The sequence below is a fragment of the Anas platyrhynchos genome, chromosome 2, assembly GCF_047663525.1.
Source record: "Anas platyrhynchos isolate ZD024472 breed Pekin duck chromosome 2, IASCAAS_PekinDuck_T2T, whole genome shotgun sequence".
NCBI lineage: Eukaryota > Metazoa > Chordata > Aves > Anseriformes > Anatidae > Anas > Anas platyrhynchos.
The window spans coordinates 29,963,643-30,035,731 of record NC_092588.1 but is presented as its reverse complement, the minus strand read 5'-3'; the positions used below and the strand labels follow the sequence as shown (position 1 = coordinate 30,035,731).

Here is a 72,089-nt window from a genome sequence, read left to right as displayed (position 1 = left end):
TTCATGAGAAAATTTTGATAATATTACAATCTGATAATCTGAGAGGGAATGCTTTTACTGGCTGACAGGTCTCGTGGCATTTCAGCTGAGACAGAGCCTCCGAGGCCACCTCAGGGTAAAGAGAGGTGGCTTTTTAAGAGTGTCCTTATGCCTTGGCAAGCTCCGGCTGCCTTATTTCATGTCAGGCAGCACTCCAGTCATTGACTAACTGTAAGTTCTGCTATGCACAAGGACTCTTTGAATTCCTCCTTCTGAGGGTGACTCAGACTACAGGAACTTAGGCTTAAAGTAATTCATGCTCAGTTACCTTTATAACTTGTCCTTTAATTAACTGGTGCATGCAAGAAACCTGTTCTCCTGGCTATTCAAAATGTGGCTATTCAACATTAATCCATGGTTTTGTACTGTATCAACAGCCACCAGCACAAATTATTGCAGCTACCTGACCTGATCAGCTTGGACACAAGTGAAGTCACTGTAAATAAAGGAACATTGTTTAAAGCCAGCTTCTCCTATGAGCATTATTATAGATTTAAGGCCAATTCAAAACCGAACTCCTAAACATAATAGGATACTGATGGCTATTAATTGTATACATCCTGACCTGATGAAAATGATTATCTTTAAGAATAAATGTGTCTATTTTCTTGACTTAAACTGTGGTGGAAGCATTCACCAAAACACATAGAGCCCCAGCAAACTACTGAGTAGTAATACACTGACACAATAGCCCTAAATCTCTGCCTTCAAGATTACTTAGACAAATCCTCTCTACTTCTGTACAGTGTCAGTGAGTATTGTTAACTGCCCAGTAAATTCCAAAAGTGGAATTTTTACTTATGGGTGGAAAATGCATGATATTTTCTTAACCAGCAAAGCTGGCTTGTAGGCTTGCCTGGAGCTGCCTGATCCCACCTCCACACTGTTATCGTGCTGCTTTCACAGTTGTGCCAACACTGTTTGCAGGGCTGCCCTATAAACAAGACCAGGGATCTGACCTGGGCTGAAAGACCTCCAAAATAAAACAAAACAAAGCAAAGCAAAGCAAAACAAAACAAAACAAAACACATCTGGGGCTGCACTGCCGATGAAGAAAATGTTATGTGAAGCTATGGCTTCCCTCAGACTCTCCTTCAAAATAGTCTTATTTCTTTCATGAATAAAATACCTGAAGTTTCCTTACTATGGCTCCGTTTTAGTTCTCATTCAGGTCAGAAAGTATCAGCATGTCAATTTTTTATAAGGAGTAGAAATTCCACTTTTGTATTGGGTTCGATTAAACAACTGGGTCTCTTTCAAAGCAGGGACTTTCAAAAGTACTTATAATGGCAGACAATGAAAACAGTGATTCTTGGTGGTGTTTTTGAATTCCGGAATTTGTTTGTTTGTCTGGAATTTGTTTGTTTGTTTCCCCTTAAGACTTTACTTTTTCCTTTCCTTCAGTTATCTTGTGGAAGGATCAGACCTGCCTCACCTCATAGTGAAGTTTTCCCTACCTGACGTCAGCCTACCTCTGCAGCCAGCTGGAGCGATAGCTGTGAGAGGACTGCTCTGGCCACCTTCACTCTGAAACCAGCTGCCTCCTCAGGGATAGTATTTTGGGTTTGTGTGGCAGTGCTTTTGTGGCATGGGGGCTGCAGTGGTGGCCTCTGTGAGAAGAAATGAGGAGTTGCTGCCACGTCAGACAGAGAAAGGTCCAGCTAGATCCAAAACAGACCCCAGCACAGGACAGTAAAAAAACATGGGTGGCACCTCTGTGAGAGCGTATTTAAGAAAGAGTAAAAAATCACTGAACAACAGCATCAGGGAGAGAGGAGAGAGAACCAGCCCTGCAGACCCCAGGTCAGTGCAGCAGGAGGGCAGGAGGTGCTCCAGGCACACAGCAGCAGTTCCCCTGCGGCCTGTGGAGAGGCCCCTGGTGTAGCAGGCTGTCCCCCTGCAGCCCATGGGTCCCACATGGAGCAGATCTCCATGCTGCAGCCCCCCCATGGGTGGAGGAGCCTCCGGTGGAGCAGGTGGATGTGGCCTGGAGGAGGCTGCGGCCCATGGAGAGCCCCCGCAGGACCAGGCCCCAGGCCGGAGCTGCAGCCCGTGGAGAGGAGCCCATGCAGGAGCAGGGGTCTGGGGGGAGCTGCTGCCCATGGGGGACCCATGCTGGAGCAGTTTGCTCCTGGGGGATGGACCCCATGGGACGGAGCTGTGTGGGAGCAGTGCTTGAAGAGCTGTGAAGACTACACAGGATGGGTTCAGGAAGGACGGCATCCCATGGGAGGGATCCCACATGGAGTAGGGGAAGAGAGAGAGAAGGAGCTTCAGAGTTGAACTGACCACAACTCCCATTCCCCATCCCCCTGAACTGCTCAGGGGGAGGAAGTTGATAGTAATGATAGTAATTAATGTATGATCTTCCTGTCCTTATCTTGACCCCCAAATCTTTTTCGTCATATTTTCTCCCCCTGTTCTGCTGAGGAGGGGGGTGAGAGAGCAGCTGGGTGGGCACTGTGCAAGCAGCCAAGGTCAACCCACCACAGCTGGACATAGACATCAGGTAGGAGTGAAGTTCAGTGTAGCTGAGAAGCAAGCAGGGTACACCAAAGTCCAAATTAGGGAGTCCCTTGGGCTTTGTTTTGCTTTAATTTAGACCTGCTGAACTTGGTTTTCCACAAGTCCTGTTCCTTCTAAGATGCCTTCACACAGTTCTGGGTAAGGAAAAGAACAAATCCTAAGGCCAAGCTTTTCAATGCATAACTCAGAACAGGGATTTCTACATGAAAAGTGTTGTCAGAGTTTGGAAGTACATCAACATGGAAACGAGGACCTTTTACCTTCCAGCAAGAAAAAACGTCTTACAGCAAAATATTTAACTCTGCTTTCAGACAGACAGTCCAATGTGGGTGAGGGTGTGCTTATTTTGGCTGGACTCTCCTAAACTGAACTGTTTGGTGTGTGGTTAGGAGTGCTGGATGCTAGCTCAGTAATTTGCTAGTGGCATCTTGCGGTGAGTAGTTCTCGCGAGGAGGTTGACTAAGCAGCCAAAATGTAGGTCACCTGTGGGTGGAGTTCACAACCTCCTTACTCCCCTGAAATCAGGATGCAGAAGCTACTTCTCCTGCAGAATATCAACTTTGTCATGAAGGCTGAAAACTTGGCCATTATATATAAGCCTTCAGGAAAATAATTTAATTGGGTACTTGTTTATGTGTAATGGCCTGTAACTCTTGGTCTGTTCCTGAATTACCTCTTATTTAGGAGAACTTAAGGCCATGTGCAAAGACATGGATCTTATTCTTCAGGGTTTAAATGTGCATGGGTATATTTCAGTTAAAAAACAACAACAACAAACAAATTATGTTAATAAAGACAAAGTTAATTAGTCATACTTGAAAGGTGTGCCCTCCCCATTGCCCTCACAGTAGTTCAGAGTGATCTCCTGTCTCCTAAGCTCTGATGGTCATTTGGCTGGCAGAGCTTTGCAGCCATGGAGGGTGACAGCTGTGAAGTTCTCCATCCAAGCCTGTCTCCCAAATACCTGGCCAAACATTCAGCCAGGGCACTAAGGAGAAGGCACGCATTTCTCAAACAACCATTTTAAAGAAGTTGTATGGCATAGTACTAATCTCCATCCTTCCTGATGTACATATTTCAGAAAACAACCACAACAAAACCAAAACAACAACAGAAAACAACCAAACAATGAAACAACAACAACGAATATCATTTTTCTGAACAAAGACACCAGAACAACACACCCTTTTATGTCTACACACCCTCCATAGCCGCCTTAACTCCAGGCTAAACCACTTCTGTATATCTCCATAATCTTAAACCTGAGCAAATTAGAAAATAAATAGGTGTGTATGCATTTGAAATAGCACTTTCTCCTCCAGGCTTTATCTCTCTGTTAACTCCTGAAGTTGTCTGACAAGCCTGCTCCTTGGAGTCTCATCACACAGATCTACAGTGAAAAGGTTTCAGCGGTTTGCAGTGCCATTACACATAAGGAGGAAATAAAGTAGCAGCAAAATGACCAGCACAGACTAGTCAAGGGAGGGCTGGGGAAATGAGAAGTTATTAGGCACTAAAGAAACTTTACATGTTGAAACACAGGTGTCCAAGAAGAGGTAGGTACTGTGGGACGAGGCAGGTTTGTTGTCACTGGGGTGTGCAGGCAGCCAAATTCCACCCAGGTAGCACATTAGGCACCAGATTGCTTCCCTGGACCAGCTGTATATGGACACCGTGGACATATACAGCTGTATATGTCCTGTGTATATGGACAGCCTACATGGGAGATCTGTGGTGGAGCAGGAAACTCATCTCTGATTTTCCACATCCTGGTGCCTTAACTGCAGACTCCTCTACCCCTGGTGATTCTGATCGCACGAGGCTGTTGCTTTGCCATAGCTATTTACATCTCTGTGGAGTTCCTCCAAATCAGCACTGATACGAGAACAGAGATAGGCCCTTCCAACACAAAATAAGCACGGGTAGTCCATAAATGCTAATCCTGCAATATACATTTGGAGAGTACAGACTCCCACCCCAAAATGCTGACAGCTGGAGTTTGTTTTCTTTAAGATCACACACTGATTATTTTAATAGGCTTTGTCTCAGTAATCTATCTTAACATTATGGTTAAAATCTGACAATTATGCTAGATTAACATCCAAGAATAATGGAAAGACTGAGGTAAATATATTCAGAACAGACTCCCATGAAGCTAGCATAGAGCTGTTTGCTGTCAGGGAAAGGTTTTCTATTATAAACAAGTATGTTGCTATTAATGTTGACGTATAACTACCTAGGGATAGCAAGTGGGCCCTTTGCAACTTTAAATGTTAAGTAACTATATCATTCAAAAGCTAAGGCTTTAAATATAAAATTTATTGGGGTTTCTCATTTAAAAAAAATAAAATAAAATAAAGAAATAGAGAAAGAAAAAAGGAAAAGGAAAAAAGAAAGAAAGAAAGAAAGAAAGAAAGAAAGAAAGAAAGAAAGAAAGAAAGAAAGAAAGAAAGAAAGAAAGAAAGAAAGAAAGAAAGAAAGAAAGAAAGAAAGAAAGAAAGAAAGAAAGAAAGAAAGAAAGAAAGAAAGAAAGAAAGAAAGAAAGAAAGAAAGAAAGAAAGAAAGAAAGAAAGAAAGAAAGAAAGAAAGAAAGAAAGAAAGAAAGAAAGAAAGAAAGAAAGAAAGAAAGAAAGAAAGAAAGAAAGAGAGAGCATTGCAAAAACCTGCAATGCTCTGCCTTTTCTTGTCTCCCCATCACGTTGTTGCCCTACCTGCCGATTCAGTATATACATGCCTGGTCAAAGATTGAAATCAACAGAATCAGATTTCATAGGATGCTCAGGTATCTAAGGAAAGATGCAAGGGTTAGACAATGTACAGGAAGGAATTCAAACCCAACTGAAAAATAATAAGAAAGAGGATCTTCAGCCTGAGAATGCACAGTATGAGAAACAAGGGGATACACGGGTTTTATTTATATAGTCATGATTCATTAAAATGACATTCAATAAAGTACGTCATTAAAAATAACCCCAAAGGTTTCAGGTTCCTTAGCTAATGATGTTTCTGCCCAGCATACTACAGCTACTGAAACCTTGCAGAAATACTTCCATTAAACTGCACAAAGAAGTCATTTGGACAATATACATATATAGTATTTTAAGTACAATATTTCCTAGAAATATATTTTTTAAAAATCTGCTGGTTTTGCTGCTCATATCTCATGAATGGTTGGGAGAGGAGTATGGATGTGTGTACATATACTGAAGTCCAGGACATTGATAAATGCACAGATTTCCACTTCTGTTGTATGGCAAGTGTTTTGATCAGCACACAGACCTCTTATATTTCTCTGTTATTACTGGTGACCAAATGCTACATTATAGTAAGAGAAGACATCTTTGACCTGTTGTTTGCCATGGTTCTTCATAAGTTATTTAATTAAAACACTATATAACATCATTAATACGGGATTCCAGTGTGCCCTGATGCCCTTCAGCACTCAATCTGTGGTTTCCAGACTCGGAGTATGATGACTGGACTGATACTGGAGATAGTGCTGTCAGTGCTGTCACATTTAATCAATTATGCAAGCAGATTTCATGGAACCACAGAATCACAGAGTGGCTGAGGTTGGGCAGCACCTCTGGAGACCATCCAGCCCAGCCACATGCTCAGAGCAGAGAAAATTGCTCAGGCTCATGCCCACCTGGATTTTGAATATTTCTGAGGATAGAGATCCCACAACTTCTCTTTGCATCCTGTGTCAGGGTTTGATCACCCTCATAATATTTTTTTTCTCTTAAAATTAAGCAAAATTTCTTGCATTTTAATTTGTCTCTATTTCCTCTTGTCATTTCATTGGATACCACTGAGAAGAGTCTGGTTCTTTCTTCTTTAATTGTTATGTATTTATTTTGTATAAATATTGTTTATTTGTCTTTTTATTATGTCTGATGACAGATTTGATGTAGAATTAGGATAGTTCAGTTGGAAGGGACCCACAAAGATCACCGAGTCCAACTCCCAGGTCATAATGTTGTTATGTGATTATTCAACATTATTGTCTTACATCTTGTTAATATATGTTTGTTATACCCTCCTATAAGATACTTCTCTGCATTGAAGACACCCCTCAGTTCAAAAGCCTTCTGTCCTCAAGATTTGTTTGCTTTCTCTTTGTGACCTTGGTGGCTTCCTAAATGCTGGCTCTAACTCCAGGGCTCGAGTTCCACAGGAATGCCTTCTCCTTAAGGTATTTGGATGCATTATTGCTTGATGGGATATCAGTACTGTTCTTTACAAACACATTGTGAAATCAAGCCCCAGGAACGACGTGATGAATATGCTGTTTGAACTAGGTTTCTTTTCCTACTCACACAGAAGCCCATATGTCTTTTAAATACAGGAAAGAAAAACACCTTCCTTTTGGCAAACAATATAAGAAAGGTTCTGTGGGAAGGAAAAATAAAATAAACTAAAATAACAAGAGGTGGAATATAGATGCCACTTCATCATAATTTTGTCCCTGGGAAGCAATCCAATCCATATGACATATGGCTCAGATGCTCCGTACAACCACTAGAGAGTAATCAAGTTCAAACACTTCTCCCTCCCCTCTGGCAACATACCACAGCGACTATGTGCACCCCAGCAGCGATTCGGTCTGCTCAAGTTTGTGTTTACCTCTTCCACTAGCAACATGTGGAAGTAGGATAAAAGTTGTGCTCCTTCCTCCGTTTGGCACCTTGGCCACAGAGCCTCCTTGGAGGATGGGGGCTGGAAAACCCATCGCTGGAGTTTCTGCAGTGTTCACGGTTTTCCCTCGAGGTTTAGGAGCCAGAGGTTGTGTTTTGAAGTATCCGTGTAGTCCACAGCCTGAATGCTGTGTCAGAAGAGCACTTTAGCTATCACCCAGTAAAGGCACTCTGGGTGAATACGCTCTTGGCTGACCTTTGGATGCCAGGCAGCAATTAAAACCCATGGGACTAGGTAGAAAGCTGGTGAGAGGAATCCTCACAATCCTCGCAGCCTGACAGCTGGCTTGTTTTGTTTATGGCAAAGCAGAACTGATGTTCAGATCCTACATTCAACATCAGACTACCTGCCATGGGATAAAAGCTTGCTTCTCTTCTGCTGCCAACATGATGTCCTGTTCTCCAGACCCATCAATCTTTCAGAAAATGAGAGCAGCCTCAAATCCCTACCTGCAGCTGCCAGTTCTTTGGCTGTGAAGCTTCCTGGCTCTGCACTTCAGACGTTTCTCTGTCTTTTTCTGATCCCAGGAGCTTTATTATCTTGCACTGACTCAGTAAAACCCAAACTATTTAAAAAATAATGGTATTTGGATTGCAAATTCAGGCATTTATAAACCAGGAAATACTAGCTCTGAGACACTGCAGCTTTGTTCCCTTTTCATCCATGCTGTACTGCCCAGGCTGCCCTGTCAGTGCGCATGGGAGCTACTGACTTTAATTACAGATCTGACATTAATGTCAACACCATTCTAAGCATGCATGGGGAAGCCTTTGTATCCTAAATAACAGTAAGCCAGTCCTCCTTCCTTCCTTCCTTCCTTCCTTCCTTCCTTCCTTCCTTCCTTCCTTCCTTCCTTCCTTCCTTCCTTCCTTCCTTCCTTCCTACAGGCTCCACTTGCAGTGTAATTAATGAAGTCCCTTATCATAAGGATTGTTGTTTCTTGGCTGGCTGGTTTGTGTAGATAAAACTTAACATGGTCCATGGTACACTTTTCCTGAACAGTATTTTGCCAGCCATATGCTTGCCCTCTGCCAGGTTCAGAGGTACAGCCCAGCTGTCAGGATCAGAAGTTGTTAGGACAGATCTTGTGCAGTCAGACTCAACTCTCTGCTCTTCCTGGTAAATTATTTATACAAGGCATTCAGGTACATAAATTTATTTCAAGACATGGACCCTTGTACTAACTGTTATCAAAGCTGCCTGTGGACTGAAAGATGTTAATGCAAGGAACACACACACATTGAGGTGGGCACACAATTGTGCTTCCCTAGCAATGACGGTGAGTTGTATGTTGCATGCTGGCAGAGAATCAGAAGGAAAACAGCATCAAAGAGGCTTCACATCTGATTGCTCCTGAATCCTCCTGATTGCAGGTGTGTCACACACAGCAGTGACACCGCAGGGTGGCAATTCCAACGGGAGGGCTCCTGCTGTCAGCCCACATGCATCACAGCCGTCTGACAAAGGGCGTTGAAGTGCTGCAAAATCTTTCTGCCAGTTCAAATGTGTTCAGGAGAAGTTTGAAGGGGTGATTTTGTCCCCAAAGACTTTATTTATATATTTATTTTCTGGTCACGTGCAACCCACCCTCTTCCAGATGGCATTAACATTACTGTTCTGCGTTATACAACAGAAGTAAAATGGTGAGTTCACTTCAGATCCGGATTGGGTTTGTAATGGGTAGTTACCCAGCTTTGATGGGAGCAGAGTGATGCCCTGATATACACAATAGTGTTTGTACATGCAAATGACTCAAAAGTCATGAGAAACAAGGTCTGATTTCAAGCTTTTTCAACAGTTGTGTACTTCACCTTTGGCAGGTCACTGAATCTCTTTGTCTCCCCTTTCTTACCTGCAAAATGGGAGCGATAATTACTTGCTTGTGTGATGAGATATGGATGATAAATGGGAAGCACTGCTATCACCCAAAGAAGTCTTAGCCCCTCAGTGTTAATTCACTTCTATCAATCTGCTCAGAAGTACCCTGTTAGTCTCAGGAGTTGCAAAAATGCTTGCTTCTGCCTCCACATATGTAGGAGTAGATGAGGATTAATGCTCCTGAAGTTAATAACAAAGCCAGGCTGAGTAAATGCAGAATCAAACCTTCCCAGTAATGAAACACCCCAGATCCACTCTCACAGGAGCTGAACTTTCTCTAGCCACTTTCAACATCATTACACTCTCCTGTGACAAAAGTCACTTCTGCTCCTCATTTTCCTTCAGGGACTCCCACAGATCCAACATTTCCAAACCCAATCTGTTTCCCAAGTCAACGACTTGATTTTCTCACCTGGAGAGCAGTTAGGTCACCAGTCTTGGTGTGCTCCTTTTTCAATTCCCATGGGCAGATACTTCGCAACAAGAAGCTTTCACCACCTGTACCAAGGGTGAAGATCACACACAGATTAAATCCCTCCACTTGTTTATACAGTATCTATTTTAGTCAACTATTGCTGAATAACAATTTGAAAAAGCTGAGAAGCAATGATATAAGTAAATCTTTTATGCATGATTTCCAGTGCTTATAGATCAGTGTGTGTGTGTGTACTATATGTCACCTCACAAAATAAAAAAATATATATATAATTTGATTTCTATAACATTTTTATACCTCTTCCACAGGTTTCCAGCCCAGTTCAGTGAAAATGTTGCTACCTTTGTGTAAAGTATACATTTTTTTTTCTATTTATTAAGGTTTGAGGCATGTATTATTTTCTGGGAATAAACCACGCAGTCTGTAGCTCTGCACTCAGAAAGCAGCCCTCAGGATGTGGTGGAGGATGTTGCTCCAGAGCATGGATGGATGGAGAGCGAAAGTGCACCAAAGGCACTTGAGAAAAGACGGCAGCCTGTTGCTGCTGGGACCAGTCCAGCTCCACCCAGAACAAAAATGGCCCCATTAATGCCCTGCACTGCCCACTAGATATGTAGCCACAGCAAAGGCTAAGGGCAGAGGACAGCATGCTGCAAATCCTTGCCTTATAAAGAGCATTTAGTCTCCAGCTGGCACCCGTGCGGTGTATACACAGAGAGAAACTGAGATGTTCCAGGCTCCGCTGTCATCTTGGGAGCAAAGCAATAGCACACAGCCCCGTGCCTTCTCTCCATGGAGCTGGATGCCGGTGCTCGGCTTCTTTCTGAGCACCTGCCTTCGATGGGAGTGAGGGCAAAGCACTGCGCTGTGTGGGATAGGAGCAGGGTCTGCTCCGGGCTGCAGTGAGAAAGGCACAGGGGTTCTTCCTCTCAGCCATTGAGCCCAAATGTCGAAGTCATTTTTTCCTCTCTGAAGAAGCATTGATGCAGCTGGGTCTCAGTGACCCACACCTTGTCAGCTGCCTGGCAGTAGGACTAGAAGTCCTACTCTAGGACTACTACCTCAGAGCAAGGACATCTTGCTGGAGGGAATGACAGAGGAAGGTCACCTCAGCACTTCAGCCAGCTCAGCTCATGCCTTTCTACCCAAAAACCAGTGGTGGCACAGAGGAGCGGCCTTTCATCCTCAGCATGTGTTTCATGCTAGGAGAAGGCAACACAGACGGGGGTTTGAAACACCAGCCCACAACCTGGATCTCACAGGCACAGCTCGAAGCAGCAGAAAGGCTGCTGCTGACGAAAGGAATGAGTCGTGTGCGATTGCTATACAAAGCAGTGTCACCACTGGGCCTGTTCAGTGGGGTGGGCCTGGCTCCCTGCCCCTCTCCTCCCTCCCTGTGGAGTTACAGGGCCTTGGATGAAAAGTCAGGCTGGAGGGCCTTACACGGCGCCTTTCGCAGGGAGAGATCAGGAAACTTTGCTGACAGAAGCACTGGGCAACACCTGCCTTGGGACACAAAAACGTGGCTATATGTGGTAACAAAATGCTTGTGCCCTACTGATCTGTTAGCAACCACTTCAGACCTTGCGAAGCCAGTGCCCCAATCCCCTCTCATTAATGGAGATTTAGGGTAAATGAGCATTATTCCCCTCAGACATATTGCACTGCATATGCCAACATATGTCCTGTATTCAGTTCTAATTATACAAGTGGTTACCTTTTCTATTTACAGAAGGGGATGCTCGTCACGCCAGCTTTTTTTTTTTTTTCTTTTTTCTTTTTTCTTTCGATTTTGGCTACATGAGTCCTTCTGACACAAATATGCAAAAAGTTTTTGGATCGCTTGATTTTTGTTGAGAGCCAAGTGTCAGCTTCAGGCTTATGTTAACTCGCTTCCTATCAAAGCAGTCCTTGTGAGCCCATCAGTGGGCATTTTTCACAGCAACATGCCACTGTGACTTCCCATATGACCTGAGACAGGGCTGTACTCCATGGCCGATACATGCAATAAGAGAAGGAGGGGACCAGAGACTTACCACATTTTATTGTTTTGCTTTTTGCTTTTCTGACCACTGAGGGCTTTCGTGCCATTCCTAGAAATGCTGGAAGTTGGCCATCATATCCTATCCATTCCCTAGTGGGAAAAGGGCCTGGAGGATCCAAAATATGTATGTTTCTATAACATATACAAATATACAAGAAGGAAACACTTCCAGGGTATTTATAGTACACTTGATACTTTTTAAGTAGCCTCAGAAGATCTAGGGAATACTTAGGAGGGAATCAAGACAAAGATCTTAACTTAAATTTGTTTTGTTTTGTTTTTAACCCTCTCCCTTTCCCCCCCACAAAACATCCATTTGTGTTCTGCAGCCTGGCAAAAGACCAGCAGCAAATTCTGAAGGACAAAGAAAATAAACAGTGGTTTAAATTAGCAGACCACAGATTGATGCACAGCATGCGTGGCTACAGCAAGAGTGAAAGCTGAGGGAGAGGCTTCAGGAGGCAGGCCTGAGTTTTGCCAGGAGCAGGATAAAGGTTTGCCTCCAGCCTGGGAAGAAGCTGGGACCAGGAGCACCCAGCGCCACACAGCTGCTATATTTGCAAGACTGAAATTGTTTTCTGCAGAAACTTCAGTCAGGTTGATGTGGTATCTGCAGTTACAGGCTGGACTTCACAAAGAAAATCTAAGCTGAGTAGAGGCTGGTGGTATTCCCCTTTTACAGCGGGGGGAAGTCATTTCAGGGAGCAAAAAATGTTTGCAGTCAGTTCAGCTACTGGGGAGGGCAGAAAAACATGGGCTTAGTAATAGCAGCTCAATTCAGTTTCCTAAAGAAATCATTTCCTGTCCTCGAGGTGCCCTAGAGAGTCCTGTCTGACCCCGTTTGCTAATCAGGGAGGGCATGGGTCTCTTGTAGGCCCTCTGCTTTACCCAGGAGTGTACGTGGATGTCTCAGAGAATCATAGAACCACCTAGGTTGGAAAAGACCTTCAGGGCCACCAAGTCCAACCATTGACCTGACTTCACAAGTCCCACCACTAACCCATGTCCCTCAGCACCACATCCACATATCTCATAAATACCCCCCGGGATGGGGACTCCACCACTTCCCTGGGCCACCTGTTGCAGTGCTTGAGCACCCTCTTCATGAAGAAATTCCTCCTAATGTCCAATCTAAACCTCTCCCAGTGCAACAGTGCCAGTCAAGACATGCTGGAGTACCAGCTACCAGTGTCCAGCAAAATTACCCAGGTCCCAGGCCGTCATTACCAGAGCTCTCATGACATTTTGTATAATGATGTACTAGAAAAAGTATGCGTACTGAGCAGGGTTGCTCACTGGCCCTGCTTTGAGCAGGGACTTGGACCAGATGATCTCCAGAGGTGCCATCCAGCCTCAGCAGCTCTGTGACTGTGTGACTGTGACACCTACATACTGTCTCTAAGTTAGCACTTCTCCTCTCCCAAACTACGTTACACAGCGGATGAGCATATAATTGATATCATAGTCAAGATATTTGCCAGAAATAGTACACCAGTAATGGTAGTGGTAGACAGTGGACCACAGCTTGATTCTTACAAGCTTAAAAAACAAAGCCTTTGCAAATCGTTCAAACATCTTATTTCAAGTGCAGGATATTCACAGTTTAAATGCATTGTGTGTAGCGGTGCTAAAACAGCTAATCATCTACGGACATTATAGTATGCAGATTTTAGGGAAGCCAGATGTTGTTTGAAGAATAACTAAGAAGATGAAGAAAAGCTCATATTAATGATAGAAAAGAAAGGAACACTCAAATGCCAGCAGCCTATAAAATAGCCCAAGGAAAATCTGGACTGAGTTATACCAAAGGAATGTGTGTGAAGGGAGGAAGAGGGAACATAACCACACAGAGAAAGCCTTGCCAGTGCAGGCCATGCAGGACTGGTTAGAAATGTAAGATGGGATCTAAAAGAGAAGGGAATACTATCTAGCTAAGGTAAAGGTGGACACAAACAACCCGTAACAAATGGTGACAGCTGAAGGATTGAGAAGGATATAAATAAATGAGGAAGGTAATTTATTTGAGGAAGTGTAAAGGAGATGCGATCACATCTTTATTGAAGTGTTTTATAAAGAAAAAAAAGTTTTGCTCAGGGTGATCTCCAAGTGGAAATGGCATAAAAAAATAAATAAAAAGAAAATAAATTGAAAACTCTGAAGTGTCTAACCTGAAAAGGAAGGGAGGGAGGAAGGAAGGATGAGGGTTGGTGGGCGTGGAGAGATAGTTCAAGCAATGATTGTTCAGTCTTTGATAGATTTTTGGAGAATGGAGGAACTCATAACCCAACTATGTTAGGAACTCAATTCAGGGCAGAAAAGATTCAGATATACATATATAATAAAATATAAATTTTGTAAAGTGCAAGAGTGAAAAAAGTGAAAGATGCAAAAATGTATGCTATTCATGGCAAAGAAAAACTGCCACCGGACACATGGCCAATCTCGTCTTTGTGTTTGATCTGAGCTTGCCACAAAAACTAGGAGGTAACTGGGGGGTCCCTCCACTGCTCTGGAGGGACTTCCAGATCCTCTTCCTGACCAAAGTCTTTGTGCCAGGATCCCTTGCAAGGGGTAGACTGTTACAGAGAGCACTATCCTGACTCTACCTCTTGAAGACTTTATTAGAAGAATTTCTTAGGCAACTGTAGCTGTTTCTTGACTATTTTATTCACACAGTGATGTTGGGCATGGGACCAGGACAATGCAGTGGAATACAAAGGACAAATTCTATAGCATAGGCCATAAACAGGATGAGAGATCCTACAGTGACATAACAGTTAAAAATGCAGTAAATGCATCTGCACAACAGGAGTGTGAAAACAAGAGATATCTCTAGAAAAGAGATAAAAAAAATAAAAAGAACCAATCTTGCAAAGGTACGTATCACCGCTGAGCAAGGCTGGTATCACTATAGTCATTAGCCAAAAATAAAAGCCAAAACCAAACCTGTGAAGATGGGTTTGATTTGAAGAATTAGGCACTGGAGAGAAGTCTGGACTTTCTCCAGCTCCATTCAGCAGCCAAAGGTGTGAGCAAGACGAAAAACAGAAACCAGTCAAAGCAAAGGAGTGTCCCAGATGCCAGAACGTGAAACAAGAAGAGTGAAGACAAAGAATTACAGAGGTAGGAGACACAAGGTCCACAGCCAGCTGAGAGGAAACACTCCCTACCTCAGATCACCGTCTTATTCACAGGAAACGCTACGGCGATGAAATTGATAGAGTGTTTCGCAGGGAAGCTCTTCCAGCCTGTGGTGTAACCTAAAAGAAGCTGAACCAAATGTGGTTTGATCCAGTGGCCAAAGCTATAACTTTCTGAAGAAATTTGGCATTCGGTCTGTGATGCTGCAGGCCACATGACCCCAGTGCAGACCATAAGCTGAATACCACAGATAAAAAGTATTTTGCCAACATTTTGCAAGAGCCTGCAGTGAAAAAAAGAAAGTGTTGGGGAAGAGATTTTCTTTCCATCTGAGCTCCTGCCTTCTTCCCACACAGAATTATCCCTTTCCAGACTTCTCTGAATAGGATGTGACCAAGGGAACCTCCTCCTTGTGGAGGGGGCAGGCTGACAGGCTCCTACCCACACTGAACTGAATAGGAGCTAGTATCTGCCCCCAGTCACAGCATCTGCTGGGATTTCTGGACAAAACAGCCACGCTCACTAGCACTAAACCAGTGTACGTTTCATGTTCTGAGAGAGCTTGTCTACCTCTGCTGATCCCAGTCTACAAGTGCTTTGCAGACTCACCCCATCCCTCTGTTCTCCCTGATGCCCTGCACGATCTGGAACAAGGGGCTGCTCTGTTCCTGCCTTTAGCTACCCTGTTGACTCATAAGGTGTTGAATCACATGTACAGGATGCTGAAGAGGAGACGTCGTCAATGATAAATGACCTCTGAAAGCAAGCTTTGATGATGCAGTCATGTAGGCTCGTTGGTGATGTGGCAGACTGAAGACAGCAGATGCAGGTTGTGGGATTTTTGTCTGTGCTAGCTCTCAGCTTCAGTGCAAGTTCATAACCTCAAAGAAGTGCAACTCCACAGTCCTGCAGCCTTGACAGAGTCAGTGGCATCTCCAGAAACTGCAGGTGAAGTGTGTGGCCCACTCATCGTGGCATGGCATGAGGAGCACCCTCACAACAACTCAGAAGCAGGTTGCTGCTGCTGCCTGGATGCTTGCTGAACAGGCAGTGCTCTGTGGCTCACCAGCTCAGTGTTGGCAGGGCAGCTGTGGGTTTATGGAATACTACAGCGTCCCTTTTTAAAGACACAGACCTGAAAAAAAAATAAATTCAAACCGTGTAAACATGGTTTAACTTATAAAACAGACTGGAATATTGAGCAAGAGCGTCAAACCTACCACGTGAGTCCACAAGCTAAGTAATGAAGGTGCTTCACATCCACCTCAGAGTAAGGATATACACACGGGGATCGAAGTGTAGCTGGGGCACTGCCAGCTTATATCCCAGCTTGTTTGCAGTAACAGGAGCATCTGTCTGTGCTTCGTGCCACTGACTGCTTAACTGGAACAGGACACTCAAATTTGCACTTTTATTTCTCCTGAACATGTTGGTAGGTCCACTCTACTACTAGTAGAGTAGTAGTAGTAGAAGAAGAAGAAGAGTTCAGGGATGTATGTATGTATATGGAGGGGAAGGGAAGCAGGGAGCACCTAAGGGGCCTGTAGTTCTCTTCTTCCCATTAGCATCATCTGGTTTAGCATGCACTCCAGGCCATGTAATACTAGAACATTCTTGTGACTCCACTTCCAGCACAGACAGCAGCTGTGTTTAGCCTCTGTTCAAAGGACTGAGTCCGCATCTGTGTTTTTTGGTTTGCACACACTGGCCAAAAAGCCATCTGGTAATAAGTGTGAAACCACCTTTGCTGGTAGGTGGGGGAGCGAGAGTAGGAGAACCTTGAGTGATTTTAATTTCCTTTATAACTTGACGATACGATTATTTATTTATTTATTTATTTATTTTTGTGTTGAGGATAAAACCAAAATTACACTAGACTTGCAGAAACATTCAGCAATGATTCTTTTCCAGAAGTCTGAAGCAAAATTTCCACTGTGTAAAAACATATTACACTGGAGTGCCACTTACAGCTTAGTTATGCCCAATATAATTCTTATTAGACTTTCAGGAACAGTCATGATTCACTCTAGTTCACATTTGATAGTTCTGTTTTCAAAGCACTGCACAGTCAAGAATTAATTATGTCACTCAGAAGAGTAGAAAAAATCATTAAGTGCATTTGTTAATTGAGAAATATAACCAAAGAAGGGTAGTGATGATGTTTTTGCCAAGAATTTCAGGAAAGAACAAATAAATAAATCTGAAACAGACATTTGAGCAATATTGAAATAAATTTACTAATTTCTTCAGACATACTTCTAGAAATAGTAGAATGTCATATTTCTTTTAATGGCAAGTATTTCAGTATACTTTCCATCACATCATAATTTGATAGCTTTTTACTTTCAAAGTTAACAGTTGCTCAGAAATGAGGATTAATACATTCAAGATTCAAATAGTTCACACTAACAGAATTAATCTTGTTTTCCCACATGAACATTTGTTTGTGACTTCTATGTCTGTTGTAGATTTAAAATATTGGCTTTGATACAAAACATGCATTATTTATGAAATACTGGAAAAGGGGCAAGTTGCTAGCATACTTACTGAGCTATTCCTCAAAATATCATAGAAATGTTAACTAAAATGCCCTACCTCAAACTCAGATCAGCTTCAGAAAGATCATTTAATACCTGGGAAAAGTTAAGTGATAGGTTTATGCAAAACTTGTCAAGGAAGATCTTGTTTTACATCAGGCTAAATGCAGAACCCTCTTCCCCCGGGAAATTAAGAAGTGTCAGTTTCCATTTTCATCCTGTTTTATCATCCCAAAGAAAGCTGGCATTTCGACATTTTCTGCATGAAACCAGCACTAACCACTACTTATTCATCACCAAGAATCAGACCAGCACTAGATGCAAATTCTGCTGCAGTTTTCTTTCTTGTTACACTAGTCAACCAAGTCGTTAGTATTTTTCACCAATGGTTACTCTCCCACACTCAAGGATACCAGAAGATGCATTTCACTATTTAAAGGTACGTCCTGAAAAGCACAGAACACAAATTCCAAAGCATTTAATCAAAGAATTTCACGGTAGAGAATCACATTGAAACAATGCTAAAAGCCTTTTTTTTTTTTCCAGTCATCTCAACATTAAACTTTCATTTCCCACCACTCCGTGTCTTGAAAGAGCTTGTCAGTTCAAGTAAAGATGCCTTGTTCTTTGCCACAGGCATGGCAAGCTGGTCACACTACATCTTCTGTAACATAACAGCCAGAGCAGTCAGAGGGAAAGCATCATGCTATGGAGTGAACTTCAGCCTAATGGAGAAATTGTGGAAAATAATAATAATAATAATATCACATAAAAATACAGATTTTTTGTTTTGAAAGTACATCTTCTGATGTAAAACAAAATTTCTGGCCAGCCCGAGGCTGCTTTCTTGTCATAATTGGGAAAGTGGTGCATGCAGCATCAAGTTGGGCTCTTCCCATTCCTACCTGCATCTGCAGACTAGACCTTGGGTGAATGACTTGCAAAGAAAGGGCAAGGAAAGTCTTGACTCCAGGTTCATCCCGAATCATGCAGCAAGTAGGAGAGTCAGCCTGGCACCTAAGATGAAATCAACATCACCCTTCCAGTAAGAGTAGTCTACCTTACCTTACTCCAGGAGGGCTGGGATTCACTGTCCTGTGTATTAGCTGTACGTCTGACTCGGAATACTTCTTTGAACCAATTTCAGGAGCAAGCAATTTGCAGATTGATCTATATTTAGAGTTGTGCCAACAACGCAATCCAGCTGTACTGAAATATGACCCAAAAAAGGCTCTTAAAGCGAGCTTGGTAAATTAGCCTATTTTACAGCCAGGCACAGCTAGAGTCAACGATTTATAGTAAATCACTCACAATTCAGCCCGCATCCGCTGCGGAAGAAAGAAAACAATAGAATGATCCTAAATAAGTAGTAAACAAATAAAAAAATGAATATATAATGGCTGCTGACCTGAAATAAACATTTCATTCATATTGGTGTAGATATTTAATTTTGAGCAGAAACAGTAAGAAATACAGTTTTCTATTACACGCTAGCCTATTCACGTTCTTCGTTGCAGCAATACCCAACTGCTTTTCAGTAGTGCATTAAGCAACGCATTGTTTGTTCTCCCTTCCTCCGCCCCAGGGGAGAGGTTTGCAGAATGATTTGCTTTGATAATTTGGGTGTTTTTCTTTAATGTATATGTTGCAATGCCTTTATATCATAGAGGCTGGTTAAAGAAATCCTGTTTGCATTTATACGATGATCTTTGTGATAGTCTTCAGCTCCTGAGGGAGTTCATTCCACACCCTGGGACCAGACTTTCAAAGCCTTTAACCTCCTGAGTGGAGCACATTGAGGCCAACGAGTAAACTTTTTTTTTTTTTTTTTTCTTGATTTTTGCCTTGCTTTTCTGTCTTGAGCTTTAGCCCATCTTTTGGATCAGTGATCTCCAAAGCAGGGTGCAGGCCCCACATGGGGTGTGCTAGACAGCCCGCTGGCGTTTGTGAAGAAAACACCTTTTGTGCCATAAATAAATAAGTTTTAAACACTGTGTTTATTCCATCCTTATTGCATCCTTTTATAATTTTTATTTCTGCTTATGTTTTATAATGTACATAGTATATTATTAGTACAGTAATACATGTATATAATTCATAAATAAATACACATATAATGGGGAATGTGTGCTCAAACTCTTTTGTTGATAGGGGTGTTCGATCAAAAAAGTTTGGATACCTCTATCTAGATCACGGTTTCTAGATTTTCCTGGTGCCAGGAGTCTTGTGAGGATACATTGTGGGACTGTTGTCTGTCCAAGAGGTGGTAGGAATATGAGAAGATGGCAATACAGATCTGCCAGCACAAGAGTCTCCCACTCAGATAGAGATAATTAAACATGGATTGCTTTATGAGCTCCTATATGGGTATCAGGGAAAAAAAAAATATAAAAAGAAAAAATCTCACAAACTGTGAACGGAACTAACTAACTGAGAGACTATGCATTCACACAAATTAAGCTAGAGTGGATGTGTAAATTCTCTGAGAAATTTTCTGTGAGCACCACCTCCATCTCGCTGAGATTTGTGACCTGAGAGTTGATGCCATCATGTTGTGTCCTTAAAAACCCAACTGAATTACCTAAATGAGCATGTGAATGCAGTTGGGTGACCGGTGCTAAGTGATCTAGCATTGGCACCTACTTTTGAAAGTGTTGCCTTCCTAAATTAAATCAAAATATTTCTGAGGTGCCAGTTGTAATTCTTAACATCCTTGTGTGTGTGTGTGCCTGCAGGACTCTTTTATTTACTCTGCTTTGACACAATTAGTTCAGTTATGCCATATGCCTTATCCCTAAGAACACTTACAAAATAAACTTACCAAAAGCCAAGTAGGCATTCTGATTTAATGCAAGTTGTACTGTAAATTCATCTGCTCTCTCACACACAAAAACAACAAAATGTTTTCTAGTTTACTTACAATATCCAGAAATGCCTCAATAGTTACACGGAGGTAAGCCTGAAGCCTTCCTGACTGAGCCAGAATTCTCCAAGATTTCACTTAGATAGATGGAAATCTATTTTCCATTAGATTTCACATTTTAGCAGTATTGTAAAAACAGATTTTCTTCCTGAAAAGGCCTTCTGAAACATCCTCTGGAAACAGCTGTGTTCCTGGTGGCAATGTGAAGTTGCAATCTCAGGTGCACAGATTAATTGATTATTAATTAAATAGCCTGTCCATACCATAGGGAGGAGGGAAATAAGATGTTAAACAAGAATACTTCAGGCAGGCACCAGCAATAGCTCACAGAAGCTGTCTGCTGACAGCAGGATGTGATAGAAAAAGGGATATCAGCAGCCAGAGCTCCTGGGACATGCTCCAGATCCATGCCATAGTGAAGGGAACAGGCACAAATATTTGGGCAACGCCTTGCCAGGCACTAAAGGGGACACTCAAGAAAGCCATGGGTATTATTACTATAATTATGAATTAAATAGAAAGGTGCAGGGGGTGTAAGGTCATCAACACTGCTTTGTGGGAGCCCATGCAGCACTCTGTTGGTACGCACTCCAGCGTGGTGGTATGGCTGAGGGCTTTGATGGGGTTGGAAATGGAGATGAGGGAGAGGGATGGCACGAGGAGAGTGCCCAGGCTCTGCTGTGGGCTGCTTCTCTTGCACTAGCGTGCTTTGGGAAAAGAGAAAAGGCAGCACTGAGTCAGAGAATTACTTGCAAAGTAGAATGGGGACTTAAGTAAAGACAAAACTGAGCCTCAGGGCCCTGAGCCCACTCCCATCCTCCTTGGGGGTTTGGCTGCCTGGGCTTGGGGCCAGCTTTAGGGACAGTGCAGCTGGTGACCCTGGGGAAAGCTCTTCCCGAAAGCTCTGCGGGGAGGCCTCAGCAAGGGCTGTCCCTCCTTCCCCTCCTTCCTTACTCCTTCCTTAGGACCTGCTTTTAAGTGGAGACTTCCCTCGGTCACTGCCTGAGTTCTGTTGCAGCTGCACTGCGGTCGAGCCTATGCATCGCCTGCAACAGATTCAGAGAAGAAAATGTTTGTGTGCCCATGTCTGGCTTTGGCAGTGGCCATAAACTTCCAATGGTAGAAACTGCGACACCCTATAATGAGTAGATCGTTAATCATGTTTGGGAGTGTTGTCCTTGTTCCTTACTGACCTGGCATTAGCATCCTCGCTGACAGATTTCACTCAATATAAGGAGCTTTGCTATACATTTGATTTTCTGAGTGATAAAAAATATCCTGTAAAAACATTTTTAAGAACCACTTGGATTCCCACCAGCAAATATAATTACAGCTGAATTGCAAAATTAGCAAAGTGTGCCATAATAAATGTGTTTGCTTAGTGTTGTTTTCTTATCTTCTCCCGAGACATAGATTCACAAGGATCATCCTACAAGGACATTTTAATAAGAAAATTTTCAAAATTTCATTCCCGTCCATTACCGCATGGACTAAATCCACCCAGATGAGGTTCTGCAGCCCATGATAACTGTAATAACTGCTTCCTAATTAATACAAGGACAAATTAATGGAGGCGGAGAGATGTTTTCTAGGAACTTTGGTAACATAAGGCAGAGTACCACTGGCCTGCTGGCAGATTTAGAAATCAGCGAAAATGAATAAGGTTATCTAGGCAAAGAAGAGATGGAAAGCAGATATTGTAACAAAGAGATGGCTAAATTGGATTACCTGCAGTCAGCAGTCAGAAAGTTAGGAGGAGGCTGCACCCTGATTGAACAAGCACTGATCAAAGCCACGGGGAAAGTGCCGTTGTTTAAACACCCAGAACAGGAGCTTGGTGCTCTTGATTAGAGCGCATCTTTCACAGCTCACTCACTCCCTGATAAAGCACATCTGTCCGAGCTGCACACTGAAAAACGCAGGGCTGCTAAGGAGAGCCGTCAAAGAAACACAAGACATGAAATACCAAGAACAGGCTATTTTTTCAGTGAGGCAGAACGTGAGATCCTATGGCTGTAGAAGCTGACCTACATCCAGAGTAGAGGCCTGACCCGAAGACAGACAAAAAGGATCAGATCTTAAGAAAAAAGCATCAATAAATGTTAATAAATTATTAAAAAAAGGATACATCACTTTAAAAGGGGGCTGAAAGAGGAAGTTCATTGCATTTGCTAAGGCTAAAATGTTGGTAAGGGTATCTAAAAGCCCCAGCCTGCAAATGCAAGGAAAATGTGTTCGTGAGAGCTGTGGAGATTAGGAAAATACCAAAAGGGAGAAGAAAACAGAAAATGGAAAATAGACTCTGCAATGTATCTGCCATACAGCGACCGTTCGCCAGGGACAGCAGGGGAATCTGCAGAAGGAGCGGAGCTGCCACGTGTCCTCTGGCTCCGTCAAGGTGAGGGTGCAGCCAGAGGGGAAGGCTCTGCAACAGGATGGACAAACCTGGAAAGACAGCGATGAGGACAGCTGCTCACAGCCAGACAGACAAAGCTCTTTGCGGAGGCCTGTGTGCCACCGGGCCCCTCTGGGGTTAAGAGTAAGAGGAGTCACGCACACAGCAAGCAGGAGAAAATGCGGAAAATGGGAAAAAACACTGGGCCCTGTGCTGCAATGTGAGCTTCATCAGTGGTATAAAAACTGTGAGACACCAAACCCCAAAATGGTCTGTCACTTGGCTGACAGATGCCCTGCATTCGGGGCTGAGGTTCAGGATAAAACATTATGGATTTAATTCCGCAAGACTACAGTTATTGATATTCACCCGTCAGACCCTTTTCACGCTGTTTTGAAGAATAAGAAGGCTTTAAAAGGGTTATAAATTCCATCTTTGAACATAAAAAAAAAAAAAAGGAGTGGAGGGGGTGTATAAATTACATCACCGAACACTTTCAAATTGTTTTATAGTGCCAGGCCAATACAAAAGCACTTAGTATAAGAGGGAACTAAGCCAAGAATGTGTAACAGAAAAGGCATGAACATGTTTGGAAGAGTTAAAATATCCAGCAGCGTACGCAGGACTAAGTCATGCACTGGCACTGAGTTCGCAGACAGGTGTGCCAGTCGGTGACATTATCATTCTTCCAGTTGTTCCTGAACAGCCCTCTGCCGAGAGCTTCCACCCCCACGGCTCTGCTGGCAAAAGCAATGATGTGAGTGCTCCCTCACCAGCTTCCAATGAGTACACGGATTAGCTGGTGAGAGGGTTTAAACGAACCTGCTCACTTGGCCTGGAGCAAATTAAAGACCTCTTAAACAAACCCTTTTACCAGCAGAGCTATGGCAGTGCTAACCGCGGCACCCGAGATGGAAAATGGCACAGTTAGATCTGGAGCTCAGTGTCTGTCCACGGGCTTACGAGTGTTCACAAGCGATAGCATCTCGTATGTATAATGCTTGTCCACGTGTATGCTTTGTTCTGCAGCAAATGCAACACAAAGCAATGCAATTTTACGCAAAGTTCTTGTGTTGTGGACTAGGTTGACTCATCTCCTGTTTGCTCCGTGATAAATGCGCAAGACAACAGTTATCAAGTGGTGGATGGTAAGTTTTAATTCACGATACCTTCCTGACCTGTCTGCGGTCACAAGGTGTGATTGTGCAGAATTAAGTACTCCACTGCATGTCCTGATTAAGGTTGTAAATTACTTTTCCCGGTATCACTTACAAGGTATTCCAAGTGGAATAACTGCACAAACTCAATTTGAATTGAGTTTATTACTGAAACTGCTGCTGACTGTAACCCAACTAGTCTTCAGGGAGTTTACATGTACAAGATCTGTTATTGGGAACGGGCCTTACACTTCCAAAAGTCTTCCCTGATGGTAATCTGGAAGCAAGGATTGCAGCACAAACAGATGCACCCATGTCACGTGCATCTGTTTGTGCCTTCCCGAGACAGCTGAGCCCATGCCACCCAAATCCACTCGGGTGCATCTCCTTCAGCTGCACCTGGATGTGCAGCACAGACAGAACCTCACCCTGGTGATGGCATCGAGGTCTGTGAGTCCTTTCTTCCCCATGATCTTTGAGCATTATTTTCTCTGCCTGGTCCTTGTTCCGTGGAGTAGTGCTGCTCATACTACAGGGTGACTGCTTATGCTATCTATTTTCAGCTATAATCTATTTTTCCACTTTTGGCGTATCAGGACAAATGTGCATTCACTTCTGCCACAGTAATAAGGCTTCAGTTCAGCCATGTTCACTGCGTTGTGTGATCCCCACAGCAAATAATCCCGTTCTCTAGAGTAATGCTTTGACTTGCGAGACAAAAGCGCCTCTCGTATTAGTGAATTTCTAGCTTCAAAAATCCCTTAACATGCAGAAGTATTTGAATTTAAACTTTCATGTGACTGGGAACATAGATTTCCAATAATACAAAGGACATGTTAGTGGAGTTTCAGCTCTCTAAAAAAAGTCTTGAATCTTCTTTACTTTATTGTATGGATATCCGTTGCAGAAATGTGCTCTAGGAATCGGATAACATCCCATCGGTCTTTGAAGATATCTTGGAGGAGCCAGCCTCATCATGAAAACGGTTGTTAGGTCTTGGCAGGAACTTTGGGACACAAATCTGCCCAGAAATAACATGCTGTTGGTATCAGCAGCATTTTGCTGCAAATGCCACGATCAGTATACCCTGGACTGGCACGATGTCTCCCATGGCACGATCTGCTTCTCGCTGATTCCTGTAAGAGTTGACTCAGAAGTTAAATATTCTCAGCTGCGACCAAAGGGAACACTGGCTGTGTGTATAAAGCTCACTCCCCCCGTGGCTTGCATACTGTCCCAACCAGCAGGATATTCTACATCGTGGGTTACACAAGTATGAGAATTTAATTCTCAGGGTCTCATATAATGAATTTTATCCTCTAAGAGCGAAAGATCCTTTTCTTTGTGTAGGAGCTTGCCATTTGTTCACTGAAACCCTAATTCAGCAGAACGTACAAACACGCTTTTAAATGTTTTGATGGAATGGACTTTAAGTATTATTACATATGGAATTTATCACCCATGACATTCATCCACTAAGTAGCTCTATAAACCTTTCTCCCCAGATATATCTATATTCAGTTGGAATGCTAGGCGGGATTGTATGCGCTGTTCACTCCCTTCCATAGCGTTATGCCCACTGAATTATTTTTAAACAAAGCAGTGCCAGTGACTGGCAGTGGCATAGTTTGGATTTGGGTTATTCTAGATTTCGTGCAAGACAGCACGCTGCAGCAGCAGCATATGCAACACGATGCATCGATTTTTAATTCTGCTCTCTCATGTGAGGCGTGAGAGCTCTTCATTTACAGGAAGCTGAATCAGTTTATGATTTTTTTTTTTAAACCAATGAACCGTGGGAGACTTGCATGCCTGTCTGCAGTATAGGAGAAAGAAGCAGAAAGAACCAAGGGGCTATCAGAGAAATAAGAAAGCTGCACGTTTTATCCGTAGGATTAGATTTGAGACTGAACAAACCAGTTCTGCTGTCTGCAGGACTAGGGCAGTTAACCACTGCAGAGTTCTTTCCTATACTGTCCCATCAAAAAACAGAACAGGAAAGAGATTCTAGTTGTTGTCCAAACACATGAACTTTGGTAGTAAACACCACTGACTCTCAAGAGACTACAGGGGAAAAAGGTGTGCTAAAAATCACCACGAGCTGCACATCAGTGATCGCTTCTACCTAGGAACCTTCGTAGCACATGGGTTTGACAGGGGAACTGAAAAACTGTTGATGAAGGAACAGTGAATTAATGTTACTACAAAATAAATGCTTTCTTGCTACAGCATCTCGGGCTGCTTTTTGAAATATTTAGTCCCATCATGAATATAATATAAAACCACATTTGCATCCAAGCAGTCTAAAAATAAAAACTTCTGCAGCAAAGATAAGCGATTTTTTTTTTGTGACTTACTCAGTGACAAGACTGCTATGCAAAAGTTAAGATTACCTGGTGAGACCTGTGTCCACGAAGACACAGAGTAAAAGTATCAAATTCACCACTACAATATGAATTCTGTTGTCATGAGGCCATTAATGACCAATTAAATTAGCCACAATGGTTTAAGTTCCCCACGTTGAGCACTCTGAATGGAGGAGGAACCCCTTGTAGGGAGCTGGCAAAGCAAGACAGCGGTGAGGTGATTTGGGAGGAGCTATGCTACTAAATGTTTTCTGTGCAAACAGTCCAGGAGACTCTGAGATGTTGTCCCCGAGAAGCTTCTTGCAACGCTGGGGTCGGCCCCGCTTTGAACTCCAGAGGTTTCTTCCAATCTAAATTATTTTATGATTCTCTATCAATTTTATTAGCAGTCTAGATTACCCACTGCACTTAAATGCAGATTATCCTTGCAGTCTAATGTTGGGACCTATAGCTTGTTATCCTCCAGCTCCTCCTGTGCTGTCTGGGCATCCCAGCTCACTCCGAGATGCCCATTTCAAGCCCTCAGGAGGGATGCAGGGTACGTCCCCTCTACCCTACGCATGAGTCCAGGCAGGGATTCTTCGTGTAAGCTCACAGCAACCTACACTGGTTGCCGACAACCTACATTCAGTAAGAAATACTCCATAGCACCATGCATTTCTTTAAACTTCTTTAAAAAGACATAGGCACGAGCTGAGGCAGCCATAAGTGGACGGATGTGTACAGATGAGGTCCATGAGCTGTAGGGCTGTGGGACACAACGCACAGCCTAAAGTGGACGAGCCACCAGTCCCCTCCGTGCTTTATGGACGCTGCACCACGGGAAGCTTTCGCTTCAGTGGACCCAGGTTTGAATCGCTACCTCCACCCTGTGCCCCGCCGAGGCACAGCAAATTTCATAATGCTTTATCTCCCGTCCCTCCTCTCACCCCTCGCCTAAATTTAGAGCATCCCTCCTGGAAACCCGACACTGCCTTTGACGGCTTCAGTGTTTATCCATGGGCGGCTCTCCCCTCACCCCTGCAATTGTAGGACGAATTTCTTAACCAGTGGGAACTAATTTTCCACTGAAAGTGTCGTTTTTCTCAATTCTTTGGAAGGAACGTGACATGCTTTGTGGCACCACCTACAGCATTTACAGCATTTACGGCAAACTCTTCTCAGAGCTTTAGGTCATTTCTCTCCCCGTGCCTTTCACGGTACTGAAAGGAGCGAGCTCTCCGAGCGCTTTGAGGTGGAGGATGAGCTTTTGTGTCGCTGAACACGTGCAGCCACAAAACCTGCGGCAGCAGCCACAGGGGCACTGCAGGCCACGAAATGCCACGAGTGGGACAGAGGGCGGGGGGCTCAGCCGGCCATGGGTCTGCCCACGGGTGGTGCCATGAACCCGTGGATGGTTTGTGTGGGAAGGACCCCAAATATCGCTTAGCGCCAACGCCCTGCCATGGGTGGGACGCCCCACACAAGGTCAGGCGCTCCGTGATGGCCTTGGCGCCTCTTGCTGTGGTGTCACTGTCTCTCCTCACTTGTGTTTGCCCCAGAACCGCTTGGTTTTGCTCCAGTTCTCCTCACAAAACCGTCTGTTTTTGCCCCAAAATGCCATTCCTCGCATATTCGCTCCCCTTTCTCTGCGGGGCGCCCAGCTGCCGGCCGTGTGAGCCCCCCACACTCCCCTTCCCCCTGCGCGGTGCTTCCTTTTTACTGATCTCAGCTTTATTTTAACTCTAGCTTTAGCTTCATTTCAGCTTTATTTCCACCTCACGGTTTTTAATTATCGACTTTAACCCCTTCGCCGCCGGGCGGGGCGGGGCTGTGGGCGGGGCTGTGGGCAGGGCGGGCTCCCCGCTCTGGCGGCGAGGCGCGGCACGTGCCGGGCGCCTAACGGTCCCTCACGCGCCCAACGGGCGCTAACGGCCGCTCCGTGAGGCGGGTGGCCGGGGCGGGCGGGCGCTCGGTGCTCGCTGCCGTTATCCCGGGACGGGACCGGGAGAAGAAAACCGGGACGGGAGGGAGGGAGGGGAGGGGACAGAGGGGAGAGGGGGGGAGCCCCCTGCGCGTGCGCAGTGGGAGGAGGGGGGGCTCGGGGCGGGGGGCTCGGGGAGGGGGAGGAGGAGGAGGAGGAGGGGGGGGGGGGGCTCAGGGGGGCGGGGCGGGGTCGCGTGACGCGCCCCAGCTGTCGCGCGCCCGCCCCCCCTTCCCCTCCCCTCCCTCCCTCCCTCCCCTCCCCTCCCGCCACCGCCGCCGCCGCCCCCCGCTCGCGCTCCCCCTCCCCTGCGGCGGGCCCCCCGGTGCATTGTGGGAGCGCTCCGTTGTTCGCCCTGCCGCTCGGCCTGCTCCGGGGCCTGCCGCCGCCGCGCCGGATCCATTGTGGGCAGCTCCGCGGCGGCGCCCAGCTTAGGCCGGAGCCGGGGGGGGGCCGGACTTTGTTTCCCTCGGCGGCCGCCGCCGCCCCCCTCCCTCCGCTTCCCTCCCTCCGCTGCCTCCTCCCCGGCGGCGGCGGCGGCGACGACGACGACGCCGACGACGGGCGGGGGGCGCACGCCATGTTCGCGGAGATGAACCGGCGGACGCTGGCGTTCCGGGGCGGCGGCCTGCTCACCGCGGCGGCGGCGGCTGCGGCGGCGGCGGCGGCGGCGACGGGAGGAGGAGGAGGTGGAGGAGGAGGAGGGGCCGGAGCGGGCGAGGCCTGGGAGCCGCAAGCCCCCGAGGCGCTGAACGGGCGCGGGGCGGACGAGGAAGTGGAGCTGGAGGGGCTGGAGGCCGAGGAGCTGGAGGCGGCCGGCGACGAGAAGGAGCTGCTGCTGCTGCCGCCGCCCCCCGCCGCCGCCGCCTCGCCGCCCCCCGCCGCCGCTGCCGCCGCCGGCCCCATGTTCGCCGAGCGGAACCGCCGGACGCTGGCCTTTCGGGGCGGCGGGGGGCTGCTCGGCGGCCCCCCCGCCGCTAACAATGGCTGCGAGGCCTCGGCCTGGCCGCGGAAGCACTTCAACGGGCGGGGGGCGGACGAGGAGCTGGAGCTGGAGGGCGCCGAGGGCCTGGAGCCGGAGGGGCTGCTGGAGGGCAAGGAGCTGGTGCAGGACGGCGGCTCGCTGAGCGACAGCAGCGACGACGAGGAGGACGGCGAAGGGGGCAGCCTGGGCGACGGCAGCGGCGCCGAGGGCGGCAGCTGCAGCAGCAGCAGGCGGTCCGGGGGCGACGGAGGGGACGAGGCGGAGGGCAGCAGCGTGGGCGCGGGGGAGGGGGAGAGCATCAAGCACTTCCCGCTGGCCCGGCCCAAGTCCCTGCTGCAGAAGCTGCACATCTCCTTCCAGGGCTCCTGGCTCAAGGAGTTCCCATGGCTCTACTACTGCCAGGAGACCGGCCTCATGTCCTGCGCCTGGTGCACCGCCGCCGCGGCCGCCGCCGCCCCCCCCGAGCTGATCCTGGCCGGCGGCCCCGTCCCCGGGGGCCACGACGAGCTCTGCAAGGGCACCCGCAACTACAAGCGGGCCCTGCTGCTGCGGCACCACCTCTCCGCCGAGCATCGCCTCAACGAGCCGGGCAGCGCCGAGCAGGTAGGGACGCGGGGGGGAGGGGATGGGGAGAGGGACGGCCTCCCCTTTCGCCCAGTTTTGTGGCTTTTGTTGTTTTCTTTCTTTCTTTTTTTTTTTTTTTAATCCCCGCTTGCCCACGTGTACGGGCTCCTTGACGCGGCTTCCTGTGTTTGTCGCGGCTGCGGCCGGCCTCGGCGCATGGGGGCAGTGGGTGCCCCTTGCCGAGCCCTTCTGGCCGTCCCTCTGTCCGTCTGTCCGTCCTTCGTGCCGCCGAGGTAAGGCAGGGCAGCCCGCGGCGCTGCACTGATTGAAGGCGCCGGGCACCGCTTCCTCCTGCGGTCCCGGGGGAGGAGGGCAGCGGCCGGAGCTCGGCAGCACGAAATCCCGCTCCTTCGGGGCCCTTCCGACGTCCTGCGCTCGGTGCCTTGCTCGGGAGACTCCGGGCTGCGCCTCCCCGTTTTAAATCTCTCCGCCGAACGTGGTCCTTTAGATTGGAGTTACTTCGCCAGAAATCTGCAGTCGCAACTTGGTGTTTGTTTGAGATAAACATGTGGTTTCCCGAAAGCCACCGTAATATGCCAGCTCGCCTCCGGTGCTTTCGGACTGGTGAAACTCTTCGCGCTCCCTGCCGAACTCAAAATTACTGCATTTCTGGGCTTCTCTTCTGTGTAATGCAGGGCTAACTGCGAGCTTTTCACCCGCGTGTGCTCTAAAGAATAGCCTTGCCGAATCCCTAGCCGCCTGCAGCCTTTCTCCCGAAGGATGTCTGCACTGCAGAAGTTCGCTCAGATTGGCTAACTGGCAGTAAAGTTGCCAGCAGGCACAAGCTGCTGCGCTCCAGGTTAGGTTACTGCTTGACCTGTCAGATCGAAGCCGAGCTGTTAGCCGGAATTAATCCCCGACTGCTCTGCTCTCGCTGTTCAGAGCTGAGTTTTCATTAAAATGCCCGCCGTAGCTGCACTGATGCATCTGGGCTCCGACTCACAGCGCAGCACTTAAATTGAGCATGTCGCTCGAGCACTTTAAGGAGCTCAGGGTACCTTGGACAAGAGCTGCTATTCTAACGGATTGGGTAGGGCATCAGAACAACGGATAAAACGTTAGGCAAGCATAGCTTTTCTTAGAGCCAGTCAGAAAAGGGATACAGATCTAATTTAAAACTCCTGCAGGACTTTAAGAAAAAGAAGTTGCAAAGTAATACCAGTTATCCAAAGCAGTATTTTGGGTCTAGAAGTGCAGCGTTCGCGTTTAAGATGAGTAATGCTGCCTCTACAGTTACTGCATTCACAGACTGAAATTCTAGGGCCCCTGTTGTTACGCACGTCCCATGGCAGGAGGTCGCTTTATCAGTTTCCTGCAATCTGAGTTTTGCTATTCTCTGCAGTATTTTGGCCTGACTTGCCTGAAATACCTTCAGCTTCTATTTTGAAGCTCTCGTTTGCGATTTCTTTTATCTCTTAACGTTTCAAAAACATTCTTTTTGTTCAGCGTTAGTGTGGTATGTTCTGTGCCATCCTGTTGTGAATGATTACCCTGCAAAGGTATGTCCTGTTGCTGTGCAGCCTCCATCTCACTAGATAATGCTACTTGGTGGCACAGTTGGAGGTTTCTCTTACAGCCCTTAGCTATGTGTAAATAAAACATATTCCAGGTGTTGGTTTTTTTTTTTTTTTTTTCCTACTAGACTTAATGGTCTTTCCTTCTGACTTTCCGTCCCTTTTGTATCACAACACTTAATATTGGGGAGGAGGGAGGAATCTTATCTTGCACATCACGGTAGCCTAAAAGTTAATGTGTTGCTTATATTTGAAGATTAACCTGTCACTGTCATGGGAATCCTCATAAAAATGAGCCTCTGCCTTTCTGCCACCGATAACTTGAGAAAAAATAATTGTAGTAACTGTAATAATGAATGAAAACGGATAGGTAAGATGCGTCAGTGGTTCTTTTATACTTACTGATGATAAGGTTTGGACAAAGTAAGCTTTCAGTAGCTCTAGAGCGTGGTGATTCTGAGTAGAAAACAGTGCTGGATGCATCCCTGTGCAATCACACTTCAGTGAAAAACTTGCTACAAGGGAGGAATTGCAGTTTTTCAAGAGTTACTGCAGTTGTTTTTTTTTGTGGTGCACTTCTGGGTTACACTTGCCTTATTGCAAATATTATTAAGAATAAGTGTTTTCTTTGCACGGTTTGTTTAGTTTTCATATCCTTTCACGTTTTTTAATAGCACGTCCACTTATCTTGATCCATATGTTTAATTTAATACCAAAGCAATCGCCATAATTTTTATCTTAATGCCACGCTGCCAGATACTCGGAACAAAAGTAGGTAATGTGTACCCTGACCATATTTCCAACGCGCATAATGAGGCAGCAAAGCCTTTGAAATTTAATGAAATTTGGGAGAGATCTTTTGGTCTTTGTCTTAGAGACAACACATATGTATTCTTGACTTGACAAGCTTCAACTGCAGGGCATGTTTAGCAGCTGCTAATAAACATATGGCGTAGTGCCACTCTTGGAGAGCGGGAAGGAAATTGTAGGTGTTGAGACAGTAAAGCAGTGGAAATTTCTATAGGTCTGCTGGATATTACACATGAAGAAGTGAGTGATGATTTCAGTTTATTTTTGGGATACGTTTAATTTGGAATGCCAAAATACATCACAAGTGGTTGCAGCTGCTGTAATTCAAGGGTATGGAACTGTCAGGGGTTGGTGCTTCGTCCTAAGACCAAAATCTTAACTCCTTTCTTTCTCGTCTAGTTTTTAAAATAATCTCTCTCTGTGTTAAAGTTTAGAGAGAGATAAAATTCAGCAAGAAACTACTTTCAGGTTTTTTAGAAAATGGACTTAGTTTCATTTTTATTTAAAAAAAAAAAAAAAAAAGACACTGGGAAATGACTGCAAAATATTTTAATTCTGTGATGAATTTAGATCCATGAGTTGCAGATTTATCGGCAGTTGTCGGCTCCTCTCTTTAAAGCTGTTTCTTAAACCATTTTTTTTTCCTCTGGACATAATTTGAAGCTGAGCTTTGGCAGTACTGCCAGAAAAGCTTTCTCCAGCCTAACAGGCATGTTGGTTTAAAGCAGAAGCTCTCCAAGAGGAGGAAGGCCTTTGATGTGTTATTTTTTCCATGTGAACTGTAATTGTTTGCTTTGTGTGAGCGGTGATGAATAGAAGTCATCGTGCTTCAGATGCAAAAGTGGCATTGTAGTGGTCTAAGTTAACTTCTTGAGTTACTCACAGCAGAGCAGAGCAGCGAGGAGGGAGTCAGGACCTTGGGGCAGGGACTCCCGCCTGCCCTAGCTTTGTGCAGTGCTCCCACCCGACATGGAGCTGCTCAACCTGGTGTCGGGCAGGGGCATCACAACTCCGAATCGCTGCATTTCGGGTGATGCTGCAGCACGTCAGACAGCAGCGGAGCTGATAAGACCGTTTTATGAGATAATTTTCCTCTGTAGCTGCATGTGCTGGAGGAATTCCTGACAGCTCGCTTCTGTTACAAGGTCCATTTTTCAGGTTGCGAATTGATTTGGGGGTATAGAAAAGATAGTGTAGAGCAAGGTGTGGTAATGGGGAAGGGATTACAAAAATGTGGCAAAACTACTTTTCGGATACGTACAGCTGGGGTGGAATCTGCTGGGGTTGTTTTTGCTAACCTCCCCCCCGCTCTTTCTCCCAGGAGGCAGGGCATGCTGATGGCACAGAAAGGAAAGAAAAGACAGTTTCTAGTAGCAGTTTTTGATCGTCTCTTTCAGCTATTAGCTTGTAGGCAGGTTTAATTAGTGAATTGTACATATGAAAGAGTCATTTATCTCTGCGTATATTCAGAGACATGTGAATTGGAGCTGAGCTCAATATTAGTTTCTCTGAGAAGTTTGGGTTCTGTTAGACCACTTCATGTTGCACGCAGAGCGAAGCTTTTCAAACTTACTCTGTAAATTCCACACCTGAGAACACAATTCTTCATTTTCTAGTTTTCTTACGAGTTTTTAAAGGTAAAGTGGTTGAGATAACTTCAGCCAGGGAATACTTTTGTCTGTATTCTGAAAATATAACTTGGCATCTAAGGAAATATTAGCTTGTGTTTCTCACCAGAAAAACATTACCCTTATGATGATTGCTATGAACATAACAGGGATAATAGAATCTTGAAGATAACTTTTCTTTGATTTTTTTTTTCTGTAATTATTTTTGTAACTCTAATATTAGAGTGTGTTGTACCTGTTCTGCTCAGAGAGGAGATGCTTGAAACTCTCCAAGGGTGCTATTACATTTCTTCCATCTTTCTCATAGTAAATGCTAACGCTTGGTTTCCATAGACTTGTTAACTGTTGGGGTGTTAGGGCTTTTGTTTTGTTTGTGGTGCAGCATTAGGATTAGCTGCTCCCATAGCAGCAGTTAGGCAGTTGTGATCAATGTTACAGTCAGCTTGAAAAAAGTCTTTATGCACCCCGTTCCGTAAAGCTCTGGGTGCCTGGGGTAAGCACATCTCTTTGCCTGAACACCCCCCATCTGTATTTCAGATGTTAGTTACACTGTGTCTCTTATTTCCACTCAGCCTTCCGTTTTCATAACGAAGACTTCAGCCTTCTTTCCGTAGCACATAAATCTGCAAGTCCTTTTTACCATGCTGGCTTGTCATTTTCTTAAAGAAAAGCTGCATTGTAAATCTCACTTTTCAGCTGGATTGGCTGCATACACATCCTCAGTTAAAACATACTCTATCACTTCTCTGGAATCAGACATTGTAAAAAAGACACTGTAATCTGCCTCCTGCAGATTATTTTTAAGCTTTGTGTGGTGTTTAACATGCTCCCAGATAATGAAATTCTGTCAGCTATTGTAGTCTGTACCCGACATGTGCTGTGTACGATGCAAGTCACTGGTGCTTGGTTTGGACTAGAGTGACAACACTTTGGTGTCATCTTTTTTGTTTTAATCTGATCCAAAGTCAGGGTGATCGGCATTTTGAACCTACACAGTGCTCCGCTGCTTGGCGACAGCAACTTGGTCCAGATCTGAAATCCTCAGAATTTAATGTCACACTTAGTTGTTGCATGTCTGGGATGTCATTCCTGTTTCTGTGCCCTGATCTGAGAGAGTATTTGCTTTTGTCAGAGAGCATGTACTAAAACACATTAGAAAAGTGTAAAAATGTATATATTAAAAAGTAAAAAAAAAAAAAAAAAAAAAAAAGCTGAGGCTGGACAGAGATCTGTTGGTTGTTTTCATGTAAAAACCTAATTGCTGCTGGGTGCTTTCTGAGGAGAGATTTAGAAGCAACTTGAACATGATAGCAAACTGAACTTTGTCTGCATGAGATGCTGAAAACTTTCTCTCTTGATTACATTGTGCATTATTTGCTGCTTGTAGATGTAAAATCCCTTTTGGGAGGGGGTAGTTACAACCTCAGCTGCTCAGTTGGCGTCCCACTGATCAGCACTGGGGCTGTGTCTTGAGGCGAGTACTCATTTAATGCATTAATTCCTGTGTAGTGGAAAGCAGCTTTTTGATATACATGTAGCTGCTGTAGCCCCAAAATAAGGAGTGTACTTTGCTTTACCATATATTTCAGCCCCAGTATACATTATGGGTTCTTGAAAGCCCATTACCTGTATCTGACCTGTAATGCTGAGGCAGTGGAGCTTTTAATACCTCTACCTTTTTTAATACCCCTGAGTCTCTTCTTTGGTTTTGTTTTAAAACAGAAGAAACAAACAAAAGACATCACTGGCAAAATATACTTTTCTCTTATTCAAAATCATTTTGGAACCAGCCAGTTCTGAACTGTTCTTTTTTTGCTAGAAAAGAGGAGAGAGTCTTAGAGATCCAGCACAAAAACAACCCTGTCATCATCAGTGCTCTTGATGGCAGCACCGATCAATCAGTATAAGTATGGTCTCAAACATGCCAGTCTGTGTTACTTTCTGCTTGCTTCTAGCTGCTTCTTTGTACCACATCTGAATCATCACTGTCTAAACATCAGTTGCAAATTGCCCAAGTGCTGTAAAGACTTCTTGTTACTCATCAGCTTCTGCCTGAACTAATCTTTAATAACTCATTTCTTGGTGTTGGATTGTTTGATGCTACTGTTAGGAGATTTTTGAAGTCACTTCTGAGATCTCTTCTTGGAAAAGTTGTAGAGAGACACATATGTATTGTCTGTATGATTAAATATTTAGCAGTTAAAGATGTCGCTGCTAGGAAGTTTCAATTAAGTTTGATTCAAGAAAGTCTTAGATAATGTTGCTTAACTTTTGTTTGGTCACCTGCAGTTTTCTGTCCTCTTGTCTTCTAATACAGCTATTTAATACTAAACCTGCACAATGAGAAAATAATTTTAAAAAGCACCCTAATTTGTAGAACCGTAGAAGAAATCTAGCTGTTGTTATAACTACTCTGACAGTATGTTTTCCTTAGAACATATAAAACAGGTATAGGTTGGGAGATGAGATGTTATATATTCATCTCTCAGCCTAAGCAAATGTTGAATCCATTATCATGGTTGTCTTTTGACCTGTTAAAGTGGAGAGTTTTAAGGAAAAACAAAGAACTGGGTAGGTGAGAACCACATAGTTAAATCTTAGGAAAGGAACTCCACATCGTTAATGTATATGGCTTAACAAAGACAAGTACTTTGTGCTCAGCTAAATCTTGCCTTACTTTTGGCCCAAATTTTACTTCCTTTGTCCTTAGGGCAATTTTGCTAGTTCTGTTTTTGTTCCAAATAGGAGAGTGGGGGGTGAAATGAGAACATGACTCTCAGTTTACAGAAGTATTTTTTTAATTATATATTCCAGCCTGTCTTTATGACCAAGATTATTTATATATATATATGTATATATTATCTTTCTATCTTTCTAAGTTTAGTTTTGTATCCTTATAATAGCATTGTATGATTAAGAAGAACATTCATTAAGAGCTAATTATGTTTTTTTTTCTAATTCCAGGAGTCAGAGTTACCGTCGGAACTGAATAATGAAGGATACTGTGATTTTAACAGCAGGCCAAATGAGAACTCTTACTGCTATCAGCTCCTGCAAGAACTAAACGAACAGAGGAAGAAAGGCATTCTTTGTGATGTCAATATTGTGGTGAGTGGGAGGGTCTTCAGAGCTCACAAGAACATCCTGGTTGCAGGCAGCCGCTTCTTTAAGACTCTGTATTGCTTTACAAACAAAGAAAGCCGTAACCAAACCACTGTTACCTATTTAGATGTTGTTGCTGTTCAAGGTTTTTCTGTCATCTTGGACTTCTTGTATTCCGGGAACCTCGTGCTTACGAGCCAAAATGCCATTGAAGTGATGTCAGTGGCCAGCTACCTTCAGATGACGGAGGTTGTCCAGTCTTGCCGCAATTTCATTAAAGATGCCTTAAACATAAGTATAAAATCAGAAGCTCCGGAGACCGTTGTGGTGGATTATAACAGAAGATCTGTTAGCAGGGATGGTATGTCTCCAAGGGATCAGAAAGTTGCCAGTTTCTGGGCAACACGAAACCTTACCAACTTGGCAAGCAGCATAAAAACTGAGAACGATGGTTACTCTATTGATGAGGCCCAAATTGAAAGCTACCAAATGAATGACTGCAGTTGGGTCCAGGACAGCTCACCTGAAATGGCTGAAAGTGAATCTCAAGGAGAGGGAAAAGTTTTTGTGTGGAACGACATGGGCTCACAGGGACAATCAGTTCAAGAACCTGGAAAAGCAAGAAGGAAAAACCAAACCGCAAAGAGATTTATTTATAATATACCACCTAATACTGAAGAGAACTCAGAAGATTGCTCAGTGTTGCAACCATCAGTCCCGTATCCAGAAGAAGATTTGTCATTTATTAAAGAAGAAGCAGGTAAATATCGTGTAGCATCAGTCATTATTTGAAAACCGATTTTTTTGAATAAAGTACACTACTATGTAATTTTTTAAGGCTGTGTTAGGGTCTTTTACTAAAAATTAGGACACAATTAGGATAATTCAGCAATCTGATTCTCTCTCGTGGGTTGCAGCAATGTGTCTTCAGCTAGAAAAAAGAATTGCCTTAGCCCATGCCATGTGGTACATAACATACTTTTTACAACTGACTGTTGGGTTGCAGATCCCTACCAACTAGTAGAAGCTGAAATCTTCACACCTATATTTGATCTGTAGCTACAGTTAGCCACAAAATCAAGGAGCAATAACTGATGGGTAATACTGCTAGCTGGCTGCATGGAGATTATCTTTATAATTTTCTTTCACTGGCAAAAAGATTTTTGTGGTCGTGTCCCTGAGTCTCAACAAGAAACAGAAATGAACCTTCCACTACTGCTTGTTGTAAGGATATCTGGGAAAATGCACAAGGAGTAATCCTGGCTAGTATAATATTGACTCTTACAGCAGATAGATTTGAGAAGCAGATGGGAAAGAGATGCCACAATGACTTACAGGAGAGAGAATATCTCATTGTTGAACTGTTTTGCAAGCAAATCTTGAAATGTGACTTGATTCCCAGCGTTGTTTTTTCTTTTAAGAATATTGGTTAATGTAAGTGCTAGAATAAAATTAAATGTATGCAAAGATAAACACAGTCACAGAGTTCTAAGCAGACAGTTCACAGTGTATTTAGAATTCAGGGTAATGTAGTTTTTAATTACTATTACATCATATGAGTAGCTGAAACACATACTTAAAATACTGCTGTTTACCTGTATCACTTTCAGGCGGATTGGCAACTTTGAAAGTGTGACTCTGAACCTTGTATTTCAGAGTTGTCTCCCAAATAGAGTTAAATTAAAGGTAGATGTAAGAAATAGCTGGAACAAAGTTCTTTAGACACGTCTGTTTCTAAAGCCTTTTAAAATGAATGGCCCCTTCAAGCATGTCAAGAGACTGTAGGTATCCTCTGCCTCCCAGGCTCACAAGGTACAATTAAGAGGAGAATAACTTAAGGAAAAAGAAAGTCACTCAGACCTGTGGGCGTAGAGTATTTTTGTAAGCCAGTGACAAAACACAGTTGAAAGCAACCTGAGTTCTCAGGAAGGCCTAGAAACCTACATTCATTCTGGCGGAAGGAGGGATGGCCTTAGCCTTCTTGCTGTGCCCCCAGTCTTGTTGAAAAACAAGGCTGGAGAAATCCAGATCAGTTCTTCTGGGGCCCTGAAGCCCCTCTGCCCGCGGTGCTGTGGAGCCTTTCTCTGGTGCTGGCAGCTGCTGAGGTGTGAAGAGGCAGTGGGTGGGTAGCAGTCCAGCAGAGGGCACGTGGTGCCTGTGCTGCGTTGTACCAGAGCGGATCCGTGTGTCGTGTATGCGTGAGCACCGCGATGGCATGTGACAGTGGAGCGGTGTGGACAGGACCTATGGGGAGCTCTGTCTGGTTGGAGCAGCAGCGGGCAGTTCAGGAGACGTCTGTTGTCAGCAAGTGGCACTACGGGAGCAGATCTGGAGGAGCAGCTGTGCTGGGGAGCTAACACTGGCTCTGTGAGCGTGAAGGGGGTTGCTTATCTGCAGCCTTCATCTCTGAACTCAGGGTAGGTCCTCACTAGCTGTTCAGTTCAGCTTGGGAACACACTCGTGAGGAGAATTTCCCGATCTTAATGTACTTTGATTCATATTGTGAAGCATTCTTGGGCTGCACAGGGTTTCTTCTGCGTGAAATGAAAACGAAAGCTGTGTTTGAGAAACATGCCTGTTGTGTGTCAACCACAAACAGCTGTTGGGCCTGCAGCACCAGGTTAGATACAGCCTTAAGTAAAGCAGCCAGAGCTGTGCGTAGTGGGGACGTTGGGTCTTCAGCACCCACATAAAACATCTGCCTGTGCTGGGCTACACTGCTTGCTGAAACATGTGTAGCTGGAGTAGCATGAGAAAGGGCAGTAGAAAGTCTGGAGCAGGAGTGGGGGACCTGAGGTGCCGTAAATTATACAAATACCAAGTTCCTGACACAATTTAGCGTGTGTTTTTTCTACTTCTGATTTATTTGGGGTAGACAGTCAACTTTTTTTAACTGTTGGAAATATCACAGAGAATAAGTATACATCTAACAAATGGTGTCTCCTGCAACAAACTGAAATGCTTGTACACATTCTACAGAACTTGAGTAGCTGCTCCAGACCTTTCATGTAGGAGGAGTAAGGGGTGATGGGGGCAGTGCAATAACGATCAAACAAATTCTGAACTTGCTCAGACTTTTTTGGACAGAAACACCAAGGTTTCCAGTCATTCATTGTGCTGAAGAATTAAATTACAAAATATATTCCACGCAACATCTTGATGGAAAGAACTGTGACAGAGGCGTGGGTCATGGTGAATTTGTGCTGAGGTGTCTGTCCAAAATTTTGGACAGATATTGAAAGCTCTGTGATTGTAGGGGACAGTTAATTTTTTATTAAACTATAAAACAGTGTCAATTAATGATCTCCTTGGTACTGTGACTACAACATAAGTGATCCCAAGTACATAATTACATTTTTTTTCTGTTCTAGAACTATTTTGGAAGCCATATCTAGTATTTTTATATTAAGACCTTTACTTTAATTAAGTTCTTTTGTGTATGTGTGTTGTTTGAAATGAAGAGATGCTGGAAGTAGAGCTTTGTACAGCTTACTTTCAGCAGTTCTCAGTGCGTCAGCAATCAGTGTTCTTCCTCCTCTGCTGCTTGTTAGCTTTTCCTTTGCGCTACTTGGGTGATAAGTGCATTTGTTCTGTAAAATGCTCTCTTCTTTAATGGCTTCCTCCAGACCCAAGAAAAGGTGCAGGAGGGAGGAGGAAGAGGGATAAAGAACGGAGAATTGGAAGAATGTCAAGAATGGGTTGTAGAATAACCTGCAGGTTATATGATAACTTCTCAGTTGTGGATTAAATTTCCTGCGGAGATGAAAATCTACCTAAAAAAAAAAGGGCACTGGAAGTTAAAAATCCACAAAAAAGTTTTCTGGAACAGATTTAAAACAATGCAGTTAGAAGAAAAAGAATGAATGGTAAAATCTTGTGATGCAAGCTAAGGAATACACTCTCACTCTCCCTTTGGCTGCTAAAAGAGAAAATGAGCTGCTTCTGTTACGCTTTGTAGTGTGCTGCTGGGATAACTAACACCAGCTGTGGTTATTAGATGTCTGATTACATGCAAAGTGAGTTGCTGTGTCCTTGATTGTGGTTTTAGGTTGTTTGGCTTTTTTCTGTGAGGGGAGAGAAATACCATAGGCGTGGTGGAAGGGAAGCCAATATAAGAACATTCCTCTCATTACAAAAACTTAAAAACAAAAAAAGCCAATACAGGATAAAAAAACAAAAGCCACTAACTTGAATCCTGTAATAGATGGAGTTTCCAGTTGGGTACTGCTAGGTAAGTATTAGATAAACAACAATAAAAGTTTTCTGAGCTGTCACCTCGTGTCCCAGTAAAGCAAACGTGCTAAACTGCTGCCTGCTGAAGGTGAGTTTTCCTGCAGACATCCATCCATAAGGGTATGTCAGCTTCTCCCTCCTCTCACCCTGCGTTGCCAGTGAGTTTATATTTAACACCTTTCCTGCAAGAAGTAGCACTTTGGGCTTCAAATAACTCCATAAAGCTGAGATGGGTTTTAAATTCATTGTGACATTTTTCTTCATTTATCTGCCTTTACTGAAGCCTTCAAGCACTCTCCAGTTTTAGCTACGTTAATTAAAATAGCTGAGCCTCTCCCTGCTGAAGGTACCATCCATCTTGCTATTTTCTGTTCTAGCTGATAATCTTAAAAACGCCTGCACTGTTTACAGCCACGGTGCATCCTACAATTAACCATTTACCATGGTGGAAATAACCGTGCAATCAGTCAGTACCTCTGGGTCAGTTTGCAGTTCTTAAAAGCTCAGTGATTCCAACTGGTATTTTTAGTGTCTGTTTGTGAGTTTATTACCACTTCTTGAATCTGTTTTTCATTTGGGCTTCATTTTTGGAGTGTGTGTCCTATTCTTAGGCTTCAGAACACAACTGAAGTATTGCTTATGCTTTCCAGAGCTGACCGTGTTGATTCTAACAGACACTTTAATGGAGTATTCCAGTAGCGTTATGACGCTAACACTGGGTCACTTGTTAGTGTGATTTTCAGGCCATATAATGCTGTGTTATGCATTGGATTGGACAGGGCTCAAGGCAAAAGATAACAAGGACAGGATAAAAACAGCCCTCTGTGGAACAGGAGTTTTCTGGATAATTTTATAGTTCTTAAGGATTTGAATTCAGTTTGCTATAAAAGCAACTATTTTTCCAGTATGTTACGAACAGTGTCTCAAGCTGCTTACAAAAACGTGGTGCTAGTCACAGTTCTTGTCATATGCTGCTCCCTCAAGTCATAACTCGATCAGGACTTTGCAGTAAGAATGGGTAACTTTGTGTTTAAAGAAGCAGTGACTGAGGGACTTATCTGGACACACACTTCTTGTAGAGGTAAGTCCCATTTGACTGTCTGGAAGAAAACAAGGATACTAACAGGAAACTAAGCTTATTTTTCTCCACCTCTTTTCTGATTCTGTGACTCTCAGTCAGATCTTCCTCAGACGTCCGGCTGATGCCCTGAGTGAAAGATTTAAGTCGCTTAATGGACACTTAACCTCTCTGTTTGCTTCATTTCTTGTGTAAGCTGGAAATGAAGGCCCCGGGGGTTTTGAAAGGCAATTAAAGAGAATACAACACCTGGGAGTCAGCTGCTTCCCTACCCAGTAAATTTACCTCTCCTCGGGATGATCCTGAAGATGAGTAGATTCTCATGGAATGGACAACCGCTGACCTCATAACTTTAAGGAATGTTTTGTGTATTCATATATTGTTTTTTTTAAAACAAAAAAAAGTCAGGGCAGATGGGTTGGGGAAGAAGGTTGCGTGGTGTCCATGAGCACTTGGATCCAGATCAAGATTTGCACTGTCATCTAATTGCACAGACTGTTCAAGTTCTGCTTTTTGCCTTTACCATCTGCCTGGAGAGCTTCTTTTTGTCTCAGTGCAAGTGAAACATAGGCAATACATTCACTTCTAAGAAGTTATCGATCTGCAGTGTTGACTTGATCTTTCCACTACCTCTACTATTTATGAAATAGTGATGATGCTGGGAACAGCTATGTAAATAAAAACAGGGGCTGCGTATCTTCTTGATTCGTTTGGGGGACAGCTCCAGCTGTAGAAGTGAGCCGTGCTATTCCTTCAACTGCATTCCCTCCTGCACCTCAAAGATGTAGCTCAGGAAGTCACACCAAATTAACTTAATCATATGCTGAGCAGTGAAAGTGTTTTTGATCCAGAAGTTTCAGATCCTGTTTGATTGTAGATGGCTTCATTGTGGTGCTTTTTTCTGAACTATAATGAAGATAAAGAGTACAACTTCCCTTAAAAAGCACTTTCTTTTCCTCCAGATAACCATTACCCTAAAAAAAAAAAGGGGGGGGAGGGGATTGGGGATAAAAACAAGACTTTATTTCCTGCATTCTTGTCTTCACATGTCTGCCTGCTCCCAGATGACATTTATGAAGCTAAAGGATAGGCAAAGGACTCTCAGTAATGCCTGTCTTTGCTGACACAGTACAGAAAAGCAACAAGTTCCTTATTTTACCTGCAGGTTTTCTGCCTCGATGGGGCTGTTCGATTCAGTTAAAATACCGTAATATCCTGTGAGAGTTTTTGTGCTAGTGTGACCGTGTCACATCAGAGTTTGTAGAAGTATGAATTGACCAATTGCTGTTCAATTCATCCAGTGTAGCTTGTTTCTTGTTGTTGTTTGCTGTTTTTTTTTGTTGTTTGAGGGAAGGGGTAGGTAACCCTCAGTGTTGGTAGCTGTAGTGTAATAGGTTGCAAGTTCCAAGTGGCATGTAGTTGGACTAAAATCACTCCTTTCAGCTCTGTTTTCAGTTTCTCTTTGCTGCTGAGTTTTGGCTGCCCAGATGCTCATGCTCTGTGTGCTGGGTGAATTCTGGAGCTGTAGAGGACTTGGAGTAGTTTTGTGGGGTAGAGGGGTAGGCAGCGTTTCTTCTTTGTGCTGGTTCCTGTCAGGTATCAGTAAATATATCCAACCAGAAATGTGTTCATGTTGTAGAAACTTTATACTACGAGTAGAATACTATGGTGTAGCAAGTTTATATCATGCTTGTTTGTGAGGGTTTTCCTGTTTGATTTTTTTTCAATAGATCGGTGTTTTTACAGATCTGTGCCTTGATCTCGTACCTTGTGTTTCTTCAAAGCTCTGTGTAAAGACAAAATCTCTCGGTATTCCTGAACAAAGTCAGACTTCGGCACAGTTTGTCTGGAATAAATGATACTGAGATACCTGTTTAGCACAACGGTTTGGCCATTTGTGGTGCTGCTGTTTCTTAGATTGCCTGCAATTAGAGAAGCTAGCACAAACTGAAACACTCCTTCCTTAACATTTCCTTTCAACTATTTAGCATAAAAAGTTGTTCTGTTCAAAACACTTTACGTAGCAGTGGTACCCGTGCTTATGTCCTTCCGTAAGAATAAATGCAAATGAATACCTATTGGTTCTTGGTGTATTTGTCATGACTACAAGTGACGCTGTGATCAGTGGCGCAGCCTAGCAGTGCTGAAGGCTGGCCTCGTGCTGGCAGAACTAGCAAGAACTGGCAGGACTGGCAAGTCCCCTGTGCTCAGGACTGGCAAGGCAACACTTGAAATATCGTGCCCAGTTTCGGGCAGCCCAGGTCAGTCAGCAAACTGGAGGGAGCCCAGTGTAGGGGCAGTTAAGGTGGTTAGGGGGCTGGAGAACATGCTCAGAAACTGAATTTGTTCAGCATGAAGAAGCCCGAGGGGGATTTACCTGCAGTCTGTAACTGCCTTAAGGGGGTTCTGGAGACAATGAATCCAGCTGCTTTTCAGAGGTGCACAGTGAAAGGGCGAGAGTCTTGTCACAAGTTGCAGCAAGAGAAATTCCCCAGGTACAAGCTGTTGACCATGAAAGCGGTTGGGTTGGAGCAGATTGCTCGGAGGGTTTATTGAATCTCCATCCTCGTGGATATTTAACACTTGGTAAGGTTCAAAGCAACACATAATCCAGCCTTGAAGCTAGCCCTGCTGTGAGCTGGGTTGAACTGGGTGACCTTCAGAGGTTCCTTCTGATCTCAGCTCTTCCTCGAGTCTGTTCCCTGAGACCAGTAGCTCCCCCCCATAACTGATGTGGATGGGGATAGCTCTCACCCTCTCGTGTTTCACTGTTGTTGCCTTTCTGGAGACACCAGCAAACTGGCTTTGTAAGCAGTGACAGACTGAGTGGCACCCCCTTCTTGGGGGGGATATTTGGAGGGGGTGATGATAAGCGAGTTGTACAAACAGATTATATATTTGGCAACAATTGCCGGTTATCTGTCAGGGTGAGTTGATGATGGTTCTGCCTCCATAGTCAAGGCAGTAAACAAGTTCTCATGAATGGGAGCTAGCAAAAATTAAGAGCACTTGGGAGTGGTACGGGGAGTATTTGTAAGATTACACTGGCAAAATATCTTAAGTTTGTCTGAGACTTGTGTTGCAAGAGGCAGTTGAGAAGTAATCTGCCTTGACCCCTTTTCAGAAGCAAGGTTAAAGGAGTGAGTAATGCTCTGGGAACAAGCAGTACAATATATTTTCTTTCTTCTACCTTGCCAGTATGTAACTCTTGGCAGCACTGTTTTTTTTCCTGTCACATTACTTAACATAAGCAACAAATCCGGCTCTCTAAGAGCAAACCAGATTGAATCAGTAGATTACCAGTGCTCTCTTTACGATCCTTGAAAGCTCTGGCCTAATCGCTTATCTGATCTACTTCCTGAATTGATCTGAGTAAGCAGTCAGTGTCAGAAAAGTTGGGGAGAAAAGCAGTCCTATTCCTTTTCTTCTTCCTTTGGCACTGTTTTTGGTGGTAATATATGTATGAAGAAAACAGAAGCTGGATTCATTACAGGGAACTGTGTCTGCTGTGCAGTTTGTATCCCTTCCCTTCCTGCACCCTGCTGCCATACCTCTTTCTATAGCGACCTGTTCAACATCTTCTGTCATTGAGCTTCTCAGTCTTTCCCCTCTCCTTTCCTTCCCAAAAGTTCAGCTTATTTCTGGTCGCAGAAAAACTCAAACTCTGTCCAACTAAGGATGTGCCTGCTCATGTGTTCTTCGTGGTGATATTCCCTACCTGTTGCTCTGAAAACTGAAATTCAGCGTCTGGCTTGTGGTTATCCTTTTGCCTGAGAAGGAGCACAAGTTAAAATGTAAAAGCCTTCCATGAAGTTCTTCTGTCGCGTAAAAGCCCACACGACCCCTTCATGGTATTTGGAACGGCCTTAATCTCCTCTCAGACTGACATGGTGAGAGTTTTAATGCTGATAGTTAACCAGTTTGTGTTCTGTTTTATTCGTGGTATTATTTTGGTTCTTGGTTTGCTTTTTTTTTTTTTTTTTAAAAAAAAGAAAAGATCAGGTTGCTAATAGAAGCCTCTTCTCCACGCAGGGTGGAAGCATGGGTGGATGTTGGAGGCCAGCTGACATTTGAATGATTAACCTACGCTTATTTTAGGAATGAACAAAGCTGTAAAAAGCTATCCTTAGATGAGGGGAAAGCTGTGGTCAGATGAACTGGTCTGAAGATACAGAAGATTACCCTGGTTTTTGGCCTTTCTCATTACTGTGTGGATTCTGTTGTCTCCCCTCCCCACACTCCTCCTGCCTGGTCTGCCCCCACAGCTGTGTATGGAGCTGCTTTCAGTCTCCTGTCAAAATCTGGGGTTGTGTTAACTTGCCAGGAACAACATAAGTGGTGACTACAGCTGCAGGTTTGAGAGGAGCTGTAGCCTGGGTGGGAGGGCTGGGAGAGGGCACTGCGAGCCCCTAGGGTTCGTGGCATCCTACACGTGGCTCAGTAGCAGTCGGGAGCCGATGTGGCTGTCGGCTGCGTGTCCACCTTGGGGCAACTGCTGGAGCCTGGGCTGCACTTTGGTTATGTGTAATTCATGTTCTGTGTGTGTGGATGAGCCACGAGATGTTACAAACTCATTTTTAGTGTTTTAAGCATGTGAGATGTGTGCACAGTCTAGAAAGAAGGTTTTCTAGGTCAACACATTATTCTGAGAAGGAATAAGCATTAGGTTTAATTATGATCTGCTTAATCCTGTGTTCTGCAGAGACCGAGATGTCTGTAGCAACCTCTTATCTCTTGTGGTATCTAGACCAGTGTTCTTTCATGTTATAGCAGGTCTTCTCTTCACATTGGAGGTAGACAGACTTAGTAGCTTTTTATCTGTGCTAGACTACAGCTCTGAAGTCTCTTTGGCTCTGTGCCGGGCCTTATGCTACGATCTAGGTCTCCCGAGGGATTTGAGCTCCTGGCTTCCCTCAAAGTTCGATACCAGCTGCGAGCTTAGATGTTCCTCGTGAAATTCCCTGTGTGCTCTCCTAGATCCAGAAGAATTCTCCTAGATGTGTAAGAACCATCGAAGTGATGGTGTTATATGTCTGCATGCTGGACCTTTTACTTCTGGTCAGTCTTTGTATGCTTATTTTGAAATCTTGTGTGCTATCATTGCCTGTACACAGCACGTGCGTTATGCAGTCAAGGCCTCTGTCTGTTATCTTGCAGGTCCTTCTCCTAAAAAGGGAGGGGACGAGGACTGAGTAAAATGCCTTAATTGTTGTTCTTCCACTGTACAGCTAGAGACAGGGCAGTTCTGTTAGGAGGGGGAATAAAACCATGAAGAAAAGGTCTAACGTTTTAAATTATAAAAGGTGTTTTGCTCTTCTATTAGCTCCTGAAATCTGCCTTAATTTGGAGGCTTTTAGCCTTGAAGTCATCATCTTAGCTTTTGCCCGGAGCTGTACAGCTCTGCTTCCTCACTAATCCTTTCTCGAATATTACAGAAGGAAGGTTTAGTGCTCACCTCAAAGGAATGTGGAGTTGGCATGCCTGTAGGGTATCTGTTCTATTGCTTGAGCTGCTGAGATGGCTTTGCAGGACTAATGCAGCTTCCAGCTAGCGGGAGGACTTCTTGCCTCTTTTGGATATAATGACGGCTATTGGAGTTTGTAGTTTAAAAGGTTTTTGGTAAAATGTCCTCATTACTACTTTTTTTTCCAAGGAAGAGGGAGGTTTAGTCTTCCCTGCCCCTTCCCCCCCTTCTCTCTCTATGCCGAAATAGCTAGGTGGGTAAGTTAAAATACTGACATTTCTCTTACTTCATCCATTCAAGCTGTGATTTTTAAAAGCTCAGATAGGTTGGAATAGCTTTGTGCTTACTCTGTGGTTTGGCAGTCGCAATACAGCTTTGCTTATCATTTGCCATTGTGTAAAGGATATGGCAGAATTCTGGGTTTCCTATTTGTTAATTGATGTCCTTTTGAACTGTCGTCTTCTCATGTTGCAACTGCTGCTGCCAACTGTAATACTGCGTGAGTGAGAAATAAAACTCATACCTATGCCTAATGCTGCAAGGATAGATAATTGGTATTTTTCTCCAATAAAACGGTAAGTTATGGGTGTTTTGGTGTGCTGCTTACACTACTAGCTGTACGAAACTGTAGTTTACACTGAGAGAAAGAAGTTCCTTTCCTAGAAAAATCCTTGGAATGAGCAGCATGGGGACAAGTCAAAAAGGCTTTGGACCATGAAAACCTACAGTCTCAGGGAGGAAAGTAAAAATAGATACATTTGCTGTGAAGTCCTTCTCAAGGTTTCTGACAGCAGTGATGTTGGGAATCCAGTGTGGTGAGGATCTCAGCACCATCCAGACAAATAAAAGGAAATCTGCCAGTTTCCATTGCAGTTTGTTTATTTAACAATTATGTGCCTGTGAGGAAAGTAATGGATTTATGAGTTCATGTTTTCCAGCAAACTTCTGTCTTGGGGACTGGGGGGGGAAGATTGATTTGCTCTCTTGCCAGGAGAGTCTTTGACCTACAAATACAGTTCTGTCAGATGCCTAGTGCAGTTTTCGGTGTGCTATTTATAGTCCTTTTTCTGTGTGATATATAACGGTGATTCTGTATTCACTCATGCAAATATTACTTGTTACAAAAGTGTAGACTTATAACAAGCAAATATCTTTCTCTTTTCAAGGCATTGTTTGCTTCTGACTAATTTTGTTCTTTTAAAGGAGGGTAAAAACTACAAAGGCCACGCAAACTGCAGGAAGAGCTTGTCTAAAGACCAAATGTAAACACACAAACTGGTGTTTCAAGCTGGTGTATTTCTAGTAATTACGGTCTCTTGAATTGATGTGGTTATAGAGCAATGGGGGTGATTATTCAAAAAAGGATTTAGACATAGCTGTAGGATACTTAGTATAAATAGAGGTATGTAAAACACTTTGTATACCACTGAGATAGTTTAAAGCAATAAAGCAAATCACACCTGTAGTAAAAAACGGGTTCATTTGTACCAACTGGTAGGCTGCCTGTGGTAGGCCAGATGGAGTCACTGCACTGAGTAGTTCTAAAGAGAAAGCACTGGAAAACTTTTAGCACTGGCATGATGATAGCAACGGAATAAATATCCTTACCATAAAAGTTGTCATGGTCTGAAAAAGGCTTTGAATTTTTCTCACGTTGGGGTTGAAAAAATGATGCCATGGAGAGCAAGGCAACGATCTAATTTCATTTTAAACATGAAGAGAGCTTCCTTCATTTCAGTGTTGAAGATGATGTGAAAGAGGTTGATAACCATTACGCTTCTAAGGTTTTGAACTTTTTTGTAGCAGTTGAAGAAAGATGCATATTTTAAGATACAAACTGACTGATTAGATGGAGGGAAGCTGAAGTAATACTGTGTCTGTAATAGGTACTTCAAGTGACTTCAAGTATGGACTGCTGCCGGGTACTTCAAGTGACTTCAAGTACGGATTGCTGCCGGGTACTTCAAGTGACTTCAAGTACGGATTGCTGCCGGGTACTTCAAGTGACTTCAAGTATGGACTGCTGCCAGAATCTTGGCCAAAAGAAGCTTGGGAAAATGGCAAGTATATCTGATACAGAACAGGTTGTTTTTTGTCGCTGATAGCAGTTCTTGTGTGTCGCTGCAGGTAATATTTGATTAACTTCCATAGAGATTTATTAGATTGTGTGTTTACATAATCTTCTCCCACTTCATTTGCCCTTTTGCATAATGTAAATAAGACTACTTCTTTGGAGTGAGAGAGAGAGAGGAATTCAAACATACGGGAAAGTTAAAACAGAACATGACCTATATTGACTCTTGTATTGTGCCTGAATATGAAGGTACCTGAAGTCTTTAGTTGTCTGATAGCTTTTTCATAAGCTAGCTACAGATTAATTAGGCTTTAAAATTGAACACTTATTAAACTTTGTATCTTTGTTTATAATTTTTAAATTAGATCTCAGCATACTTCCTAATATAAAAAAAAATATACAATATCGGCTTTGCATACAATACAGTAAAAACTAAAGCCATCTTCAGTCAACTTTGTGGTGTGTAGCCTACGCTTTTGCAGCTTGCGTGTCTTATTTATTCAAGTGAGCAATTACCTGTAATTATTTTCTGTCTGAAAACATTTGGAATGTACCAAAAAAACACCACATCTTAAACTGTTATTGCTAGATCATCAAAATATGCAGTCTTTAGTTTAAAAAAAGAGGACCTTGAGGATGCATAAGACTGGGTAATGGTAATTCCTGCCTCTGTACGACTTTGAGATATTACTGGTATGTGGTTTATGGTTTACTTCAGATATTTTTGGTTTTACAAATGGAAGAAATTGGGTCATCAGAAGGTGAAACTCACTAGTGGGTAAGGGATTCAAACTCATGTCTTTTGAGGTCTGCCTGTTATTAGTCTGTTAAGTTCCCATACATCTTACAGCCCTGATGTCTGTGTGTCTGTTGTACCTCTGTTGAAGTATATAAAACTACAATTCAAACCCCTTTTTGAACTTTTTTTTTCCGTGTAACCCCTTACATGACATCATGGTGACATGCAGTTTGCGTGGGTGCTCAGATACACCAAGGCAATTTTTGAATGCTAGCAAAATTTAACTTCCACATTATGATGGAAGTTAATTTTTGAAGTTTTTTAAGTGGGAGGCATTATTTTAGAGGTGTACACATAACAGACTAGTTTTTGCTTTCTTCCTGCCAACTTGCAAGTTAGAAACTCTCGCACATAGTCACGTGGCAATAGAGCTTTTTGGATGCTTCCTTTGTAGATGGTTACAATCATGTTCATAAATTCTTATCTCACCTTTCTCAAAATCTTTATATTCCTGTGTGGCCATTTTCATAACTGTCACAGCATCCTGTGCCCTTCTATGTTATATAGCAATAGGCAACTGTAGTAAACCTTGTTTTTTCAGATAACCTTTTAGCAAGCTGTGTTGTCCCTGGCCAAGTGATGTTAATAGGTCCCTTTTTCAGAAGACAAAACTGGGATATTGCTAATTCCAGAAGTTTTTTATGCTCTATTTATTCTGCCATTAGACTGAATTAGATTTTGGGGAGAGGCTAAGTGAGTTCTAATAGAGTAGTTATCTAAACCAATATCTTACCCTTGTAGCTATTCCAGAATTATGCTACCTTTTACTATCCTCTTTTTTTTTTTTTTTCTAGTATTCATTCTTGCTTGGTTATACCTTTGATATAGATTCAGATCTTAGGGCAGGCACTTCCTGCACTTAGTTCTAAATAAATTATTGGGAGAGAAGATCATAACTTTCTAAATGTCACACCTACAGTGTTTCTAATCTTAAAGTGTTTTCTGGTATAGATGATTTCTGGGAAATGGAATTATTGCTAACTTGCAGTTAACTCACTCTGACTCATGAAATAATGCTACTTTTTCACAGAATTGATCTGTACTCCTGTTCTTAAAATTCCTTGTTTACAGCTAGGTATTTTTCTAGCGAGATCATACGTGCTGGACCCACCGGTAGTTGTGGTTTTCTGCAGGCAGGCAGGCATTGTTCTGATTTGGCTGATGAAAAGTCACGTGGGTGCTTTATTGTTTTGGCACCTGCTTATTTTTGTGCACCAGGCAGAACATATTGAAATTATCTTGTGTTTCATCATCTTTTCTCCTGATGGCTTATTTTCTTGTAGGCGATTCCTCTGCTTTAATCATGAACAAGTTGAAGTGTCCACACTGTAATTATGTAGCCAAATACAGAAGAACACTAAAGAGACACTTGCTCATTCACACAGGCGTGAGATCATTCAGTTGTGACATCTGTGGGAAGCTGTTTACTCGAAGAGAGCACGTAAAGAGACATTCCTTGGTAGGTAACATCTGTTTGTGTGTGTGATGCACATGTACAAGTGGGGTCGTGACTACATTGTGACAAATGTAAAACTGTTTTATGTTAATCTAAAATGGATGAACATAAATGTCTGTCATAACTGCCTCCTACATTCGTACTCCATGCAGTAAGTGCATTCAGTAGAATGCAGTACCAATTAAGACAGTCTCTGGAGTTCTGATAGGTAATTTGATGATTACTTTGAAAGGGTCATGAGAATTGCAGGATTTGTAAGTATCGTGTAGATAATGAAAGGAAATTTTGCTGTAGTGTTACAGCAGTAGAGTAGCACGTCTGCATATTCTATAATGTCGCACCACCATTTTCTGTGAGGACACCATGTTAAACAAGAATTGTACATCTTGGGGTAGTTGTGAAATTCTTCACAACTAGGCAGTGCTGTAGTGTATTACGTGCTTTAAGATTTTGGTTAAAATGAGAAGTACGTGAGATACAGACAGTAAATATCCTTCTGAACTGACATTCTGCAAGTACCATCTACTCAGCAGTTGAGCTTACCCTGTCCTTTGTATGTTGCATAAATGGGAGTTGATTTGAGTGCTACTTATCTGAAGGGTCCGAGAGTCTATTATCTGTCTTGGGTACATTGCAGGTAGTTTCTAGTCTTTAAGGAAACAGGTGAGATTTCATGATAGTATTTACTGTATAAAATCTAGGATGTGTTTTAGGGAGGTAACAGAAGTAAGATCATATTGGTAGAGAGAAGGTGGTAGCATTTCTTCAAGCTGTGATCTCAAAAATAAAACAAAAAACAACAACAAACTCATTTTGCACATACTCAAAATAGGCTACTACATGAAATATGGTAATTTGGGCTTTTTCTCCATTTTGATGGCTTTTCTCAGGCCTTTGAGAACCAGTGGGTCAGCTTACAAAGGTTTTCCACAAAGTCTGTGTAGCCTCCTTGGCTTTTGTCCTGTGGTTCCTGAATGAGTAGAAAATCTAGTTGTGAGCTTCCAGGTTTTCATATGGATGCAGTAAAGAGCTGTTGGTGCAAGTCGTCTTAACTTTCCTTTCTGTCCTGTGCTGTCATAAAATAGACTTTCTGTTAGCCAGTAATATTTTTAAAGGTAAATGATTATGGGAATATATAAGAATGTAATTCTAGATTATGCCTAAGACCACTGTAGTAATTTTCAGTTTTCCTGAAACTGTTGTACAGGTAGGCAAGGCAAGTAAATTTCTTTTAAAAATTTTAAAAATCTTTCATCCTGCTTGACTTCTCTCAGTTCAAATATACCTTTCTAGTCTGAATCTGCTCCCTCTCATCCTGCTGGTATGAGCCACTGGGTGAAGGCTTAGATGCTTGAAGGGACAGGAGTTACCTATGATGTTACTGAGTCTGAAGGACACTGTGTTCTGTAGTATGTGTAGGTGACTGCAGTGATGGATGTGGTGATGATATGTGGTGTTTTTTTGGCTGGGCAGAGGAAGTAAGGTTGTTATTGCCTTATTGGTGGTGATACCATGTGTCCCAGGAGCTAAATTTTATCAACTGTACAGATTAAGAGGGACTGAAGTAACTATTTGTTTTTTGACCTTGCTTTTTTTCCTCATCTGGGTGGTACTTTCTCTTTTATCTGAAAGAGCAACTTTTTCAACGTGACCTCAAATGGGTTATTTAAGATATGAGATAAAAGCCTTCGACTTCATTTTTTTTCCAAGACAAAAACTATTGTTTATTGTTGCCCAGTTGAGCTACTTGTAAGAGTAACGTACTCTTGAATTAATTTTTCCCTGTTCTTAAAATGTATAACAGCAACTACTCTGTTAGAATTGCACTGTTGGCTAAATATTAAAATTTATGTTCAGTCAAGTTAGTCAACAGTGGTCTTCTAACTCTGCATGCAGGCTCACTCAGTCTCAAGGACAGAAAATTCAAACAGGAGTGAAAAAGTGTTGTCAGCATTGGTTTTGCTTGGCTGGCGTTGGGTTGGGGGTATAAAAGAGGGATCCTGATCTTTCAATTCAAACTGAATTTAAACTCCTGCTTGTTTATAATTTTTCTGGGCTTAAAATTGTAACAGCAGTTTTCTAAATGAGCATATCTGGTAGGATACTGAGTGCAACGTAAGTGCTTATACTTGTTCTTGGTGCCGTTTGGTGTCTTGGTCTGAACTGTGAGCAGCTGTAAAAATGAACACTCACCTCCTTACAGAGCAGGCAGCTATTCAGCTACCCACTGAGCAGTAAGGAGGTGGCTTAGTTAGGGAAGTAGCTGATGTAGTAAGAATGGATCTCTAGCACTGCTCTTCCTCTGAACAGCGTTGAGGTAATAAAAATGTTTTTTGTTAGTAATTGGTACTAGAGTACTGCTATTAATATATACAAGCACAATCTGATGAACGTGTTTTCACCCTGTAATCTTTCTCTTCCATAGGTGCATAAAAAGGATAAAAAGTATAAATGTATGGTGTGTAAGAAGATCTTTATGCTAGCAGCCAGCGTTGGAATAAGACATGGATCTCGACGCTATGGAGTTTGTGTAGACTGTGCAGATAAATCTCAGCCTGGAGGGCAAGAGGGAGCAGACCAGGTGCAGGACACAGATTTCCCTAGGGATGAAGAATACGAGGAAAATGAAGTGGGAGAAGGTGATGAGGAGCTTGGTGATGACGTAGAAGAACAGAATGACCAGTCTCGATGGGATGAATCTGGGGAAGTTTGTATGCCTTTAGATGACTGACAAGAGCATATGGCTTCGGGGTGCCGGAAATGGACGCTCTATGGATTGACTGTTTGAATTTCTGGACTGAAGGCTTGCGAAATATGGTACAGGCTGGATGGTAGTTATGTTGCTGTGAAAATTGTAGGGTCAAAGCCTTATAGCAAAAAAGGATTATTAATTTTTTTATGATATTTGCACAGGACTGTACAGCATACAACCATTTGGTTGAATTATACAGAGTCCTCACATCTACAGTCAGTTATCAAAAGAAAAATGTATTTTTTATTATTTATAGGATATAGCTACTTGGGTCCTATTCAGACATAGTAGTAACTGTACTTACGTTACGCATTCATGTATCTGTTAACATGAATGAAGAAAATTGCAACTTGGTATGGAAATACAAAGACAGCTTCCCCAACTCCACTCATACTTTATTAATGAACCAGTGAAGCTAATTTGGGATAGTGGCTTTGTTCCTACAAGCATGTCTTTGCCATACAAACCTTACCTCTCCCGTACTCCGATAGGTGAAAGCCAGTTCCTTAAATATGCATCACAGATAATGCCAACACCTTATTGAAATTTGGTTTTAAAACTTTTGGCTCTAAGCCAGCAGGTGGTACAGGTGATAAGCACTGGAGATGTTAATGATGGCATTAATTTAGAGTCTGTTTCTTCACAGTTGTGAATTTTCAAGAAATTTGCTATTGACTTATCAGTTCCAAAATAATCTTGCAGAAGAAATGACCAATTATTAATTTAATAGACTGATCAGAGCATGGGTAACTCTTCTGCCCCTTAGTCAAAAGAGATAGTCATGCTAAAAAGTATCTGATGTAATAAAGCTTCCTTTTCCCTCTAAGGTTCCCCTCACTCCCCACACTTTTTGACTCCCCTGCTGTATACCTCAGTCCCACAAAATGAAAATACAAGAAATGGAGAAAGTGTCATATTAAACGACTTTTTGGTATATAATTTCTTGTCCGCTTTTTGGCTAGTTTATGTGATATGAATTGGACACTAGGCTATTGTGCCCATCGTCTGTCATTAAAATGAACACAAACTATTTTTTATTCTTTTGTATTTAATGGGATATTGCTAGCGTTTAATATAAATCAATTACATTTAACTTGTTGACTTAATTTGCTGGATTTTTTTTTAAAGAAAACAAAACAAAGTCCAAAGCAAAATAATGCTCTTTGAGTTGTCTTTTTCAGGATGATATGCTCCCTATACTCTTTGTTTCAAATTTTCTATGAGGCATTTAAACTTGAATTTTTGTAGCCACGTGGATTTTTTTTTTTTTTCTTAAGCTTGTAATATTGTACCAATGATTTCAGGCCTCTTTCACAGGGAGGGGAGGGCATTACATCTTTATCTTAAACTCTTTGGTGTTCTCTAGAGTAAGGCAAATGAATTCAGGCAATCATTGGAACAATACATCTGATGTGCTATTATGTCACAATGAGTAAATATGCAGAGCATTTATCATAACACATAGCTAGGCCAGTGTGACAGTACTGTATAAAAACCAATCGAGGGTCACCATATTCTTCAGCTTTGTTTAATTTTAAAATGAGTATATTTTTTTCCTATTTTATATCAGGTAACTAAATTATGCTAGTTGTGTGGATAACTTTGAACTATGCTTTGACGGACAGAATCTTAATGGTGCTCCATCTGATCAAAGTTGGTATGTATTTAAAGAGACAAGCTTTACTGTTGTCCTTTACATCAGTAGAACAGTAACATAATGTTAAGACGTTGTTTTTGCTGATTGAAGCTGAGATAAGTTTGAACTACAGTTATATGGGAATTAAAATACTTTTTTATCCTCAATTTGTTTCATTGTTAGTTTCCACATTATTGTAAACCTGACAAATGATTAGTTTTTTGGGGGTGGGGTGGGTGGGTGGGGTGCCTTTTATTTTATTTTTTACACTGAAGAATACATCTTATTCTCATTGTTCTAGACTGAAATGAGTAATGTGTAATTCTGGTGGGGTCCAAAGTAGAAATTAGTTGGGCAAAGATGATATGAATGAAAAAGTATTTTAAACGTTAAAGTAATGTTCTGCTTTGTGAATATGTAAGTATAGCATAAAGATTTTTCCATCCCATTTATCCCCTTTAAAACCATAGTTTACAATTGGTAGATCTGTCTATATATATAAATATATATATATATATGAAATTCACCTAAATCTGCTTTATTAGAATACTGCTCACTTAATGCTTAGAAACTGGACCTGGCTCTACACTCTTAATGTATCTTCCTTTTGTTTTTGTTTATTTTGTTTGTTTTCATTTGTTTTTTTTATTTTTTTTCCCTTGAGGTATGAACTTTTTCTCTTGGAACTGAATCTTCTTTTACTACTTAAATCATTTATGTATATCTGGTAAATTATGACCAAATTTGTTGTTAGACTGCATACAGTAAATTGAAATATACACTTGGTACACTACAGAATTGTTGTGCTTTTATTCTGGTTACCTTTGCAAAAGCAGGGTTTATTAGAAATCAGTGTTATTTATAAATAATTTTATTCACTGGCCTTAATACACTGTTGCATTGTGACAATCATTGTTTCCTTGGTAGTATTTAACTGCTTGCCTTTAGAAGCTGCATGTAATGGCTCTTGGTAGTAGGGTTGGAGGGAGAGGGATGGCTACTGAAATGTGATGCTAGCTCTTTAGGAAATGGTGTGAAAGAGTTTAATGGAGATCTGCTCTTCTCATGCTGGAGAAAAAAAAAAGTTGCTATCTGCTGTCTTGATTTCCTGATCTGTTTGTTCAGATGCTATTTTAAATACATTACTTTGATTGGGGAGCTCTAAATTAACAGATCAATTTCCTAATAATTACCTTAAAGGGGGTAGCTCAAATTTCCTTACTGGTGTAAAAAGTAGGAAGAAATTAAGAAATTTGTTTGAACTGGAAATCATCTTCATCTTAAGAAATGCTGGAGCTCTGCTGTAGTAAATATGACAATTTTAAAATTAGAAGCAAAAGGGTAGTACCCTGATTCTGTCTCCTGTATCACATTAAACCATCTAGAAAGATACCTAGTTTTGCTTTTTGTCTTCTGATGAAATACTTCTCAAACCAAACATGAGAGTTGCATGTTTGGGCCAATGCCATACAAGAGCAGATTTCTGAACAGAATCCCGCATGTTAAAGACAGACAAATGCAGAACCCTGGTGTTGGGATTCCCCCCTTTCCGTGGCTGTTCTGTTGTAAAGAAACGCTGTGGAGAAGGTGGTGGGTCTTCTCCGTTGTGGTCTGGTGACTGTCTTCTAGGAAGAAATGCGCAGAGCAGTTTCTGGCAGGAAGCTATGATGCAAGACTGAATGAAATCATGAAGTAAATTCACCGTGATTAGAAATCCCTGTCAAAGTGGGTATAATTGAAGGAAGACAAACAACTTAAGAATGTGTCTTACGCCTGGGTGGAATTAGTTACTACAAGCATTTTCCAGTTGCAATGTCAGACGCAGCTTGCAGGCAAAATGCATTTTTTTTCAATTGCATGTAACATTTATGTATTTAAACTAACAAACAGATCTAGTAAAAAAAAAAAAATCTGAAGTGAAAACCGTTTTGAAAGCTGAAGATGATGCTTGGTTGCCTGTACTATGATGCACCCTAAGAAACAGGAGTTAAAATTATTGGTCCTAATAAGTACATTGTTACTTTGAAGATGCATGTACTTCTGCCAACACACAATTTTGAGTTCCTTATTGTCCCCATTCCTTCTGAAAAGAATGAGTGTTATCAGATAAAAAAAAAAAGAAAAAAAAAAAACTTTGAGGCCAGGACACTAGAATCTGAACAGCTTCTAGTTGTGTGGTTCATCACAGTAATTCTGATTAGCAGAAGATGCTTTCTTTGCCTAGCTTTAAGTTGATAAGGCTTTTAATTTAATCCTTTAATGTGGACAATCTCTGTGGTTTGCTTTCTTGAAGTTTTTTTTTCCCCACTTTTCCTGTTTTTGCAGCTTGGTAGCACAAGGTTCCCATCTATTCTATAATATTCGTGTAGTGTGCTGACTCTGTGCAGATGCAGAGTTGTCTTCACAAGACTGTACATTACTGGGTGGTCCTTTTTGCTTTTTTGTATTTAAATGGCTGTGGAAACTAATGTGAGAAATGAAAAGAAGATAATCGACGCCTACCTCCATGTCCCCCTTTGGAAAACTTGCCATGCCAGAAGAAAGTGAAAAAGGAGAGAAATGTTGAATGCGATGTGATAAGAAAAAGGCTCTTGGATTTGAGTTATATGAGTAGTATCATCCAGTTATTTTTAGGAATATTTAAGATGCACAATTTGGTGACAGCCTTCTGATGAAGAAGCTATGCAAGAAACCCAATTCTGATTTTGTCGTCTCCAGGACATGGTTTAGGCTCTGCAGCAGTAGTACCATTGAGTAGTTTTTCTGGAGGTACTTACCATATGCTCTAGTCCTACTATCCTTCCTCATTATAGATGTAATTAATCTGTTATCATTTTTTTACTTGATAAATGCACTCCTTAGAACTGAGATTTGCCTTATTTGCGATTTAATAGCACATTACTGAGTTGCACTGAATAGTATGGTAAAGGTTAAATGCTGACACAATAGGTAAAAAGAAATAAGTTGATTTCCATAAAACTTTCAACAAACCTGTAATAAAATAAGCCTTTCTATAACAAAGAAGAGACGGGCTTGAAATACAGGGGCAGGAGCGTTGGTGAACCAAAGACTTTGAGGTGTTGAAGATCATATATGTAATTCAGTATGCTTTTTTAAATGCTTCATGTTTATATATTATCAGAAAGATAACAAAAAAAAAAAAAGAGAGAAAATAAAATAAGCTTAAGTACTTGAGAGGTTAAGACTTGAGAATTTCAGTGTTTTGTTTGCCCTCTAAAGAAAATGTTAAGTTCTGTGTCCTGGATAGGTAAGTCTGCTTGCACCTCTTGACTTGGATGCTGGGGTTTTATGAGGGCTCTCTGAGCGTTTCCTATTAGCTTGCTCCGTACAGCTTTCTATCTGATATGCAAATAATATGTCTAAGGAAATTATGGGAATGAGTAGCTCTGGTTTGGGGTTTGGTTTGGGTTACTTTTGGGAAAGTAGCTTGCAGGCCATTAAACAAACTTCTGCATTACTTTTAAAGTCTTAATGGTGTTTTTCAGGGATTTGCTTTAAGCTTTTAATATGTTTTCAACTTTTGAATTAAGTGCTATGTAATAATGTGAAGCTTTCTTGTTAAATTTATGTAAACTGTTGTTTTGCGAAAGTATGTTAGGAAAATATACTGGGTGACCCTCGTGTACTAGGTGACCCTGCCTGGCAGGGGGCTTGGACCAGATGATCTCCAGAGGTTCCTTCCAACCCCGGGCATCCTGTGATTGTGTGAAAAGAGCTTCAGGTTCAACACAATAGCATTAACTTTGTAGTTCTAGCTAGAAAGGAGTAAAAGGAAAAAAAAAATTGAAAATGCAGCAAATTCACTCACATTTTATAGGAATTAATATCAGGATAGCAAGCATCAGTAGAAGACGAACTGCAAAGTTTGCAATAAGATCATGGAAAGAGCTGGTGCTAAGTGAAATGGTCTCTAGCAGCTTTCTTAATGGACATAAACTCTAGCTGCATTCATCAAGGACAGGAAAAGATCTGCAGCACGGTTGGATTAATGTTGCTGTAAAACTCTTCACTTGTTAAATGCTGACCTTTTGAAAAGGATAGATTTTTACATGAAATTTTTAAGCAGTCAACCTTGTTTTAGCCCTCTGCCTTGGAAACACCTAAAGGACTGGCTGTTAGGTGGTACTAAAACTTGTGCTGAGAAACAGCCCAACTTATTTTCAAATCAAACTAAGAGGTTTCTTTGAGAATGTGACTGATTATGTCATCGTAAAGTCTTTATTTTCCAAGTTCGTACAGCAGAGGCACAGTACTGTTCATCCAAAGATTCACTCCAAGGTTTTTATCGATGAAGAATGCCAAAACTGTCAACTTCTAAATCTCATGTTTTTCAAAGAAAGGTTGTAGCATAAATATTGGAGCTGCATTTGCTTCAAGGTACTATTTGTACAGAGAAAACTTATTTCAGACAACTTCGTCTTTATACGCACAGGATGAAATGGAAAATGTGTAATTTTCATGTTCAGACGCAAGAAGCACTTTGTCATTTCAGTGATTTGTTAGAACCAGAAAACCTCGTAAGAGGAGCAAGATGTGATTAACGTTTCTTATCCTTAAAATGCCTGCAGCTTGGAAGGCTTGCTTGTTACCAGGCAGTGTGCGCTGCATCCTCCCAAGATACTGTCTCCTGAGATGCCAGAGCATTTGAACAAGCCTCAAGTTCCTCCTTCTGGGAACAGATTGGAAAATATTATCAGTGAAGAAATGTGTCATGAAAGGAATCCTACCTGGGGATGTTTTTTCTTGTTTCTGATTGCTGAAATTTAGGAAGAACGTTTCTGAAGTACTACTTGAATTGAAAGATTTTTTTACTTTAAGTATCTATTTTGTTATGGAATGCTAGTTTGATGGGTGACCTGCATGTGCTCTTTGAGTGTTGCCATAACTCTGCTCTGTAAGTTATTCTCTGCATCCACCTGAAAAATGAGACTATTGAGGTTGTAGGATCTAATATTAATATGTCTGTGCAGACAGCAGATGTCATCTCCTTGCCCAGAAATGCAGGTAATTGGAAAAGGGGGTGGAAGGTTTATCTTTAATTTCTGAGTAACTGTAATTTAGGGAGACACTTGCTTTTAAAACTTAATTAGACTCGTTATGCCAAGATATTTATAAACTGGATGGAATATGTAACATTAACGAAGAAGCTTGCAAAAGTTACCATTTCCATATTTAACTCTTATTTCTTCCAAATCTACTGGAGTTTTAACCCCCAGGTCATTTTTACCTTCATTCCTCTAACATAATTTGCAACTTCGTAGCATCTACTCACATTTTAGAAACAGCATGGTACAAATATATAAAGTTCACAAAGCAGCTGGGAATAACTTTTTTGTTTTTTTTCCATTGGAAGGTGTTGTTGTTCTGCCCCGGGTTCTTCCTGGAATGCTGTTTTTCCCTTTCTGGAAGACGTGGAAAGGATATGGTACACAGTGTATGCGTGCATGGGGAAAAAATTGTTAGCTTGTAGGAAAGGCATGTGTTCAGACTAGAAACAGACTTTCCCCCTGGAATTGGTTTTGTACATTCCTCTGAAGCATTTTAGTTTTGGACCCTAAATAGTAGTAGAAAGAAACCACTAGTTCGAGCTGATACGCTGGTTTTGGTGCTTGTACGCCACTTCAGTAAATAAAAATAGGATCTCATTGCAGCGCTACGCAGGTCCTAACTGCAGTTATCATTGTTTGCACTGCCTTAATAATATTAGCTGCCTAAATGGTATGATCTGATTACAGTATTTGACAGGGCTTCTTAAAAGCCCATTTATTGTCCATTTGTGCTGTAGCCTGCTGGGTAGTCCTGGGGAAGTTATTTCACTCCTGCGTACGTCTTTCTGCAGTGCTGTCGGTGTCTCTGTCGTCTCTGTTCATAAAGCTCTCGAGTACTGAGAATAACACTGCTTAACAACCCAAATATTGGAGCACCAGTGCAAATCTGTGGCGTCTAATGAGAATTATCGGTGGCTCCTTCTCTTTGATGTACACTTTGAAAAGAATCTAAAACTAAATGTGGTTTTATGTTACCACATCAAATGGTTTAACTGTAGAGTCTCATCATTGTGATGGATGATGACTCATTTCTTTATCATCGCAGGCTAAAATCTCAACCAACTGTTCTCTAAGAAACACTTCTACGTGTTTATCTTGCACTGAAGGCTTTTATTTCTGTTCACAGGTTGGAATTCTTCCGTTTTGCTCCTAGCCATCTCTTTTTATCTCATTCTGTTAGCTATCTCTAAAGCGATTGCCCATTTAGATCCACGTACTTCCTTTCTCGCTGGAGATGGAGACAAATGCTCTGGAAAGGAGTTCTGTAGGATGAACCCGAAGTGGAATTAGGGAGAACTGGGTCTGTAATGCTTGATGTGAGCTGATAGCTGCAAAACTTCATTGCTTTAAATAATATGATTGCATCGAGGAAGAATTAAAGAATAGAATTATAATATTCTGTAACAAATGTTATCTCCCACTGGGCTAGATGGGTGGTTTTTTTGGTTTTGTTTTGGGGTGTTTTTGTGTGTGTGTGTGTGTGTGATGCTGCCTCACTTTTGCTCACATTAATGAATATGATTTGCTTTCCCCATATCTCCCAGAAGTAAAAGTGAGAGTAAATATTTATAGTGGTCTTGAACGTTGGCCAAACAACTCTCACTGAAAATCATCCGCAGATCTTTTGAATGCTGAAGATGGCTAACGTGCTGCAGCTCTTAATAAATAACTCGGGAAGAAATGATCCCTTTTAATTTTAGGTTTGATGCTGGGTTTCTTGAGCAACTCTTAAAGCATTTTAGGGGAAATATCTTAAAATATAGGTTGAGGGTTTTACGTAGCCAGCGTTTGGAACCATATTGCACTAATTGTGAATTTCTGCAAGTCGTCTGTGTTTCTATAACTTGATACCGAGCTCTCGGAGCAACGTGTTTAATGACAGCAAGCAAGCACGTGATTGCCAGACCTGACCCAGAGCCTGCCAGTCAGCTCGCCTGAGAACGGCAGGAAGCAACTGCAAATATCAGAGGAGAGGGAATCCTTCGCTTCCACACAGCAGGGAGGAGAACCCCTGCTTTTAAGAATTCCTTTCAGAGTAAAACTGCATGGAATTAGATTTATGTACTTTGGAAGGCGGAAGGACTGAGTCAGCCCTGCTGGAATTTGAACTTTTGTGCTAGGGCGCTTAGATATTTCAAGTCTGAGCTTACCCCACTTCTCTTCGAACAGGACACGAGAGCTTTGTTGCTGCACTGTAGCTCTGCCTGCAACCTGGTGTTGCAATGAGGGGCAGATTTTGTTTTTAAACCGCCCGACTTAAATTCCAGACCTGAAACTTTAAAAGCAAATGAACAAAAAGACAACCAAACAAAAACCTGCTTCCACTCTGCTTTTGAGAGTCCACTCAAATGGAAGACACCCTGGGTGAAGCCTATGTTTAATGCAATTGGTATTAAAAAGATAAAATACTCGGTACCTTTTCACATGCAACAGGGGCTTTCACCCCGCAGTTGTTTCTTCTGATAAGCAAGCTTAACCTCAAGTTGCTGTCCTTTGTTCCTGTCCAGAGGCTAGCTCAGAAGCTCTCTTTGAAATCCAGCTGCTTTCCACCTCTCAGCTGCCTTTTCTGTCCCAAATCAACCATCAGTCTTCTCGTACTGCACTTGGCTTATTTGATAAGTACGCGATTTGAAACTTGGTGAATTTTATGCTGTAAATAATTTCTTAGGGGGAAAAAAAAAATAAATAACATGCTGGTTTTCAGGTGCTAAAAGGTTGTTGCTGGACATTTGACCTCTCAGTGTTCAGGATGGCCCCAGCAATAGCTTATTAATGCGTTTAATATTAATGTAATATCAGCCCTGCCTGAAAGCAATCTCCAGTGGTTCTGTGCCAAAATGCGTGCCTTTAGGCACAACTGCAATTATGAATAAAACATGGCACAGTGTACTTGTCTGACAGAAGTGCAGCAGATCTTTTGGGCAGGTGAAGTGGAGGAAATCGAGGTACTGAGATGGGAAGCACTGTCAAAGGGCCTTGTGGCATGAAGGGCTCTTCCAACAGCCTGGTGGTGCCTGCTCTTTGCCAGGAGGCAGCAACGTGCCCCTGCTGTAGAGCTTTGTTTTTCCTGCAGTATTCCCTCTGAGGAGCAAACCCACATGCACATCAGGTCTCTTGCTTCCTCTCAGGGAGAGTTGTTCCTTGGAGCTTTATGTTCCTTAATTCGCTCTCTTCCTGAAATAAAGTTGGGAAGAGCATGACAGTGTTGAGACTTCAGTCACTCAGTAAGCTCTACATCATGAGAGGTGCTGTATGCTCAGCTCCCTACGTTTGATACCAAGCTTTCTCTTTAATAGAGATCACGTTATGTAGGTGATACAGATGACAGATTACAACTTTACAGATTTCATGTCAAGCCTGTACTACCGCTGCTTCTCATCGCTATTAGAGGAGTTGGTGACTGATATGATAGATTTATTGGCACCCCATATCTTCTGCTGTTATCAGCTAAAGAGCAAGGGTTGGGGATTAAATTTCTGATTTAAATCCTTTTTATGATGTTTGCCTGCTAAGCTCCCTGTGCTAATAAGCTACTTTACTCTTAAGCTTTATCAGTTTGCTACTACTGTTAAATCTAAGTGAAGTACAAATCAACCTTGTTAGGTCATCATGGTTTAAAAGAAATAATGAGAGAATCAGCATGTGTGCTGTGAAAAGGACAAGTCTGCTTTTACTCCCAGCTCTAGCTTGTTTATAACTTACTGTACTCAGACATTATTTTCAGAATAACAACAATTTTCTGAAAATCTACCAATGCCCATTTTCTCATAGCTGTGACTCAGCAAACCATAAAACAATCCTAACCCTTTTTTTTTCAGTCCTTTTTTTTTTTTTTTCTCAGCTTAGTCTGAATGGACGTGCTTTAAAAGAGAACTCCGAGCTTCCTCCTGGCTGGCAGTGCTTGAGGCTGTAAAAGATGAGCAAAGAGATGTTGCACAGGCTGTGAACGAGCAGGGTATTTCTCTTCCCTGCAGTCTCCTTCATTCTCACCTATTTTCTTTGTTTTGCTTCAATATCCTGATGTTGCTTTTTTTTAAAAAAAAAATATATATATATATATATATTTTTTTTTATTCCAGAAGTGGAGACAGACAATGGAGGGGAATGGAGAGGTTGGCAGGGGGGAGACAAGTGGCAATGGTTATCTCAGGGTTAGCTCTCTGAAATTGTGGATGTGATTAATGTGACTTCTTTCTAACATCACAGAGGAGGAAAACTGACAGCCACTGCCTTAGAGCTTTCCAGATTCATTCCTATGCATAGGGTGTTGTGATGCTTCTGCTCTCTTAGGGACTCCCAATATTCCTCTGAAAATCTTGAGGCACAAACCTGTCTGCTGATGAATGTTCAGTTTGAGCATCTTGCTGAAGAAGGCTGACAAGTAGGAAACAGCTATCACCATGCTGGAAATACTTTTTTAGCCATTGTCTGTTACTGTGTGTTAAATACTTCTTGAAATTGTGCTGACTGAACATTGGACCAAATTCCTTACACTCTGCTATCCTAATTTTGGTGCAAACCACAGCTTTGTTTTTTCCTTCTGTTGGCTGTGCAAGAAATGCCCAGGTGAGACTTGCACACACGTGAGCTGTCAGACGTGACTCGAGTGCCTGCTTTGTCACAGACCAGTTTGGGGTAGGTGGGCAGAAACATTGGCATGGTAAATCTTACTCAGCTTTAGCTCTGTGCCGAAACTCAGCAGCTTTTCAGGCCCCTGAATTTGAACCTGCACAGAATCCATTTTATTTATTTTCTCTTCAAGAAAGTCAAGGTTGCCATTGGCTTTTATATTCTTTCCCCTGGGAAAAGTACCATTGCTCCAGTGAGGACGCTTTCCTTACCGTTCTGGGAGGTGCAAGGTGGTGCCCTAGAACAAATAAATGATGGTAGGTATTCTGATAAATTGTCACCTGGCATAAAAAGTATGTTTATATACGGTAAAGCTTGTTCAGAAACATTCTCCTGTCCATCTTTCCATCACATTGTGTTCATAGTAACATTGAGTGCAATCTCACTTCGGTCTGATCAAATCTTCGTCAAGTTTGTAAAAGTTAAACATTAATGAGAGCCTGACAAAATTTATGAAGCCTATTCAGAGTGGAAAACAAATATGAAAAACCAAGCTATACTTGGTTTTTCTTGCACACAATGTCTTACAATATAATTGTACGTGCTCGTGGCTAGGGTTAGCTTGGAAACCAGTCATAATGACTCCCGTATTCATAAATCAAAGCATGATCATGCAAAGCGTGCAACCAAGTTTTATAAACATATTCTAAATGTGTGGCAACAACCCAGCCACCTTCCGGGGCTGATGCTGATTGTGCTGTGACAATGCAAAGCAGGGAGCGATCGCACCCCTCTCACCGAGGGCAGAAGGGCTCCAGCTGCAGGAAGTGAGTCGGTGCCTTTGGCCAGGCTGCCAGCTTTAGTCAGGGTGGGAGAATGAGGGGGGAAGAGACAATTTTGGGGGGCATAACATTCAAAACAGATCAAGTTCGGAGTTTATTCCTACCTGCACAGCATCAGCTGGTGTAATTTAAAGAAAAACCAAGAGCTGTAGGGCAAGACTTTAATAGCCATGTGTGACGTGACACAAAACACTTCGGTTGGTGTATTTGTGAGGTGTCTTCCCCCCAGCTGACGTGCACCACCTGTCAGGTTTGACTGAAAGTGCAAGCAGAAAGTAACTGTGGGAGTGCCCCTCACTGCCCTTCACCAGCCTCTGCCCTCCCAAAGACACGGGGCGGAGACTGAGCTCTGCTTGAATGGGGCAACCATTACTTTTGTTTCTTGGCAATGGCCCCTGCTATGAATGCAGGAGATGAATTTCAGTCCCAGCTTCAGCTTGTGCCGTTAACTTTTTTTTTAACATACAGAATTTAATTTGTGATTCCCTTGTAAGCCTGTCAAAGGCAGCTGTCACCTTAAAGCGGTGAGGGCCAGGCGCAGGGCCTACAAAGAGATGTTCTGAAAAAGCAACCCTGATCTTGAACTGTTTCACTTAGTAGTGGCTTTCTAACACTTAAGTCCAAGTGCTTTTTAATAGACCTGTAAGATTTTGCAACAGTTCACTCCAAATTAATGTAATTAGGTATGGCTTGGCCTCTGACCAGGTAGCCCTTCATTACGTGCCGTTGTTGGTTTGTTTGGCCATGTATGCTCTTATGCAGACCTACTGCTCTTAGCAATTACACTTCACAGTTGGGAATTTCAAAACAAACTGTCCAAAACAAATATTTAATACTGGTTCATTCATTTTAACCTCTTAAAAGGCTACTTCTTTCATTTGAAGAAGCATAATCAAATGCTTCCTGAATTTTGAGTTCAGTTTATAGACCCCAATTCATTTAGGCCCTAACTATTTCAGAATGTTTATCTTGAGCTCTTTCACAAATCTAGGTCTTAATTTATGTAAATATTTGGGGTCTGATGCATCCCTACTCATCACTCTAAATATGCTAAAATACTGGCTAATTCAAAAGAAATTGACTGTATAAACTTAAATGCCGAACTCCTAATTAAACACTTATTACTTCAAGTCATCTGGAGCTTTGGGTGTTTCTTGACAGTCTAAAGAGTTTGCAATGGCCATAATACAAAACATATGCACAACAACAACAAATCTAGTGGAGAAAAAAAAGTGGCTAAAGAAATCAGTCAAAGGAGGCAGTTGTGGTGGTTTTACGTTGTTGGGCAGCTGAGCTCCACCACCACTGCTCTCACTCCCCCTCCTCAAGAGAAGAGGGGAAGAAGAAAACATGCTGGAGAGACAAAAAAATGGCTCATGGGTTGAGATAAGGATAATTTGATTAAAGGGAGAAGGAAGAGAAGGAAAAAAAGCAAAGGCTATGTGGAAGCACAGAGAGAAAAAAAAATTCTCTACTTCCCCTCAACAAGCAGTGTTTGGCCACATCCTGGGAAGCAGGGCCTCGATGAGTGTAACGTTTGTTTGGAAGGACAGATGTCTTCATAACAAGAGCACCCCCTGGCCTTGCCCTTTTCCAACTTCTATTGCTGAGTGTGACACCATATGGCATGGAATATCCCTTTGGTTGGTTTAGGCCAGCTGCCCTGATGATGCCCCCTCCCCACCTCTTGCCCACTCCCAGCCTGCTGGCTCTGGGGGGCTCAGAGGGAGCCCTGATGCGGTGCCAGCACTGCTCAGCAGCAGACCCAACCCTGGAGTGATACCAGTGCTCTTCTATCTACACGTGCAGAGCACAGCACTGTGTGGGCTGCTGCAGGGAAAGGTGACTCCAACCCAGACAGACCTAGCACAGCAGTGAAAGCCATTGCTCTCCATGTGCTTTCTAATGAGGTTGGCTGGTAAACCTCAAACTGAGCATCCTATTTCCAACTCATAAAACGCTATGAAAATCAAAGTTAGGAATTATGTTCTGGTACAGAGCTTATATCACTTAGCTTCTTTTTCCAAAAGATGTCAGTGATTTTGTGTAGTCCTTGCAGGGCCTCTGGTATTTGTTTTCTTTGTGAAATGTCTTGGATGGAAATATCAGCCACCACCACCCTTGTAACTTCTTCCATTAACAACAACTTTCCTACCATTTGCAATTGTGTAAAATAGTCAATCATCCAGATAGCTGCTGCATAGATTTTAATCTGCTTTCTTTAGGTTGGCACGAAGTATTCTCTTTTAATTTATATATTGAGTAACATTTTGGAAAATCAGAGAGAGAGGAGTAAAAAACACAATGGTGTTTGTAGTTAAATTAGAATGTGTCAAAGAATGTTAGCCTTCTTTTTAAGTCATTCTTAAGAGTGAGTTTTCACTGAACAACTAGTTCTTTCTTAGAGAGGAAATATCTCCCAGTAGGCCCACCATTCCCTTTCAAGTGTTGCCTCAGATTTTTTTATTCTTGTCCAGAGGTGGTGTAAGCACATTTGATTTGATTTGCATGGAATCTTGACCAAAGTCAAGTAGCAGCAAGACCCAATACTTTGTCCTTCACTTTTTTTTTCTTCTTTTTTTTTTTTTTTTTCCTAAATAAAAAACCTTGGCAAGATTACATTTACCTTTAATCTACATTTTTACCAAGTGCCAGTATTGATTTTAACACAAACTATGTTGTTGAATCACTCTGTTGTGGTCCTCGTGTTCGGTATTGTCTCTGATTCTCTGGTCCACAAGATGCTATTTGATTTCAGGGTTTTATGGTGCACACTGTATTGCTCTAGCACTCCTATCTATGCAACTGCCTTTGGTCACCATTGGGGAGCACGACACTAAGGAATACAGCTTCAATCTGAGCCAGTAGGGCATGCCTTAGTCTTACAATACCCAGAGAATTTTGAGTGCCTTCTGATATTTTGTCTTGTGATAGTCTATTTTCAAACAGTTTCACCTCTCTGTACTTAATGATCTTAATATTCACAGCTTAACAACAAAACTTATCCTTAAAAAATGCCTTTAAAATGCCTTTGTGACAGCCATAGGTAGGTGCTATCTGCAGGATTATATTTAAATACTTGACAGTTTGATTTTCTGTACCTAAAACCTTAGCATTGCTGTTACCCTTTCCAAGTTTCAGCTGGATGTTATTTATTTCTGCCTGCTGCTGCTAAAAAAATTAAAAAAAAAAAAAAAGAGGAATAAAAATGCTGTGTTTTTCTCTGACTTGTGCAGTCAGAAGAGGCATCAAAACTTGCTTCTGGGAGGACACCAAGCTTCTTAACAGCTTAAGTGAATTGAACAAAGCGAAAGTATGCAGGCAGACAACATGTTTAATTAAAAGAAGAGAAACCTAATTGCATGCTGTCGTATGCTTTTCACTAAAACAGTGAAGTAAACTTCAGAACTGGGGAATGCAGCTCCTAGTCTTAATTTATGACGACGTATATGAAACATTCATAAATAATCTCTAGCCTTAACACAGGCATGCTTTCCCACCTAAACAAAGGCATGTGCAGGATTTATGGTAGCATCAGAGACTCACCTCACCTTGGTTGTCTACGTTCATCTCTTCTGCTCATACACCTACTGTAGAACAAGATGAGCTTAGTCCAGGAGGCACTTGGACTTTGTTTAATGACTACAAAAGAAAACCCTTTCAAGTGGAGTTACTGCTCAGTTCAGCTGTCCAGACATTTTAGATTAATTTTAGATGTTTTAGGGTATCTGACTTGACCTTTAGCTGGTGGTCAAGAAGCATGTGTGACTCAAAGATCCTGCATCATATTTGCCAGTCCTACATGGATGTTTTGGAGACACAAAGTATTGAATTGATACCATAGGCTGTAGTTTGGTTTGACATCAAGGAACCAAATGCAGGTGTCTATATCTGAAGTATCTGTCCATTAGACTCAGTACAGAGCTAGTCACTAACCCCACTGCATTGGAAGCTCAGGCTGGGATGTAGGCTAGAAGCCATCTAGCTGACACATTATTGAGTCTCTTTTAGGGTAAACAGAATCACTCTATAGGCTTACTGACCCCATTTAGATGGGTAAATGCATGTATTTAGGTGTCTTGATCTGGAGCAAATGTCTACCTTTTATTCAAACAGGCAACACTTCCATTTGACATGTCTATTCCTTTCCGAAAATTCATGAGGCGGAACAGCAAAGAGGCTGAAAGCTAAAAGAGAAACCTGGTCAAAACCTAGAGCAACACTGGGTGTGTGAACACGAAAATGGCCTGGAAATAGTGTTTTGTCAGCTAAACGTTGGCATGTACTGTGATGCTTCCTCTGGTTCTCTGTTGAGGGAAATGGGATTTGTCAAGTGCACAGGGATGCACAGAGAAGACAGTTGATGGTCATCTTCAGCAATCTAAAGGACTCCAGGTTTTTTTTCATTAATTGGGTCAGAGGGTAAGACTCTCTGTCCTTTATTCTTCATTTCACAAAGCAAAGTGGTATGGCAACTTTCAGGTATCAAGTGTATGAGTCAGCCATGGCAAACAGAGCCACATAAAGCCGGGCGATCTTAAATCTGCCAAGGAAATCCTCAGATTGGAATCCAATTCTTTAGATAAGAATTTCTTTAGAAGTGGCTGCTTCTTATAATTATATTCTTAACATCATAATGTGCAGAAAATATCAGAATATCTATCAAGTGTGAGAAGCTGTACTCACCTTTGATAGATTCACAGAGTATAATAATTAAAGGGAGTCATGAGTTAAGCAAAAGCTCAGCAAAACAAACTGATGCTGACATACACAGATAATGTCAACTGATAGCTGGCTGGCATTATGAATTGTCTTATAATCATGTAATTAAAGCAAGTCCGTACAAACCTTAACTTTCAGGAAACTATAAAAATACATGTAGCTATAAAATTATATTTAGCCATTAATTTCTTGTCAAGTCTGTCATACCTGCTCATAAAACACTTAATGAAGAAGCTTATACATGTACAGTCTCATACATTTCTTCTAGAAACTGCAGTCTGTAACAGTGCACTCATAAAAACAAATTACAACTGTAAAAATACATACAATTTTTTACTCTTCATTCCTTTTCAAATTGAAATTGTTATTACGCTTTCAGTCTTTCAAAGGCAGGAAGGCACTTAAGGCCTATTAAGCTAATCCCACTGATTTTGCCAAGACTGTGCAAAAATGTCAGGTTTTGTGTGCAGGAGATCTAGACTGGAAACTAAAACTGTTGGTTACGGGGATTCAGATTTCTTTCTAATTTAATTTCTGTTCCACTATCAGAAAAACAAATCTTGGGGTTTCACAGGGAAAATATATATTAGCAGGTATCAAGTCCCACCACGTTTTTTGGTTTGGATCTG

The 72,089-nt window shown here is 42.4% G+C and overlaps 1 protein-coding gene across 1 annotated transcript; it reads left to right on the top strand.

The window, feature by feature from the left end:
• The first annotated feature begins 28,439 nt into the window (after positions 1 to 28,439).
• Positions 28,440 to 56,425, top strand: ZBTB10 (zinc finger and BTB domain containing 10). Its single transcript, XM_027452396.3, has 5 exons — positions 28,440 to 29,691; positions 36,629 to 37,526; positions 49,428 to 49,601; positions 51,698 to 51,873; positions 54,296 to 56,425. Exons 1-5 carry the CDS (start codon positions 28,684 to 28,686, stop codon positions 54,599 to 54,601), a joined length of 2,562 nt encoding a protein of 853 aa, XP_027308197.1. The 5' UTR covers positions 28,440 to 28,683; the 3' UTR covers positions 54,602 to 56,425.
• The last annotated feature ends 15,664 nt before the right edge of the window (positions 56,426 to 72,089 follow it).

Coding starts and splice junctions, on each gene's coding strand:
- ZBTB10 (XM_027452396.3), top strand. CDS start 28,684: ATGTTCGCGGAGATGAACCGGCGGACGCTGGCGTTCCGGGGCGGCGGC. Junction 29,692..36,628: donor AGCCGGGCAGCGCCGAGCAG/GTAGGGACGCGG, acceptor TTCTAATTCCAG/GAGTCAGAGTTACCGTCGGA. Junction 37,527..49,427: donor ATTTATTAAAGAAGAAGCAG/GTAAATATCGTG, acceptor TGTCTGTAATAG/GTACTTCAAGTGACTTCAAG.